Source organism: Trematomus bernacchii, unplaced genomic scaffold, assembly GCF_902827165.1.
Source record: "Trematomus bernacchii unplaced genomic scaffold, fTreBer1.1, whole genome shotgun sequence".
NCBI lineage: Eukaryota > Metazoa > Chordata > Actinopteri > Perciformes > Nototheniidae > Trematomus > Trematomus bernacchii.
Genome location: NW_022988043.1, coordinates 146,919 through 207,866, shown reverse-complemented (window position 1 = coordinate 207,866; position 60,948 = coordinate 146,919). Strand labels below are relative to the sequence as shown.

The following is a 60,948-nucleotide window of genomic DNA, read 5'->3' as shown; positions in this document are numbered from 1 at the left end:
GGGAATCCTACAGGTGCACGCAGTAAGTGAATGACGATGATAAGCATGTGACTGAACGTTTAATTTCAGACTGGCACAGCCTTCATCGCTCTCTCACAAACAGCGTTGACCCTTTCAGCTGCGTGCTGTATAGCCCCGTTGATCCATACTGACCTAATGTAAAAGCCATGCTGTTATTTACGGCTTTATTACAAAAGATTATTCATGTTTTTTGTCTGTTAGGCAGTGACCTAACATTTCAAAAAGACAGAAAAGGCAAAAATATGTTTGAATGTTTATTGAAGTCGAGTTCAAATTAACATGCCTTGCCACGTAAAACATATTGCAAAACATTTACAACTTTTCATTTTTTTCCCAATTGAAATATTTCTTATTTATATACATTTCTAGAACATGAAATAAATACAAATGATTGAATCAGCTGAGAAACATTTAAATGTATTTTACACAAGGAAAACATATCATTAGGTTATTTAAAAAAATAACTATTCTGTAGTCAGGTAAGCATGCTCTAATCATTAAATAAAACCAGAGAGTGAAATATTAACAGAGTTTCATAATCTTTGTCTTATCCTCGATCAAACCTTCATGCATTAATCTGTAAATCATCCTCAGAAACTGATCTGGGCCTCGGTTCACAAAATGCCTTATTGATGGGATGTATAGAGGAGACAGTGTGACATTCCTGTGGGGATTACTAAACCTTCAAGCGCGTGTTGTGAGATTATCCAGGCGGCCACCCGTGGTCTTCAGCTGACGTTTAGGTAACATCAAAATCATAAAGACAGCAGGAAGGTCGAGAAGTCAAAGGTAGAATGGTCAGATGAAGACCCGAGTAAATCTCCAGAGGTTCATTACTGTCAGTGTGAAGACACACTGTGATGACCTTAGGACCTAAAGCTGGTAGTAAAGGTAAAAGAAGAGGTTGAGGATGAGAATACAGAGAGACAACATACGCTCATTAACCCTCTGCAAAACACCACACAGTGAGTTTGGGCCACAAAACATCTACAGAATAAAAGGGCAGATGAAAAGGAGGTAAAATGATTGTACGCAAAACGCTAGTTTATAAAGAGGAAATGAAAGAGATGGCGCATGGTTTATTTTCATAATGAAAAGAGCAGGGAAAACATCAGCAAACATGATGAAAAAGCAGCAACAAGGCAGCTTCGTTTCGATGTTGGTGACACCCTGTTTTCTGGGTGTAGCCTGTTGTCCCTCAGTAGTTGTTACTCTTGTTCAGTCTCACAGAGACAAGGTTGAGGGGTTTGGCAGCCAAATTCAAGCTCAGGGCGAAGTCAAGCTCTTGAGAAATTACTTCCATACTCTTGGTCCAGATTCTCTACCTTGTTCTCCAAGTCATTAGCAACAGCAGCAGTTCCTGAGGAAGCACTGGAGGACGTTAAGTGGCTGTTATCTCATGATTATTAAAGTATCTGGGCAAAGTATTGACGGCAGCTCACAATGGAGCACACAGTCTGAAGTGTCTGGAAAATGATAGCGTCATTAGTTGTTCGTCTTTTGATTTATTGAAGACAAGAGACAAGCAGTTAGGCTCTCATGAGAGCTGTAGCAGGTAATTGTCACAGTTAAAGCAAACCAGATGACGGTGACATGCTCTGGCTCGAAATCTGGGTCGAAATCTGGGGACACCTCCAGGACTCTGTTGCCTGGTTGTCACTGTTATGGTTGTGTGTATCGAGGTGAGGGTTGACTAGCCATAAGTATATTGCCACATAGCTGGAGAGGCTTTAAGAAAACTTGTTTATCAGAAAAAGCTTAGATTTAGGCTTTTCGTTCCTAAATGGTATCTATTTATTGAGGAGGATGGAGAAGACAGAAGGGAAGAAAGAAGGGAAGGAAAAGGAAAGAAAAATATGTGGTTCATTATTTTCACTTAATAAACAAACATTCCATTTCAAATGTAATATTTCATTTGTGTACTTTGGAAATGCAGTTCAATATCTTGATACAAGGCTGAATAAAATGAAAAAGGATATTTATAACAGATGAAATATGATAGAATGCAAATGTAAGGGTCCAAATAAGAAAATAAGTTCAGGTTTTAAGTAACATTCAATAGCTACTGCTGTCATAGTTTGGACTAAGCTCTTAGCCTGTGTCTAGTCAGAGAAGCAGCAGTCCAAAAACCTCTGGTCATTTTATTGCAGTGCGTCAGTATTAGAAAACATTCAGCTGGTGAATGTAGAGAGAGACCGCACAACATTGTATGCATGAGCCGGATGTTCAGGAGAAACCTCCGTAAACCCAAACATTAACAGAAGCTGATAAATATCTCAAACCCGGCCAGGCCCACCAGTGAGTCAATCTTTCTAAAGTTGAATTCTTAAAATGTTCCCACCCATAGAAATGTATCCGTAATTGTTCTCACGATATGTACTGTAGTGAACATCTGAGTTACATGCCAGAGATAGAATATTACAAATATGTTATATTTGGTGTGGTCTAGTTATTAAGAAGAGGTGGCAATTTTAACATTTGTGAAATGTTTAACAGGGTACAAGATGTAAATAAATTCCTTGTATTGTGGTTGAAAGTAGCCTGGAGATATTATAAAATTATATGTTATTGTGTCTTGTTGATACATTTTTTGTATTTGAGCTACTTTAAAATCTGAAAAATATAATCTTGTTCTCCCACCTCCAATGAAAAGCCATGTCATTGTACTGCTACTGTGTTTGGAGAGAGGCTCCACAAAACAGCTATGCACTAAAATAAAATGATTGATGGAAAGCTGAATCAAAAAACAACTATAAGACATTATTTGTTTTGGTGATCTGACTAACCTGCCTTTATTCCTGCTCAGAACGCTCTGGGCTCTGGGTGTGATGTAACCTTCGCTTTCGCCGCGGTTGTTCATCCTCTTCATCAGAAAAAGTCTGGTCGACAGACATGCCCTGGCTCACCAGATTACAACCTGCATACAATACAGCACACAGAGGCACACACAAACTGTTTAGAAAACACTTACTGAATCATGTTTTAATGTGTGACACCAAAGATAACGGTCCTGCCTTGTCTGGAAAATAAAGTTGAATCATTTCTAGTATGTTATTATCTAAGCAAATTATCAATCAGTTGATACCAAAAAGCATGTTTACTGTTAATCAAAAGGTACTAGATTCTATTCACAATGACCTCTGATGGACTGCAAGTTCCTCCAATGAGTCTGAATTCCTGCACTCAGATGTCTCGATCAACATTTTTTGGGGGGATGTTGGGTGTCATTCTCATAGTCCAAATTCTCCAGTTTCATTGCTTAAACCCAATTCTTCATTTGTGTCATTTGTGTAACATTTGAGGGAGTCTCTGGGCTTCAGATAACCTCTGTTAACCCTGGACAACTCCACACTTTAAGTAATGGGACCTTTATCTGGAACAGAGATCTGACATTCCAACGAGGCCCGTCATAAAATGGTTTACATCCAGACAGACTCAAAAACACACCTGTTTGCCCTTTAACGCTTCTGCTAGCACATGCAGACTCAAAGATTGACAGATTAAGCAGTTGTGTTAGATACAAAGAAATACTTAAGAGAATTGATTTGCTGTCAGATTGAGAGATTGAAGGCCGAATGCTGATGCTGAAATGATTGCTACTGTTGATATTTGGGGTTAAATTAACGAAGTCGGACATTACAGAACATCTGATGATTGTTTTCCAATTCTCTCTTTCCTCTCAGACACTCTCTCTTCCACTGTGTCAAGCTCCTATTCTTTCATCTTCTGTCACCTCATTGTGAGTGATATGCTTCCTCTGCTGTCACTATCAGATGCTGGAGGGAACAGGTCAAAGAGAGAGTTTCTTTTTTTGTCTCCAAATCTGCCCTGTCATTACTCTCTTAAGAGGCCTCTGCAATATGAAAACACACCCCGAGGCACGAAGGTTAACTGGGGCCGTGCATGTCAAAGTGTAGCCAACTAGGTCGGGAAAGTTTGTGTTTTTAATGCAAATAAAACTGCTGTTATGCAAGCGGTTTCTGATGTGGGTTTACCTGAAGACAGCCAAATGAGTGGGGCCTGAAACTAAACAAATGTCAGTGAGGTCTCAAATGTACTAAAGTTTACCTTATGTAGTTACTGTATGTGTTTACTGAATTTGTAAATACAAAACTTTGTCCTGGCTCTTGTCCTCAGATTATCGGGAAGGTGGGCGTGAATTGATTTGATTGCTAGGGTAACCAGAGTAAAGCTGCACAATATAAGCAAGAAGAATTAATCATGCATTAGGCATGTATCAGCATATTGTAACAAATTTGACATTAAGTTGTGGCGTGTTTCTACGATGGTCAAGTGATGGCCAAAAGAGAAACGCCTAGAGACAGATTTGCCAGACAGCTGAATTAGAGTAAATACTAAAATCATTTTGGAAACACACCCATAATGTTAAAAAGTGCAGAAGATGGAGAGAATATAAGGGCAAATTCACAATGCATGAGGAAAAGATATAAGTGCCAGGTGACGGACGAGCTGAGAACACAAGAAAGCATTGTAAAACACTTCAAACAACAAAGTGTGTAAGCCAAGACCCATACTGCGCAATTTACAACCGTCATCCCTCTGCACTGAAGGGGGAGTGTGTGTGCATGTGTGTGTGCATGTTTGTGTTAGTGAGTGAAAGTGAAGAAAATGAGAGCCAAACTACAGGACCTGCTAAAGTCACTGCATCATCAATATGTTTCGCAACTGTATTAGTATCTTGGGGGAACTTGAGTTTGGCTCTGAACACAAACGCAGCCATTCAGCGAGCGATCAGTAGGTTACCCCAGCAGATTGCAACTCGTAGTACAGGGGGTATGACTCAGATATTGTGACATCACGCCTGCTCTGCATGATGCAGAGGAAGAGGAAAGACTACCTCCTGGCCGGCTGTGTTGAAGCAATAACGGCCGACTGGGTGGGTTTATGACTCAAAGAAAAGAGTTTCCCAGAACCTGGCTTCCCGAGGGTATGCTCTCTGCTCGCTGTGCTTTTAAGTTTACGTTAAAACCCCCTGCTTACATGATCAAATTACATTCAACTGTCAAGTTTATTAGACAATAAAAAATCAGTTCAAGGAAAGCTTAAACTCTTTTTAAGTCTGCATCAATACTGACTCACATTTTGTCCTATGACATAACAAGGAGTAACAGGAATGGGCGAAGCGTTGCCGTGTTCAATTCTTACACCCTGCCCCACCAAACATGGCGCATGCATAAGTAACGGGGACATTGGAGCACAATGCAGTGATGGTCACTGTGACAGTACATTTTTATAAAGGTGACCTATGAGAGTCCCAAATTGAGACAGCTATTGATAAATGTATGTTAGTATGTGTATGATTATTATATCATAATTATTTATATATGTATTTTTACTAACAATCTTTTCCTTATTTTTTAAGTTATTTTATTTTCCTCTACTCTGCATTTTTCACTATGAGAAAAATAAGCAGTGATTTAAGTATGAACAACATTGCCACCTGATCCCAAATGATGCTTCAGCCTACAGTGTGATACAGTAGAGCTCACACACATTTGTGTGCGTTAACACCCACAGATAAAACGTAATGTCAATTCTCATCATGTTATGAATTGCATTGGTTAGGCTCTGCCCTATCCCTAGAGGAACACTCTAGTTGCTTTATTCTGAGTAATAGGAGGGCAAGGAGATGTTTCAGTCTGGTTATGTTCACTGATTATGCTGTTGCAACATATTCTGACGCAGGAAAACATGAAAACAATAGACTGTTCTATACAGATTGTTCTGTCATTGATTATAAACTAATCATTTGTATTAGCCAATTATTCACAAAAAATGAATAAAAAGCAGTACTCTTAACACATCACACACACCTGTGATGAGAAGAGTTTGCTCCTGAGATGGACCATGAACCGTCTCCTCCTTTCTGTCCTTACTTTCGTTGTCACTGAAAGAAATAAAATAATTTGAGAACAGAAACTTTTTCATATAGAAAAATCTGAGTGAGAAAGAAGAAAAAAACTAAGAAGAAAAATTGAGTTGAGTTTTGAATATTCTCTAGAAGACACGGCCTCTGGGGTAATCACCTCTCAATATGTTATAGTATTGACCACAAGTGACAGTGGCAAAGCCAGACAGCTAAGCAGCTATTGTGAGTAAAACCTTTCATCCATACACTGTGCACTGCAACGATAGTCTATATATTAACACAGGCATGTAAAGTAACAATTTAGCAACTGTGTTCTGCAAAAGCTAAAGATATGGCAAACCCAAACACAGAGCCGACAGCCCTGTGCTGGAAATAACATGTGCAGCTAAAGCAATGACCTGAATGTTGATTTACCCTACAAAATGCAACAGTAAATAAGCTAAATTGATTGTACACTATTAAATGTTTCTTTTACATATTTAACAAGTACAGTGTAGCTATAAAAAACCTCAGTGGATCTGAAAATCAGATTAACAGAAAATCAACAAGCACATTGATAGTGATTGAAAGAAACATAAATTGCATTGACAAAATATGTGAGAAACACATTAAATAAAACTGATTTCACTGGTTCACCTGCATTTTAAGTAGAAAAGCTAGCCAGTTAAACCAGAGCATGACAGAATAATTAAAACGCCATGTGAAACCAGTCTGCTGACCTCTGTGTACCCTCTCCATCTGCCTGCTGGTCTTCAGTGGGCTGGAGATGGCGGAGAGCTTCCTGCAGGCCTCTGATCTTGGCCTTCTTCTCATTCAGCACCATGACAAAACGTGAGTACATCTTCCCCTCCAACATCTCCTTATCCTCCACTTGCTGCCCCAGCCTGGTGAGAACAATACATAAGTGGATATGCAAAAACATATATCCAAGTGTTTGGACTCCCACTTGCACATGGAAACACATGTGCACACGCAAAAACAGAAGGACAGATGCATGTTTTGAAATGGTTTTTTTGTTTGTGTTTTCTGTGAGTCATTTGTTAAGGGCAGTGATGCTGATGCCTCCACCCTTTGGAGACATAAGTAATGCTTATCCTCCATCTCTGACAATGCTTCATTCATTGGCTAATTAACCAAAAAAACAGACTAACAATTACACAAAAAAAAGAAAAGAAGTCATATTTGAACTGAAATACGCACAAGTAAATCATTTGAGGTTAGTTCCCAGAAATTACAAGCCCGGTTTGCATCACAGGGTGGAACCCTTAATTCTCTCAAATGGGCGACCAGTGATGTCATTCTGGTTGATTGCTGTGCTTACAAACAGCTGACAGGCCGACTTAAAAAGCAAAGAGAGTTTGCATGCGAACAAGACAACCAACAAACAAATACCAGCGCATCTTAAGAAAATAATTACATGCTGTCGGGGTACTTTCCATTTGAACTTAATATTTGCTGTCCATCACACATTCTTTAATATTTAAAACCCATTAGCTAAAAACACAGCATTGGTTTCCTCCTCATCCTTACTCTCTGAGTATTCTCTGGTGCTCCTGTTTCAGTCGACGGTTCTCCTCCAACAGCTGGCAGTTCTTGGACTCCAGATCTGTACTGTACTTTAGAGACTGACCAATCATCTCCCGCTTCAGCTCCAGAGGGTCTGGCACTGGCTGGAGCTCTACTGAACCCAAATGAACCTAAAGAAATAAATGAAAGAGAAGAATAAGAACAAAGCAATATGAGAGAGCACAAATCATAAAAGAGTGCAAATTGTATGATTAACAGTTGGGGAGCTCAGCAATGTGGGAGGACCTCAGTAATCGACTGTCCTTCCTCTGCATTGACAGGTTACAGTTAAGATAGTTAATGGCACAATAGGCATAACCTCTGCAAGCCTCCCTTTGAGTATGACAGACTGGGAGGAGACAACAGGACCGTTTTAAGACTACATGTCCAAGTTTCCCCTTTAGTACCAGGGGCTCCTCTATGAAAAACGGGGGGTGAAACCACATCTAGCACTCCAATCTTGAAAAAGTACTTAATTCATATAATAATGTATTAATGCAATAATATCACAACCAAACCAGCTTCTTCTGCTAACAGTTAAAAACGAGTAAGCATTTACACCTTAACGTCATTCCAAGAAGATGTGAGTGGGGGATTCTTTTAAAGTCGAGGTATTTCTTCGGTCTTGTTGAAATACAGGATGCATTCATTAGTCACCAGTAAACCATGCAAGATCGTTCACAGTTTCCTCTCTGTTGCATCTTGTCTGTGAATCTTTGGAATCACAGACAGGCTTCAGATGTCATAAAACATTCCTCATTCGGTTTACATGTTGGCATTAAGTACCAAAGCAGGGCTCAGGCATTGCAGCGAGCGACCGAAAATTGCGGAAGATTCCAAATATTTAGTTAATGCGTCAAATGTTCTAAATTCCACTGTGGCACTCAGATTTTTAACAGGCAAAATAGGATTTAATCTACAGAAAACAGCTATGATTCAATAGAAAAAACACTGAAGCTCAGAAACAGCGGTCAACTTGAAGTGTGCACATCAAAGCTGCCACACCCACACCAATGTTCAAATAGCTTTGCTTGATTGTCGTCTTGGAGATTCTCCTTTGAATGCGCACACACACAATAACAAGAACTCATGAGTACACGAGCACACAGGTATTGTTCATAATGCACTGGGAAACCAGAAGGTGACGTGGTGCTAAATCTTCTCCGGGCTATGTCGGGGTCGCCGACCCACTGTAATAAAGCCGCCATCTTCAAAAGCTCTCATAAAATACTTGTCATTTTTGTCCCGGGCCAGTTCTGTCCTGGCAGGCCACACAGCTGTTTTCCCCTCCACTGTTGAACCTGAACATGTTAAGTGGACCTTTGCTTCACATCCCTGCAACAGCTTTCCTACCTTTGTCTTTGGTAGTGTCTCCATGTCAATGTCAAACAAATGTTGTGTCCCTAACAATACAAACGTGTCTCCATTGTTTAATGCTTGAAATACCCTGCTTACAGTATATTGAATGAAACCAAGATCAAATTAGCAAGACGAATCAGCTTCAGATATATTTTGTGTTTTGCAAAAGTAATCATGATAACACCATAAACTAATTTAGCAAACATGCTAAAAAGTCAGCTTTTAGCTTTGTCACTGTTAAAATGTTAGCATGCTAAAGCTAGCATTTAGTTTAAAGCACCACTGTCCCTACAAACAGAGCCATTAGTGTGTCTGTAGACTTGTCTTTTGTACATGTGGTCTTCTTCTTGTGTTTAGGGGCTTGGATGCCATTAACCTTCAATACCTTACTGCTCTCTGCATTAAGAAAAATGCACACAGTGAGCACAGGGGCTCATGTGCGTCCTCACATGTTTTTTGAGCACGAGATGAGAGAGCGGACCAGGGATCACTCATCAAAAAATGAGTAATGGTCTAAAACTCTGACTACTGACAGCCTTAAAGGTAATGATTCCTTTCAGTGGCCTATCATTCCAGGATAACATCAATAAAGATGAAGAAATAATTCTGTAAAAAACTACTTTGGAATAGTGATGGAGCTTTTTCAGTGCTACTGCACCCGGGCTGATCAAATAAAATAAAATCAGTGATTTAAGTCAACCTAATAGGATCGGGACATAGAGGAGACCACCCAGGAAATAAAGAGGATGAGCTTCACGAGAACTCATAAAAGATCTAGAAGAACATCAAGATGTCACAGTGATACGGTGCAGGCTCCTCGCAGGGATTTGTAGGACATCCATGTGACACTGAGCCTCTTAAGTCATCTGCAATTTGGCATAGTGATTCAGTGTTTGTGCAAGATGGTCCACTATTATTAGGAGACAGCTAGATTGGTGTAGGAAGAGGCCCAGTAAGAATGCCTCATGAGCGCCTCATAATTATTAGTTTGAATAGTTTTTCAATGTCATCACGTCAGCTTCAAAGATATACTAACTTGCACACTACTGTAGGCTACAAATTATTATATGCACACATAGGAGGCTGTGATAGCTGTGAAAGCTTTGATCTTATTTCAAAATCCCTCCCCCCTTTTACTACCTGTGCCTCAATCTTCACTTTGCTGCCAGAGGAAAGTAATTTGGCAATAAATCAGCCACATGAGAACGTATAATGTTAAGGCTTTGGACTCTGACATGCTGAATACACTAATATTTCCACACTTTAAAGAAACGTGTAATGTCCTACATTTACTGTACATGTCTCACTACATTAACATGTCATATGTTAAACTTTGTCATCAAAGTTTTACCCACTGACTCAGTTCAAGACCATAAATCTTCCTAACCGGCGTGTTAACATGGTATTACCAGTTTAAGACACCAGATACAGAGATGTTAACTGCTGGAGACACAACCTTTATTTACTGGATTAACATTGATGAAACTGCAGCTGCTGTTTATTTCTTCTGCTCCTTCTTTGATATACCAAAGGTTGTGTGTTTAAATGTCTTTACTTCCAGGGTTTCTTAGAAGACTTCCTGCAGTAAACATGTGAATTCCAGATTACCAAAAGTGTACCTTTGTCTTACTGTGCAGCATGCAAAGAGGAAGCAAGAACTAAACAAAAATATAAATCTGGAAAAGTAGGCAAGCAGCATTCTGAACTTTACATACCAGTGTCAAATAGTAATAAATGTTGTTTTTTCATTAATTAAATATATTTGTTATAAGACAGGAAAGGGCTAAATAGCTTTGTTTTCTTGAGCCGTTGCCTCTCTCCTGAGAAACAGAGATCAAGATAAAGGTCAGTCTGCTCACTGTTGCCAGAAAGGTGTGGGAGGTCAGACTGTTTGTCTCTGATCCACGACCCACTGCCACATTTTTCTACCGTTACTTAAAAAACTACAAAACTGTTCATTGCTGTTTTTTCAGCCTCTATCAAGATTAAACATATGACCCTTATTTGACAGGACGGGCTGATTTTTTTACATACAAAGATCAATGCTTTCTTAATATATCTGAGATGGATATCATGTCTTTGTAAAACTGTAATGTACTTTTTTGGATGAAAATGTAACAAAAGAGTCTACATTTTATACTTCGCAAAACATGTTGATGATTTAGGTTTAGTTTGTCCTACATTACAGCCAGGTCCAATGTGGGCGTGGTCTAACAGTCTGTTTTTGTGTGCATCACCAGACAGCTAGCCAGATCATAAGGTCAAACCCGTGGAGAGGGGAGACGTAGGTGTGGAGGACAAAGCCAAAAGAACTACGGCCAAGTGAAAAAGATACCACACCACAATGTGAGCACAGAGGACACAAAGCGTTCCTTTTACACTGTCCAACACATCAATGGAGACCAAATCTACGATAGGTCAGAGGACAAAGACCCCGTTAATCAATATGCCGTAATCAATAATATAAAAGTCAGTTGCCATCATTGGAATTTATAGATTAAGGTTTCAAACAGTAGCTGACAAAAAGGAAGCTGATTAAAATAATATTGTTTTTACTGTTAGCTCATTTCATTTGATGGCAAAATTATTTTGTCTAGGGAAATGAGTGGGCAGTGTGAGCGTGATGACAAAGACACAGTGTTCAAGGATGGGCAAGGGTGCTCAGAATGGAAAGTGTGGGCATAGAGCGGAGATCAACTTGTCCCATCAGCTCCGTCGCCCACCGAGCAGAGGCGTGAGGCAGATAAAGAGCAGGAGGTGAGGGGCGACAGCACTCAGACGGTCCCAGATAACTTGCATGTTCCCGTAAACACAGGGCAAGCGATGGCACAGTACCAGAGCAGATAGTGGCAGAAAATTGTCAAAGATCACTCAGGTATCTGCCTAGAATACTTGGCTCAATGACATTTAAAACAAGGCCTATATGCATCTCTCAACCAGCTAATTAACTGATCTAAGAAGAAATAAATGCATACAGATGATGCATTAAAAAATCACAAAGGGAAGGTCCTATGTTATAATGGTAAAGAAGAAAAAAACTGTAAACCCAAACATGTAACCATAGATAATATGTCTGAAACCACAATAAAAATCGATTTGGCCGCTACATGGGATTTGCAACACCCATAATGGGTTAATTGGGCAATGTTATTTGGGCTTATGAAAACAGCTGCAGGCAGATAGTGCTTTTTTACTAAAGCATACAGATGATGCATTAAACAATCACAAAGGGAAGGTCCTATGTTATAATGGTTTCATATTAATTATAGATTTACTAGCTGACTAAAAGGACCTCCCTCAAAAAGTTATTTCGATAAACAATTTAACGTTTGTATTTGAAAACATAACCTTAGGCTCTGGTACATTTAGATTGATATTTAATATGATATATGCCTGTATCACAACTGTTTCAATACCGCAATGAGTTGTGTCTCAATTTACAGAGGATCAGAGGCTGACCACCACACTGGAAGAGGAAATACCTGTTTTGTAAAATATAAAGGTAACCATGATGGTCTCCAATGTATGTAGTTAGGTGCCAGTAATATAGCTATTTTCTTTTTAAATCCACAGAGGTATGTTATTATATATACACATGGCACTGGATGGTGTTTGGTGTAGGACACACAATTAGCGAGAAAGAAACATCTGCCACCAAGCATTGTAGAAAAGCTGCTCAATGTAAGAAAAAAAGAGGTGAACTTCAACAATTAAAAATAATACTTTCATGAAGAAAGGGAAGAGAAAAACGAGCCACATGAAAGTTGCTAAAAGTATTATCATAATTGTATATGTAAGGTTTTAGCTTTTGGCCCACACATTTAGAAATATTAGTGTTTACAACACTCAAATGCTGTGAAGGAACAAACACATTCAAAACAAGCACGTATTGTAAACTTCACACTTCATCATTTGGGATAATTCAATCACAATATAAAAACATTGACTTGTGGCGTAATGCTGCACAGCTGGAATCCCCAGTGAACAATAACACAAGTGCTTTTTGACAAACATAAAACATTGACAATCAATGTCACATGCTTTCACCCAGACTCATCCAGAATCCTGTGGCTTTAATTGCCACAACTGTAACGGACCGTCTCCACAGCAGCGTTAAAAAAATCTTGGAGGTGGGCGTGTCTGAGGCTTGGGGATTTTTTTGCGATCAACCAATCACATGAATCTCCCGCCCGCGACATACGAAGCCAAAAAGCCCGAAGTAAACTGGATATAAACTCCCCAAAACAGGCGAAAACATACCACTGTCTCTGCCACCTCCCTCCATGCCTGGCTCCTCCGGTTTATATCCCGGTAGGTCTGGTCATAAAGCACCGGGTGATTGATTCGCTACCGCTAATTTCTCCTCCATTTTTTGGAATATGAGGAAATGACCTGCGGTATGTCTCTCCCAGCATACACGCCGTTTGATTGGCTAGAGCTTGAACTGCCAGATTTGCGTACACGGGATTTGATTGGCTGCCGCTTCCACCTCAGCTTCAAAAGTTGAACATTGTTCAACTTTGAATCTTGAAAATCCTGAGAATCTCCGCTCGCCTGCCCACAATGCATTTCGGCGAAAAGTGAGGCAAAGTGACGTCACCCCATTCAAAGTGAATGGGCAGAAGCGTTTCAAGATTTTTTAACGCTGCTGTGGAGACGGCCCGTAAAGCATTAAAGCCTCCGTCTCCCTGGATCGAAAGTCAGTCTGAAGTGAGAAATGTGCAGCTCAGTATTCTCAAAGACAGAGTGACAATATTCATAAAATGATAGGAAGCCTCTGGATCCCTGTTCCAACATGTGTGTGACCATCATGCTTATTGTCAAAGCGCTTGATAGCATTTTTCTGTTTGTTCTTTAAAACTAAAAGAGAGGCAACACAGGTATTAACTGATAATGTCAAATAAAGCATGCCAGGCCTTAAACGTACATACTGTGCTCCTATTGTGTAATCAACTTGTGTAAGGGAAAATCTCTAAAACTCTCTACAGACAGAGACGATCCTTTAACTCTAATAACATGTTTCAAAGTCCTTAGAAGTTTAGGTGTCTGTTTAAGCAAGTGTCAGAACAAAAATATTTAGTTCTCCATCAATGACAGATTGGTACTTAAACAGACATTAAGGAGGAGATAATGCCTGACTTGGCAATGTAAAACACCTGCTTAGTAGCAATTTAACAAGGAACACCCAAATGACATTCATCATTACAACCTCTGGGGTCATATTCATAAAATATTAATGTCAGGTTAAGTTTGCCACCTGTTTTGTCTCCAGCCTATTTCTTCTAATCCCGAAGGAAACTTTTGGTAATTTCTGCAACCTCAAATTACCTGGCTGGGAAAATATGTTCCACTTTTGAACCTCTAACATGTTGAAAAAAGGAGAAAGAAGGAGAGCAGGAAAAAAAATAAGCAGGTGTTAAGCAAAAGTGTTAGTTAGCACTCAATGCAAATAGTCCCGCTGTTTTCTTAGATTTGTGTCTAACACACACACACACACACACACCGCACAAAGTGATGAGTACTCTTGGCAACATTATGAGCACTAAATACATATTTGAAAAGCAGACTGGGAGCTGGACAAATGTTGGACAACTGTCAATTATATTTTGTGTGGTCTAGTTGCTCCTTTTGGCTTCCCCCTGCACAAATGAGAGAGATTATTTATGTCATGATAAGACCTTTGAAATTGTTTAATTTGGAATACAATAGTCAAATGATGGCTGCTGTATATTTGTGAGTCCCTCTTGTGGTTGGTGATGTAATCAGAACTAAAAGTGATTTAATAAAGTGATGCAAAAAGGGTTACAAAAATCAAAGCATTAAAACTCCATTGCAAACTAAAGTCAAAATTGATTATCTAGTATTCCATTAAGAAAGCCCTGTGTGTGTTTCTCAGTGTGAAAGAGAAGGCATAAAAACACAACAAAATATGTATTGCTTAAAATGTTAGTTCTTTTGTTTCTTGATCCATTTATCATTTCATTATCAAGATGATCTTTCAAATGTCCCATAAAAAATAATTGTTTTGTCAAGAATGTCAAAGGTTAATAGCCTGGTTGTCTCGCCTAAGAGACACAGTATGTCTGCACTCTGCACATGTCCAGACACGGAAACATGCACACATAGGCACACGTGTATACCCAACACTCACTGACACAAAGAAAGCCAGGGGGAGTTGGGGAAAGAAAAGAATACGACTCTAATCAACTGTTGTCTAAGACTGTTAGATGGGATGGTCCTGTTCATAAATCAGAGTTTTATGGTCTCTAGTTTTCCTAACCCCCTGGCCTTCTCCCTCTGGTCTCTGTTGCCTTCACATCAGTCCCAGGACCCCTGGTGACCTGCCTCCCGGAGGCAATAGCATCCTCTACGAAAAGTAACACCAAATCAATTGGAAGCGCTATCACCTGTACTCCTTCAAACCTGTCACTTACTCTGAACTATGCAAGAATCCCCTTAGCACATGTATGTATGTTTCTGTCAGAGACAACATCAATTCAAGAAAAGATGCGCTTTTATGTGGGGAACCAATTGTTTACATTAACTCAAGCTAGCTCCACCTTAGAATTTAACAAACCTTCAATCAGCAAACCTTTTTCCCTAAATGTTTACGAGCTGTGGCCGTTAGACAACTGCCTTATATTGTTGCTATTGGACGACTGAATGATTCCTATCTCTGGCTTTTTCCAAAGTGGCCTGAAGGCAACCAAGCCATTCTAATTCTGCTTTAATGTGGGGACAATATAAACCTCATCCTTTTAACAGCCCCCTGTAAAAAAAAAAAAAGACTTCCTTTCTATTTAGTTGTCGTGAGATGCGTTTAACCTGAGGGGACAGTGACACAGGGGAGTGCATGATGTGGAATTTAAGGGTGAAGTACTGATAGATTGACATAATTAAAATGCATTGGAGCTAAGCTGTAGGTATAGATTCCTTAAACTAACCACCTTTAGTTAATGAGTATGCTATACGTTTTTCGGTACGACATGTGTTATCTATCACTGAACAATGAAACAAAACAGTGAAACAATTTCAGTCAGTGTCATCAAACTGCAGATAATAAAATATAAATTAATATGTTTGAACGTTTTTAAAAGAATAATGTCATTCACGTTACAAAGCAATTGTTCAGAACTGCGCATAGGCGACAACATGCCAGATAACGTTTAATTGCGTTGCAGCCAAAGTGAAGTCAGGTACACCCTTTTTTTCCTTTTTTCTTTTAAAATCAACCCTACTTTGTTTTTACCATTCCCCTCTGCATTGACGATACTGCTGTGCTCAAGCAGCAGCCCAATATAAATATAAAAAATTAGCCATGCACTTTAAGCAGTGCTGTTGTCTATCTGAAAGCAGCCTTCAAGCAGCTGATCCTTGTCTCTTATATGACCTTTAAAACCTAAAAATATAAAGGTTTTGTCCACTAGACCATATTGTTAACCTTGAAAATGTTATAACACTCAGGGTATAATATGAATCTACCCAAAGCTTTTGCTCACCGAGATGTCATTACAGATCTTCTGATATGAGAGATGACAGTGATCTGTTGTGACGTGGAATGAATACACAGCCTTGTCGCCTTTTCTCCTTCCTCCTCCTCCTCTACTTCCTGGGCCTCCTGTTAGCGCTTGAAGAAGATCCTCAACATATCTGTCCCTTGTGGCTCCCAAGTCGTTGGCTTCTTTTGTCACCTCATCTTCTGAAACTGAACACAAATAAAAGGCATTTTTCTCATTTTTGCATCATTTTCAAGTGTTCAGTTGAGAGAAAAGCAAAGAGGTGATGGCAGACTGCAGAGCAAAACTATAAACATTAATTATGTGGCAATGCGTGAATACATGTGAAAGCAGATTTAAAAGGAAGCGTTCAGAGAAACCGAGGGGAATGTCATCAGCTGTTGCACAGCTGCTCACACGGGGCTCAGGGTCCCAATTAACACATCAAACACAGAGACACTGACGACCCAGAAGCCCGCACATAGCTGTCACAACCCCATCTCTGCCTGTCAACTCTGCAGATGGACAGCAGTAGAAAACTAGAGAGCAGTTAAGTTCCAGGTGTCCTTCCAGGGAAAAGGTACTAATGTGCATATGTTACAACACACACACACACACACACACACAGAAAATTGACTTGCACATACAAAGACAAGCCTTGTAGAGTTTAATCTACTTTCTACACCTGTAAGCTGCAGCACAGAGGTTGGAAAGGATGATGGAACAAGGTCACTGCTGTCCCTCTGTTTAAGGACTAACAGCTACAATATTGTGGGATGAGGTCAGCCAGGTGCCTCCACAGTTTGGACTGTCTGATGATGATGCTAACCTGGTGACAACCTAGTCTAATCAATGGTCAAAAGATTGAAGTATTTGTAGAACACACAAGCCAACAATTGTAGGTTCCTCATCTGTTTTTGAGTTTGCATATCTGAAGTCTTTACCCTCTCCAATCCACGCCGAGTGTCCATCGGTGAGAGCTAATGTGAATCCAGCACCCAGGTCTACGGCCCAGTCCACTCGCAGGAAGTAGGGGCTGGCTGCACCTACAGAGATCTGTTGGACTATTCCACTCATGACCTGCAGAAATCAAAGATAGGAGATGAGAAACTCTAACCATAATGAATACATTTTCCAGAAACAGGTCCGTGGCATTGAGTTCAGGTTATGACGTGGGTTTGGATCATGATTTGGACCTCTTACCAAGCCAATTTGATGTTACAAGTTTGTGTTGATCCTCCAGTTGCATCAATGAGCCTCATTGTTTTACTTCTTGGATTTGGTAAAAACATGTCCCTGTGTGTCTTTAATAGGGCTCTCTCTGAGTCAGTGCAGGAACAACACAGTGTTTTTGGCAGGTTTTTTGTGCGGGGTTGGGGGCTCCCTGACCTACAGCAAGTTAAATACAAGCTATTAAAGATAAATAGAAGTACAATACCGAAAAAGGCCAAGTTGTTGTTTGAATTTAGTCAGTGTGAAGAGCTATCCAACGATCTAAAGTACATATATTGAGTCTGAATACCCTTAAATCACACAAACTACATCAGTTTGCACAACAAGATTTAAGTCTGGAAACATCCCTCGAGCATGCTCAGTAAAGCATGTAAAACTCACATTGCTTTGTAAACATAAATGAAACTATATGATACACTGTAGAAGAAAGTTGAACCATTATTTAGCTGCAGGGATTAATAATAATAACCTTAAACTTGATTTGGACCTTGTGGACAGTTGGTGGAAAGTTAGGGAGAAAATTCAACATTTCCAGAAGAACCATACTGTTTGAAAATAGCAAGCAAGGGACAATCACAGCCCTGCAAGTCATGTGTCCTAGCATTCAGTGATGTTTCATCATACTCTTAACTAAATCATTATTTGCCAATACTAAACTCCTCTACATGCTGAGCAAGCCTGTTTGCTGAATGTCACATTGCCCTCAGCCTTATGCGTTGGCAAACTGATTCACTGCTGCAGTTAAAGTTAAGTATCCTCCCAGAAGCTGACTTTGTTCAACAGATCAGTTACAAACGATGTTGATCTAAGGGTTTCAATATGATCCATGACATTGTTCCTTACATGTACTGACTATTATTCTTCTCAGGGGTCTTGAGAACTTTTACTTTATTACGGATGTCTAGGCTAGAACATGTGATTACTGCTTCCACGTGAAGTGAGAGGTGAGTTGAACATCTCCCCTGCTTAACTACAGGGCATACTGTGTGGGGATACAGGGAAAAGGACAGCTAAATTGGTAGTTAGCTAAGCTGGACATGTTTTCAAAAATGAAAATGAGCGCCTTCGGACTCAGTGTTATAAGTTAGGACGTGACAGCAAGTTGTTTTGTCTTTCTTTGCATCCCCCATGCTATATGCTGACAGAGCAGGTGGTCAAGGTTATTTCAAATGAGACATTCAGCAGAGCCCTGGCACACACACACCAGTGCATATGCACAAAAAACCTTGCAGCAAAGTTGACCCTTTGTGCTTTGAGAAGGGGTGTGGCTGGACGAAAGGGGATGAACAAGATGAGGGAGCTGAAGGGTTCAACTTTAACCTCATAAAGTGAGCCCAGCTACTCATTAGTTACTGTAACATCTGTTGTGCAGGGACGATGACCCTGTGGTAATGACAGAAGGACACTCCAATTAAATAAACAGTGCTGTATGTCAGGAATGGAGAGCCGCGCAAACCTTCAAAGTCAATCCCAAAGTCTTACTGTTCAGTAACTCAGTTGGCGGACCAAACCACTGGAATGCTTAAATCATCAACGATTGCTGCCCTACAGTTTTGACACACAGCCTGTGTCCTCTTAACTTACTCCCTCTGTAATTTCTTTCCTCAACCTTTTCATTGTCATTTCTTTCACATTGCCGCATATGAAAAGTGCAAGACATAACTGCAGGAAGTACTAGGTAAATGAGTCACAAAGAAAGCCTCTAATTATGCATAGTGACTTGAATGAGGAGTTCATAGAAAGTAGAAAAGCCAAGGCAGTTAACTATCTGTTTAATGGGCCTAGACAATTAGGCCAGTCCTCCTCTCATTGTCCTTTCACTGGACTTTCCCTTCATGCTTTCTACAACACAATGGCTGCAAGATTTAAAGAAGAACTCTAATGATCACTCAGGGAATCAAGCAGTGCAGCACTTAATAGCAACGGACTGTGTCATTCGGTATTGTTCATTGTTATTATCACGTATTGGCTAATTTAAGCCACTTGACAAATATAAACAATATAAGCAAAGATAATACGCACCACAATAAATCAAGGCCTAAAGGTTAAGGGTGTGTGACCAGAATTTGACCAATGCATGCTTTTACACAAACACTATGTTTAAAGAACTACTGTAATTGGACCATGGACATGTTACTACTTATATGTTTGCTGCTCGCCGAGGGGACTGTGATATAGTGTTTGTTGTTCAGGGTCCTGCTCTTTGTCTCATTGGCTCATAATTCCTGTATTGAATTCAACAATATGTATTGAACCCATATAGTAGAAAAAGCATTTAAGATTGTTTCAGATCTATATTTAACATCTTTGGAAATGTGTATTCTGTTTCTGAGCAGCAATAGCGCTAATGATGGCACAATAATTTAATACAAGCTATATGCAAGGCAATCTCACCCTCGTTCACAGAAAATTAAGAGTATACAGGTAAGTGCGTTAACTCGTCTAATACATTTCAATAATATAAACTCCACTGAAACTACACAAGGAACAAATATGCTTCAGTTATTGAAACATTTGAGAATAGAAACTGTACCACTAGTTATTCGCAAAGACATTTTAAATGTCCTGCAACAAAGGATAGGAGTGAGAAGCCAAACAGTGATCACACTAACTTTAACTCTGCATTCAAAACCTTGAAGATATTACTAATTTAAACAAAAGCATTCCTTTTAAACAAACATTACTAGCCTGCAAAGGGTTGTCCTCTCGTCCTCGGCTGTTCTGTATAATGTTGTATATAATGTCTGGCTATCTATCCGCATAACAGGTCATTTCATATCTCAAATATTCACAAAGGAATAAGTTGCAAATGTAAACCTCTGCTCAGTCACAAAAGCAACTCTTAGTGAAGATTGCAGTTGTGTAAAAGTAAAGAGACCAATGCATAATACGACCTCCTGTGACAGGACTTTGGTGGCGTAATTCAAATTATTACCATCTGTTCTGAATTCTGAATGTCATATTGTCTTAGGGTCAAAACTGACAAGAATCCATGTGACCATTTAAACTGCAGTTCAGCATAATTAAAAATAAAACATCTATACTTTATTAAAGAAGGTTTAACTCTGCAATGAATAAGGAATGTTATTCCAAATCTTCTTTTCAATTCAAATATTAAAGGATTGCACATACAGAATATACATCATGCCTTGATTTGACTGCAATAATCAGGTATGCTCTTATGAGTTTTATCAGAATTAGCAACCCACTAGTGTCAATACTGAATATTTGAAACTGATCCAAAGTTTCTGCAGTATCAATGCATAAGGAAGAGCTTCTCTCTCGACTCTCGGACAGTGATTCAACACACACTCTGATATGTTACTTTTAATAGAAATCTATAAAGATTCCCTGAATTATCAAACCGGTAGTGAATATGGATCTTTTTTGTATTCAAAAGTTAGAGAAAGGCGTATTGTGACATTAACTGGGATGTAGCTTACATAGTTAAATCCACTGTAAACTATACTTAATCACATGAAGAGCAATGTGAGCGTTGCTTATCTTTTGCTTTTACAAACCTGCAATCCATCGGAAGACTGTCTCTTTTTACACCAAGGTTTTGTCCACACTATTGCAGTAAAAAATGCAAAACATTATTTATGTGTGGTTAACAATCTGACAGATTTCTTCTTACATGAGGATCTCCCTTGGAGTGTCTGTGAATGAAGGGTTGATGGGGATTTATGAAACATGTTTTCAATGGAATCAAGATGCTGCCGTGGCTGGTTAGAGGGAAGGGACTATGTTGTGAAAACTCTGAGGGAAAAGTGCACCACAAAAATGTCAGATTTATACGTCACCAAAAGAGCGGAAGATACTGTATATTATGTGGACCTATAAAAAAAAGAGTCACATTTCTCTATTGGATAAAGGGATTTTTTTAGGGGTTAGGGTTGAAGCCTTCTTTTTCTTCGTTTTTTTGGAAGTGTCATTATTCACAGCCTTATAAAATAATCATAACGTTATAGCTACTTCCGGGTTCTACAAATGCTGTCTCTGCTACGTTCCTAATATCTTTCTACTACCTTAATCACCATAACGTATCTTTACACATCCATGAATGGAACAAAAAGGTAATATTTGTTGTAACGTAAGAGATAAAAATGTACGCCTTGAACTGCAGAACGGCGAGTTTTAGAGCGTGCTGCTATGTATCCGCTTCTCAAATGTAAGTGGTTTTCACTCAAATCAGACTGAATTAACAACAATTGTAGTGTTGGTAAAACACTTAACCTACATATTTTCCCAAAAGACTTACGGTATTATATGTGCTTACTACTGCGATGTCCAAACGAAGGCATTTTTGCATGAAACTGAAATCATTGCAGCTCTCTCCCTGTTGGCAATTATTTTACAGAATGTTCAAGCTTCAACGCCTGTGTTCTCAGCCAATCAGCAATCGGGGTTGAGCGCGTAATTACGTCACATAAAGTTACGTTAGTTACGTTACGTATCTTCGAGAGAGCAGGAAGTGTGATGTGGCTTTGACTTGACAAACATGGTAAGCTTGTTTTTATTTATAACTCGCCTTGGCTCTTGTACAGCATATTTTAAGCATAATCCTTAACACACACACTACGTCTAATCAGTGTCACGAAACACTCATAAAGCAACTAACGGCTAAAATGTGGTGCAAAGCCGGACGTATGGTAAATGCTAAACTATCTCGCTAGCATAGGTTAGCTAAAATAGGCTAAAAGTTTAGCCAGTCAAGCTGTAAGATGAATGTTTCCGTGCTTAAATATCGTTACAATACATTTTAACATCACCATCTAAGATGCGTTTCTGTGTCAATGAGAGGAGTTTCATAAGAAAGGAACAAATGCTTGAGTATTGTTATGAATGCAGCAGCGCAATGTGCCACGTAGATGCACCATAGTTCATAGAGCATCTGTGTTTGGCTATAAGGAAAAGTCTGTCGGTTTGCAGGTAACTTAAGTATTCCCCAAATAACTTATTTAATTGCAATCGTAATGAAAAGCATACTTGTATTAGCAAATGATCAACAACTTTCTACATATACAACACATGAATCAATAACAAACAGCCTGTTCGAGGGATGATAATTAGTGCTATAGAGAAAAAGGTATGCATGAATGTACTTGTTGATGATTTAATTTGTATATGCACAATAATGTTTAATTATTGTAAAATACAAAAATATATCACCCATTTTATAATTATTATTATTATTAAAATAAGTTATTGTAGTTTATTAAGATGGTAATTTCTGGATTAAATGAGAGCATTTTATGTGAATACTACCTAAAAAGAGACTCTTGGATGAATGCACATGTTAATGTGAGTGAAAAAAAGAGGTCACAAGACTGGTTGCATCATAAATCATTGCAGAGCCCCTCAGTAGGGTAGGAGTACCTTCACAAGTAGATAGTTAATTGAATTCAATAAATGTATGACTCATTGAGCATTCTTGGATTTGTCTGTGAGATGTCCTGTACTCCATTGTAGATATCAAACAGTGAAAGGATGACTTAGTCAATCAGTGTAGTGGGTGAATTAGTTTATATTATCATCATTTTTAATTGCTTACCATTTTAGAAGCCTCAGCAGACACACGGCCTGTTTGACACAGGTGTTTAAATGCTAGGAAATACGCTTTTAATACACAAAATCATAATTACAAATCTTCAACTAACTGTGATTTCTTGTGAGTTTGACGAGGTCCTACACTTTGTTATATATATATTTTTTTTTTTAATGACTCAAACAGAGCATAATTGAGTCTCGGTGTTTTGCAAATGATCACCATATGAGATAAAGATTTGTATTATGCCAATATACCTTTTAGGCAGGTAAGTGATCTCGTAAAATTGGCATATGTAGGATATTTTTCACTGGCACCATATAGAAAAACATGTTATTTCCTTTTCCTCAATTTGGCGTTAAGTCTTTTTGACAGCAGTGAGTCCATTTGTGTCTGCAGAGCCAGCCCACATCTTTGTCACACAGGAGGAACGGCTTGTACAACAACATTCCTTATAACAAGTAGCATTACATCAGTGTTGCAGAATATTAACGAAAGTGAAGTCAGTGTTTCGGATTTTATGACTTATTGATGTTAAGGTGCATTAGATCCTTTCTGTACTAAATATGTAATTCTCTGTCATCTTGCAGTCGGCCATTTTCAACTTCCAGTCACTGTTGACAGTGATTCTCCTCCTGATCTGTACCTGTGCCTACATCAGAGCACTGGCTCCCAGCCTGATAGACAAGAACAAGACCGGGTATGATCAGATACTGTTTGCGATACTTAACAATGAAGCTGCCATTGAAGTCTTTCCAGTAATTTGAACCCTCAAATACCTGCCTTCATGTCTTCGAAGGAGACCATGTTATAACAAGCTGCATAACCAAATCCTTTTTGTTACATTAAAGTCTTAGTTTCAGGGTTAAAAAGTAATAATTGTCTGTCACCAGTCATATCATTCAGTGCATACTATTGTGTAGTAGTACAGCTATCGGCAAAGAGCTGTCGTACAACATAACATGACATCGCTAGATATCTGTCTAGTATTTAGTTCCAGATATATAGTAGTGTAAGGTGCGTTTTGAATTGAAATCCAGGTCTTTATACATACCAAGGCTTTGATGTAATGTGTGGAAGCATTGGATGAAATCACTGACAATGCAAGGCGAAGGCAATCATTCAACACACAAATTATTTGTCATTTAAAGCTTATGCATTAGGCTTCATCCTTCAAGGTCCCGTCCCCATAAACGTCTTCATTACAATAGTTGATTCCTAGGTGGTCACTTCTGTATTTCAACTTACATTAAGGATATTTCTCTCTGGGGTAAAAAAAACAACAACTCATGAAATGGTCTGCGATAAAGCTTTAGCCTAAGCCCTGCAATTTTCCATCCCTATGGAACTGCCTTTAAAGAACACTTGCTTATGTTTTCAGCTAATAAGGCGCTCCTCATTGATGCGAATAAAGAGGCAGAAGGCCTAAATGTTCTTCACACTGAATCATCATTATTATTCTTGGATGTACTAACTCCATGATTCACTTCTAATAAGTCTGGCACAGCCCAGGAACAGCCAGACACATTCTCTCACACACACACACACACACACACACACACACACTTCTCTCTCGCACAAACACACACACACACACACACACACCCATTGGAGCAGGGAGGGACACCCTCTTCAGACGAACACATGAGACTGAGACTGGCAGATGGATGGTTTAATAGTGTCCCTCTTGATAGATTTGTTGACTAAGGCATGAACTTTTATTTTTGTTGACCCATTTTGCTAATTATTCTGGTGTGGTAGGGATAGGCTAGAGTCTGAGGGGAAGAATGTATGTGTTGTACAGAAAAAATATTAACATGATATATTTACAAATACATTTTAAAACCAGGACTATCCTAAATCAAATACAAATAAAATGCTGACCCCATCTGGTCAGTTTGAAAGTTTAAAAATGTACATTTGCAGACACCCACCCTCACAAAGGCCAGCAAACGCCTCAGAAAAAAGTTAAGGCCTGGAATGCCAGTTTCCCTCAGCTGTCACTGGAGATAATACGATTTGCCTGCTGATCCCCCCCCCCCCCCCCCCCCCCCGCCCCCCCCCCCCCCCAATTCCCCATGTGAACACCCCTGGCTTCACATGGACACTGACATCTGATAGCTGTCTGGGTTTTTGTACCAAAGTGGTCACAGTCCTCTTGTAAAGCAGGGACAGGAGTCTGACTTGAAGTTACTGTAGCTACCTCAACATATTAAAACTGCAGCCCCTTTTTCACTTTTTGTATCACCAGATCAAAGCGTTTTTTTATTATAGTGATTAGACGGTTAACTTTCACAAAGCAGTCAAATAATTTGAGTCTTTGTTTGTGCTTACCATTTTTCAATGTGTTTCTTTTAGGCTTCTAGGAATTTTCTGGAAGTGTGCCCGAATAGGTAAGCCTATGATTACCCCTTATTTTACGATACATAATGTGTTTTTATCATAGTATTACTGAAATGTTGCTAAGCAATCCTGCTTTCAACTTTACATGATTTCTTTGCTCCAGGTGAACGGAAGAGTCCGTGGGTGGCTTGCTGCTGTGTCGTCATGGCTTTTAGTATACTGTTCCTACAATAGCAGTCCACAGAAAACCACAAATGGAAACATTGGGGAAATGAAGAGACAACAAGGCATGGACAGTACGATCCTAAAGCACAACAGGACCTCCAGTGATTGTCACTCAGATAAAGTAAAACCAGAGAGCAGTCATCACTCACCGTAGCCACGGAGAGAGTAAATGTGTCCTGTGTGGGGGAGGGAGGAGCTGATAGCCAAGGAGTGTGTCTAGATCCCTCTGCGGACTCCCAGGTCCTCGTGTTTGCTAATGTGGAATGTTTACTCCGGATGTGTGTGGGGGGCCAACGCTTTCTGTTATCTGCCATTTAGTTTAAAGAAGAGTCAGTCACATTCTGGCATCATTGGTGGGATCAAAATGACACATTGTTTGTCCAAACATATCACACTGATTTATTTTTCCCCTTTCAGTTTGTCACAATTGCATCAACCGGTTGGACATTTTCCACAAAAAGGACCTTTCTAAACTGTTATGCGATTCACATGAAGGCTTATATTTGTAAACAGAGTTCTAGAGGAGTGACTTAAAGTCATCTCGTCACCCTCTTTCTAACCTGCGCCCTGTTTGTTGTATTCAGAAATGGTGATCGTATTCAACAGCAAACAAAATGATACTCTAGCTCTTCAGGTGGTTAATTGTCCCACATGTTTGTCTCAAAGAGCTGCTGATGTTATTAAAGTCAGTCATTTTGCCGCTATTTATTAAAGAACCTTTTTGGAAATCTGGTCTTAGGCTGTTTTTGTCTTTTTTGGAGTTGATGTCTGTTGTGATAATGCCACACTTTAAATAAAGTGTCATTAATAATTAGTTCAAACTTGCAAAATACATGTTGATGATAACTTGCATTGATTTTGTCAATATTTTATTTTTGAGGGTTTGATTACACGTACTGTACATTTAAGATTGCACCTGCAAACTTGGATATACAGTTTCTTAATACATGTTTAGGCTAAGATGAAACAACCACGTAAAATGGGGAACTCTTCCTGTTCTCAAAATTCATACAATGTATTATTAACATATTGTAACCATGACCAATTTTCTCCTGAATCCAAAATCTAGAGTGATTCAACTCAGATTTGGGATTTCAGTTCTGGGATTGCTCCATAAACAAATATGTTGCGAAATATATTCCACAGAGCATTTAAGGGGAATTGTTGTTTCAGAACGGTTGGATAAAACAGTTGGATAAAATAAAGCTGATTTGAGTACAAAAACAGAAGAATTCTGTAGTAACACAAAATCCGGATATCTATGGAGCAGCTCCATTGTTAATATGTGATGACATCAAATGTAAGACTTTTCTGGTTTCTTGCTTTAAAAGAGTTGCAGGAAAAGTCATGAATCTTTATTTATTGAACCTATAGGCAATGGAAATCCCACATTGACTTCTTAATTTAAAGTGGTGTTCCCCTTTAGGGATCGCTGCATTCGGGAGCATGTGCAGTGTATTCCTCATGAAGTGAGATGGACATTGAAGAGGTCGACGAAGTTATAACCTCAGTCATCACTCATCTTCACAGTGGTGACTGCAAAGAGCTGTCGTACCACATGACATTCGCTAGATATCTGTCTAGTATTTAGTTCCAGATATATAGTAGTGTAAGGTGTGTTTTGAATTGAAATCCAGGTCTTTTTACATACCAAGGCTTTGATGTAATGTGTGGAAGCATTGGATGAAATTCAGGGGGCCGGAGTATACCCAAAATGTTAATGAAGAGTTAAAACAATGTGTAATTGCCGATTTACTGTGGCAGAATAAAAGCAGAGTGACATTATTTTAAATACCACATGCAAGTATTGACTTGAGAAATAGCATCTAACTATATTTATATCTTCATCCGCAAAATGGGTCAAATGTATCTTGTCTGACACGTTCTGTTTAAACAAACAGTTGCATTATGGGGTTTTCATGAGAAATTGAAAGGGGTAGAATGCCAAGTAGGTGTGACTAAAACAATCCCACACACACATGTTCTCTCTTCTGAAATAAAGGAGGAGACTTGTTGACACACTCACCTTTGATAGTATGATCACCGATGAGTGTCCAGATCCCAACACCCCCCCCACACACACACACACAACCCCCAGTTAGGGAACGTGCATCCCATAGTGTGCATCCGTTTTGGCACTCCCAGGCTGAGATAAGGCATCAAGTGAAGGCTGCCGGTAAAGACGTGATTATCAGTCAGTGACGCAGATACAGGAGACACAGAGGAGCAGCTCTCAGTCTTCTGCTTCTATCTTGGGAGGCAGAGATACTGGAGGGACATCACTGGGTCAATGAACCAACTGATGTCTGTGGTGACGATGAAAGGAAAACGATACGGAGGACCTGAAGTCACGATGGCTGCAGCTCTTATCATCGGTCCCATTCTGGATATTCACACAAAAACAACAAACATCGGAGAATATTAATGGGTCATTTGTAGTGGGGTGGTAAAGGATAATCCTACAAAAAAAAGAAAGTTAACATACGATTGGAAACTGCGAACTCATAGGCTCGCATTAAAAGCCTTTTGAGGACTAAGTCAGACTTTTTTTACTTCAACTTTTTGAATCAAAATGATTATTAATATCCCCTTTGACTGGAATAACATTAGGTTTGTTCCTGTTGTTTCTAAAATAACTTGATGCATGCGCTGGTTTCTGTGTTTGAGTTGGCTTATCAAAATCAGATGCCTTATGCCCTATATGAAAACATACCCCTTTTATTTTCAGTAGTTCAGAACTCTGCTTTGGTAAGTCCATAGGTTTAGAAGTTGTATTATTATAATACAAAAGGGTGTACTACTGTAAATGTTAAATCTGTTCTTATTTGTGTTTCTGTTTAACCTCTGATAAACAAAACAAAACTTTATAGATTGGCTGATTCCAATACCAATAGAACATTTTTCCTGGCAATGTGAAAATGGTTTCAAAACAATATTTAGATCTCAATTAAGGAAAATAACATTTGCAACCAATGTAATGAAACAGTTGACTGATGAATTGAATATGAAAATGTGATGTTTATTCAAATCCGTATGTGGCTGGGAGTCATTATGTCACTATTTATGAAATCAGGAAAATTATATTGTTATTTTTTATGAATTTATGCAAAGAAATCCATAAATTAGGCCCTCTTGGCACCACCACAATGGTAGGAAATCTCGCATCCTAATCCATACGATTAGTCAGTGTGGGTTTTCATACATTATTAAGTTACATGGATAATTATGACAAATGTCAGCTGAGTCGTAAACAGCCACATGACTGATGCAGATATTTCAGAGTCATGCCAACCTCACTGCGAGATACAAAACTGAGCTCATTTGGTTTCATTTCTAGATGATTCTTCTTTCTATTTGTAACTGCACTGACGATGGAAATGATTCTCAGGCAATAACAACATTAGGGGAGCTGAGACTAAATCAAATGCTCCTGAACCTCTCACTTAAAGGTGGGGTATGTAATTTTGGAGAAACCATGCAGCTCGAGTGAGCTAGAATTTGAAAGTACAAAACCGGAAAAAATCTGCCTCTCCCTTCAGACTTCCTTACAGAGCCCCTCCTCCAACATACACGAACGTGCACATGACCAATGAGGGCACAAGATAAGTTTGTGCACAGATGGAAGGCTGACAGGCAGGTAGGCCATCCAGTTATTTTAGCCGGGCGGCTCAGATGATTGGTCGTGCTTTTTACAGCGCTACGGCTTCCACAGATGACATTTTTTTTATGTATTTATTGTCAAAGCATTTCATGTATTCATTGCTATCGGGATGTTAAGAGCATTCCATGGAATATAACAAAAAGTGTTTCTGAAATAAATGACATACCCCACCTTTAAGTTGCAGATTTTTCCTCAGCAGATAATGCTAATGTTCCTTGTGCAACTCTAAACTATATATGAAAAAATAACATCCACAGTCACTCAAAAGTATTTATTCTATACATCATCATTCACACAGCTCCAGCAAGGTATCATATTTTTCAGATTTCCCTGTCTCTTTCGTTCTTTGATCAGGAAGGAGAGTTTTCTTGCAGTCGTTCGGAGGACTTCAAAGGCCATCAGGCTTACGTATAAAGTTTCTCCTGCTGGGCAGAAGAGTCCAAACAGACCTTGACCCTTTACATGATCAGTGGAGGCTTTCTAAATCACTCCACTTTTTCTTTCTTGGAGGGAATGTAAGATAGAGATAATGACAGGGAGAGCAAAAGAAAAATACATGAATAGAGTGGATTAGTCCTTATTATAACATAGGAATATAACTCAGTAAACCAACATCCCAATAGCCCTGTATTTTGCTCCTTGATTATTTATTTATTTAAAATCCTGTGGCTTCTTAGTTTGTCGATACCTAGCAGAGCGAGTCTTCTGTTGTGGCTGCTTCTGGTTTCAACCATAACCCCAAACTCCTCTTTTGACAGAGGATTACAAAGGCCACAGTATGATATATAAAAAAAGCTTGACATCACATTCATACTGTAAAGCCTTTGTTCTGTCCTCACTTCCTCATTAGGAAAGTGCAACCTCTGTTTCCAGCCTCTGAGGGAACAAACGACAGGAAAATGTTGCCAGCTGAAAGACACCAATATCCTCTGAGTAGGGCAAGTCTGGGTCGGCAGGCCTGATGACAATGTGTGACAATATGCGGGGCACTTTTTATAATAGACACTATAAAGATTAAACATGAACACTGTACATTAGCTTACAAAGTCCAACCCTGGGTCCCAGCCTTCTAGGTCACTCTAACTCCTTCCACATGTAATCTTTTACCAGATATTTTATGGTAACAAGAGACAATTTTAATCTTAGTCCTGGCAGACAGCTCCCTGTGGCCACAAAACTGGGGCACTGCGTGTCTCCTTTGAAGGTGGCATTTGCAGTTTGTTCAGAGGACATCTCACTCCATGCTCATTAGCCTTAGGCAGGAGTTGTGACTGCGTAACAAAACAGTCCCAAAAAGCACCAGAGCCCGAGGTCTGTGACAGCGGGGATTTTGTCTTTGGTAGTAATGGACAAATACCCTGATCTGAATTAACGAGTGAGTTAAAATATAGATGCTTTGAAATTGGACTTCATACCTAGGAAAATAATGCAAAGCTTTACAGAAATGGTGTGAGCATTTGACCTCAGATTCTCTATCAAATGTTATCAGTAATGGGTGAGTTCTTAATGAATGTCAGTAAAACCACATTGTGTTTTTGCAGGTTTTTGCCTGTGCACATATGTTACAATTTCTTGTAAATTGTTTGATTAAAACACCGACATTTGGCACATCATTTCATGTGAAACAATTATCTTAATAATTGGTATAGCCATTGTTTAATCTTCTCATCGTCTGGTGATGCAGACACTTTTGCAATAAAGGTGTATTAAAAACAGGTTTAGCTTCTAGGTAAGTATTGGTCTCACACAGAGTACATTTTATTAGTTTAATGTTAATTGTTGTATTTATAAGGGATTATTGTTGTGCGTATTACCTAGGTAATCTGAAGATAAATAGAAGAATAAATTGAATTTAAAATACATTTGCTTTAAATTAAAACGCTCTTAGAGCCTCATAATTAGGGGCCTTGTAGGAGTCCTTTGTGGCAGGATTATGTTGTGTATTATCAGCAAATGTATGTCTTTACAGCAAGTTTGTCTGACTACCAGAGTTTTAAGTTCCTCTTCAGCTTCCAGGAAGACCAAGGGCTGTTTCCACTTTGGTAGCTTAGATGGCCACTTGAGTCCAGCAGGCAGGTTTCCGAACATGAGTTTTGGTTGAACGTGCACTTTCTACTTTTTCTCTCCAAGCTGCCAGTAATCCTTGCTGATGTTGGAACAACACACATACAGTAACATATTGTGCTTTTACAGCTGGGTGAAGCCTCTTAATTAAAAACAGTAATTCAAAGACTCCAATACTGAGCATGTTAAGATGATGTTCCTAAACCAAAGCTCTCAATACAATTTACAAACACATTTCAAGTATATATACAGGTATTTGATCAGTACAAACACTCATGGCATAAATGCAGGAAAGTGAGGAGTACCGCAGGGAGCTTCTTAATAAAATGACACCCAAAGACAACATTTTCCAGGAAAATAACCAGCTTCTCACATGTTCATGAAACTACACGTCCTGTTTTTGTGCGTGAACATACTGTACTCACAGTTTCTTCACCTGTTTGATGATCACACACATTTGGCACGTCAATCCATGGGAAAGTGTTTAGTCATTGTCTTTCAAACACTTAATGATACGATTTTGCAATGAAGGTGAATTCAAAACCTCAAAATCAGTATCGGCCTAAGTCTTACACAATGGCATCACAACCATGCAGTCACATAACTTTACAGGTGGGTAGTACAAATAATAGTATAGTGAAGGTAGTATAAAACTGCTTTTTAAAACTGCCTTTATAAGTTTGCCTCTATTAGATAGCTGGCATTGCCTCATCACAGTCATGTAAACATGCTGTAGTCTCTGTTCATCCCTTTAAACTGCAATACCTGTTCAGTCTAAAGCAATTAGCTTTTTCCTTGTTCCAGAGAGAGTCTCTGTAAACATCTTTGATTTACCCCAACTCTCCCACATAACCATAATTCACTTCATTAGTTAATGATTCTTTTTGCAGGGACACATCTTACTGAGTCTGCTCTGACTTTAAATGGCTTGTAGCCTTTCATCTGTTTACTGGTCTCCATAAAAAGCAGAGGGAGTACAGTATTGCGTTTGGCGGTGGACTCGTGCATGTACCCACGGTTGTAGACATCACCAGTCCTGGCACAATCACACAGATGACAGCAGTGCTGATCACAGAGCCGTGTCAAGGCACATCTGGCCAATGTAAACATGCCAACGAGCTTGAAGTCATTAGTTTGAGAATTCTGTCAGATGCCCATCTTAGAGTCGAACTCATGGGTGTAACCTCAAATTGAAAATAATAACAGGAATGATCGGTTATTTTTTGCGATTTTACACAACTGCGAGACTCCAGGGATTTCAAGGAATAAACATCTTCATAAGTCAGATGAAAACTTTAACAGAAAATAAATGTTTCAAATTAGTCTACAAGTGTATCACTTGATTTTATTTATTGGCACTCCACGATTTGGCACATTAGTTCAATACACACTGAATGTTATTTGGCTGAATGATGGAAACAGCATTGATGCAACAAAAACAGTGATGTTGAGTTGGGCTACAAACAGCCAATGTTCATACTCTGCTGGATAAAGGATTTGGTGCTGTGCAAAGAAAATAACACTCCTCTCTTGAGAGTTGAGTAATAGCAGCTCTGCTTTGCTTGGGCTGTTTGTTTTCTGTTTTTTATTTTGCAAAGACTTTTGAATACCACACAGTGGGTGATCTAAACACATTAGCCTTATAGTCAATAACTGGTGAGTCTTTCGGGCTAATATATAATCACCTATAATACCAATCATGACTATTATACCAATGCAATCCACATGGTTGCATACGAGCCAAATATCCAAATCCTTTACTGACTTTAGGGCAAAACTTACATCAGAATGTCATGTATTGGCTCTACTGATACTACTGATGAAGGTTTGTAATGGAATATAAACAGGATGTTGCAACAGATCCTGAGTTTAGTTCCTGGGAGTTATTAGTGGACATTGGACGGTATTTATGTGTCTTACAAACACTGAAGGACTCTTCAACAAATAGAGCCTTTCTACAGTATACAGGGCTTCTATATATCACTTATTTCCAGTTAGTGCTTCAAATATACATGAAGATTTGGATAGATCCACCTCCTTACTCTTACAGAAGCCATTTGTTTAGAGAGAAGCCAAAGTGTCTCCATCACCAATGATAAAGTTAGTCATCAGAGTATTTCTGCAAGTTTTAGTTTAGTAGCTGAAGTCCGAATCATAGCGAGTTATGAGGACTCCAGTCTCATATATCTCAATCCCTGGTCTCATTGTAAGGTGTTGTGGAAATGAGTCAGATAGTGTCGATTTAAGTGGTGTCAAAATAACCATGATGGCTGAATCCATAGAATGAAATATGGCAGGGTGTAGCAGGAGGGGAGGCAGACAGTCACTGACTCACTGTCTGTGAGTTATTGTCTGAAAATGAATACTTCACCATTGGTCTTGGAGAGTCTTATAGCTTGAAAAAAGAAACAGAGCGGATCTGCAATAACTTATTGGCTACGATTTGTAATCATTGAAATATTCGAGAAAAGAAAGGCAGTATGCCACTTGGACACTGTAATCCATATCTGGCTTATAATGTTTTTCTAACTTTTCTTGGTCTCTTGGATGAAAATCAGTTGCTCTTAACAATTATTGTTTAAACAATTAAAAAAACACTTCTGACCCAACAGTTACTAAAAGATAAACATCTGTGATTCTTTAGTGTCTTTCAGCCTTACACAGATAACATCACTCACACTTTGACAACGTATTTCCTCAAGCTGTTTATCTATGCCTAACAAATTATCCACAAAATGAATCTTGTCCACACGTGCCTGTCAGCTCACACAAGCATGAGGATGAGTTATTAGCCAGGAAGTAAACTGAATTTACTTTCTATTCAATTTCACAACATGATGGTGCAGACAATGCAGAATGGCGTCTCTTCATTACCAAAACAAACCGAGTAACTGTGGAGCTAAAGTAAAATGTTTAAATCAGTCTCAGGTCACGGCTATGATTAAGCTGAAGCTAAATGTGTTAACAGAGGCCATGCACTACTCTCTTTGATTCTATTGTGATTGTTAAAACATTATCATGCTGAGAAAAGTGGTAAGGAAATGGAGCAGTGATGTTCAGATGCTGGGAGAACAAAGCCTGGGAAAATAAAATAATGGGGTTCCCTATCGATCCATCTGAAGAGGCAGTAGTGTTAAAGCATCTAATACATTTGAAGTTTGTGAAGTGCGGAAAATCAAATGTTTAGGATGCACGCAGTCCTAAATCCTTGTGCAAAAACTAAACGTTAAAATAGCATTGGAAAATAGCTTAAAAAAAAGTAATCTTCACAAAAGTTTCATGTGTTGTACTTATAAGGAAGCACTAGATAAGACTGAAGTCACTCTTAGACACACACCGTCATAATTGTTACGTAGACACCCATAGATAAGCTCATTGAGACAAATGAAGGGTTTCAAATGTAACTCCGGGATCACAGATACATCCTTTATTTGGAGATGTTGTGATCCAATACATCTGCAGTCTCTCCGATGGTCCTTTCAATGTCCATGCCGTTAATGAGTTCATTTGTTTTCCTCTATTATTCCAGTTGTCTGTTGGGAACCCTAACCACCATACATTTGTTCTGCCCATGGGTGTGACTGCTATGTGATGTAGTGACGAAACAGAGGCTCAAATAGCTGAGCAAGGAGGGAAATCCACAGCCAAATGGTCACAGTTGTCGTTAAGATATATGGTGGTATAGCCTTTGCTAATTCTGTTTTTTTACTTTCAAGATAGGATTGACTTATATAAACTTTTGATTTAGGAGTATCATTCAGCTTACACTGCATGCTCAAGGGAAGAGGAAAATATTTACCCAGATGAGACAAGTTTTTCTGATGTGTGAAATGAGAGCGCTACAATGGCTGCTCTGTCCCCTCCTGGTCTCTCAGACATGACTCAGGCTGAGAGAGGAGATGATGTCTCGCAGTTACAGCTTGCCCTGCTCTCTGCTATGAAGCCACAACAACAACATTATGGGAACTAACTACGTCTTTACTTTAGTCATATTATATATTAAAATATATATATAATCTCCGCCCTGTTTTTTTTTTCAAATTGCAAAAAGACCAACATCAACGGGTAACAGTTATATTAAACAACCACTTGGTGACCCTCGGTTAATTGACTCACGTGTAACTTCCTGGAAACGACTTGAGCATTCAAGTGTAAGAAACATACATGAAAGGCACTGTAATGTGTCTCTTTTGGAAGTGTTGAAACAAACACTGCTACATGCAGATGTTTCATTCATTCTCTTAACTACTCACTCTCTCAAAACTGAGCACTAAATAATAACTGGTGAAAATAATGATGGTTTACAGAAAGCTCAGGAAATAGTTTGTGTTCAACCAAAACACTTGCAGGGAGGGTTCTAGTTCCCTCACTTTGAAATGTCTTGCGTTTCTTTTTTGTTTGCTGAAGTCGTGAGAATGTTTAGGTTCAGATTCCCAAGTCAGTCAGTCATTCCCATTCAAAGGCCTGTCTCTCAAAGATTGGCTAAATACAAACCTACTCATTAAAGGTCAGTTGCTATGCAGCTTTCACAATCTGCTCTTTTTGTTCCAATCCTTCTTATCGGTCTAGTTTAAGCTGCATGAAAAAACACAACACAATGAGAAAAAGGCCCTTTTGTGATAGATATCAAATAAAGTAGCTGCGGTCACAAAAGGTACTTACAAAAAGGAGGTACGAATTATAGTGGGAAGTACCTATAAGACTTTGGAAGAGTGGTAGTAGTTGTGCAACATTTGAAGAGCGCCCTCTCACACACGCAAACGCGCCCCCCCCCCACGCACACCCCTGTTCTGTGATCTGAAGTGTGCATCAAGGGATGATAACAAGGTCCATATGTGGTCACCTCCTCCCTCCACTGCTCTGACATGCGGGGGCAGTTTTAACAGGACACCACAAACCATTGACTTACTCTCCAGAAGACACAAAACAACTTGAAACACTTCCTGGCACAATAATATTCTTTGACACTGGGATGTGCGTGAAGCAGCAGAATTGGAAGCTTGTTGCTTCCCATCACGGATCATAAAAGTGGCCGTTGGAATTTGGTGTGGCAAATCGCCAATAAAGTCTGTAAAACTAACTTAGAAAAACAAAGATATGACTTTGGCTGTAATTATCTTTTAGAAAAAGGACAATTTGAAAACTAGAACATTTCATGACCTTTGTTCAATATGTTGACTGTATGTTAATTTGCATCTAGTCATCTTGTTCCTGGGAGAAGTGTTTCAGAATTCATTGTAAGTTTAGTCAAGCTCCCAATAAGTCAGATTATGGCTAGAGAAAGCATTTCAAAGGATGACTGCTCCTTACAAAAGATTTGAAACAAAGGCTCACGTAGCACATTTATTGCGCCATGAGGGCTCTGTGGTGGGAAAATTAATTTGCCACAGAAGGTCGTTTTTTGAAGTTCCAGAGAAATATGTTTCCAAGGTATCAGGTTATCAGTTGCAACAGCTTGTTTATGATGAACTGCACAAGTCCACACATGTTGCTGAAATACAGGATCAACAGGAGGGATACATGGACCCATGGAGCTTGAACCATGTTAGTACACAGCATGTATAGTAGGCAGTGGATCTTCCATGACAGCTGCCAACATCAGCAACTGAATGCATTGTTTGTCACTTACAGTGCTGATAAATAACTGTGCACAACGCCCACAATCCATTTGTTGATATTTTTCCCATCCAGGCCATTTGGATGTAATTAAAGGCAACATGTAAACAGTTCTTGTAATCTGGGAGACTCCGACGCACACAGATGATTTATTGTTAATAATGAAATCACAGCCGTGCATAAAAACTGAAGGGGATGAGCCAGTGTTATGGAGGCCACATAACTTTAATTTTTATACAAACCAATAGCAACTCACACAGTTTCCCATGGATGCTAACAAAGGGTGATTTATCGAGATGTTAGAGGATTAGTGAAACATTCTTCAAAACAATTGTTGTGTTTGTTTGTTACTTTCTGAATAGGGTTCCGGTCATTCTCTGCATGGTGCAGACAAAACACTTTTGCACAATCCCCAAATGTGCCATATGTTGTGGTCTTTGATGCGTCATTGTGGGAATCTGTCCCTGGGTGTTATGACAACAATAACAGTGCACATGCTCCGCTAGAGGTAGATGGCAAAATGGGATTCCCATAGAAACACAGCAATACTTGGAAATTACATTTTAGTTTACTGCATGTAGAGACAATTCAAAAGAGCCAATCATTAAAAACATAATTATCAGCTGGGAAGATCAAAATTAAGAGTTTCTGTTCTGGTCTGCACATTTTATTTGATATTGCTAAGATAAATATTTATGAAAATACACTATGCTTTCTATTAATTAAATGGCTGCTTCTGGTATGAACTTGCAGTTATCTTGTAATCCTACTTGCATGAAGGGCAGCAAAAAAGAACCTCCTCTTAGGGCAATCTTTAGGATGTTAACTCAGGTCTGATTATGGGCTTTTAGATATATATTCAGTTTACAAAGGATAAACAAAAGTATTAAAATGTTCCAATGATCTTCCAAAACATTATCTATATCTCTCTCAAAAGTAACCTTTTGAACTTTCTTTTTGGTTACGCATTCTTCTTTCTGTATCTCTGTATGCACCACTTATACCAAAGCTAATTCCTCATATGTGTAAACCTATTTGGAAAACAAAACCGATTCTGATTCCTTTCTAAACTTCAGAACAGAAAGCAATATATGTGAGGCCAGAAGTCTACAAATTATAGGTCACTATTCTGAGCATGAGTAGTTCAGTTTTACTGTGTTATCTTGTTAACTCTTTCACAGTTTATAACTCACTTACCTTAAGTTTCTAAGGACAGACAGACACACTGTGCTACAAGTTAAATGTACTCCTTTCAAATGGCAGCCAACTTGAAACATGAAAATTAGGATGTTTGAAAAAGACAGAACTTTGAGACTACAAGCGATTAATTACTGTAATAAATGGGATACGTCACACGGGTTGAATTTGGCTTTAAACCAGCAGAGGCCCTGTGAGTGTATCAAGACCTGAGCCAGGGTTTCACTGACCAGGTCCTGGACCAGCACTGCAGATAATGAGAAACACATGGTCTGACAACCAAGAGCCAAGTCAGACATCAGGTTGTGGTGTGAGATACTGTTCCATACACTTTTATCAAAGCTTTCCTAATCCTCTGCTCTGTTAAACGTGTTTTGTGCACATTAAAATGATTAAACAGGATATATAGTACACTGAAAACTATTTATTCCTGCCTCTGTATTCTGCGTTCTACCTCCATCTAGTGGTTATAAATGAATACATACTTGCTCTGTAGCAAAACCTGTTGCCAATATCCAATAACATATGGGATACAGATATAATTGGGCTGTTTTTTTTAATATCATTTGCTATGCAAGAAGTAAAATGTAAGTCAGATCATCACTGTAGATGGCTTTTTGAACAAACAAAGAGAACCAAGTTTGTAATCACAGTCTGTTCTCTATTATCATTTAATGGATGTTTAATGGATGTTTATGGTAACACTCATTTTGATATGAGTATCATTACAATGAATAAACCTAGATTCTAAATCATTCAGAGCAAAGTATAACATCTATTCTTTCTGGTATCTCAACCATGGTGTTTTTTCAAGAATCAGACTCACACTTTGTGAAAATGCAATACACACTAACACACTCTATATTTACTCCAGCATTGGCACAGTGCTGATGAGTTGTTACTTCTCTCCAACCACCACCAGAGGGCGGTGTTCCACTGCTGCCCAACGGGAGGGGGCAACCAGGTGAGTGTTTTTCAAGGTCAGTATTAAACATCACATTGATTATTTAGGCAGGTAATAGGCTTCTATAAATGAGGCCCATTCAGGTCAAGGCTTTCCTGAACATACATTTACTTGGATAACACTCTTGTCAAATTCAGTTTGCCTAATTATGTGACAGAGTGTGATTACCCTTCTGTTTAAATGAGTTGATGTTACTAGTAAATCCACTGCACTGCTATGGATTTGCTTTCTCTATTGCAATCACATCAACTAAGACTAAATATGCCATAGGCAGTGGAAGAAGACATCACTATTAATAAGCCCCTCACCAACACACGCACATACGCAAAGCATTCACTGTGTCAGGGAATGACAGAGTGAAGGGTTGGTGTGTCTTTAGCAGGGCTGCAGTGGTTGCACCATTTGCTCACATGCTGGCAGATGCACGCACGCACGCACACACACGCACACACACACACAAACCATCTCTGAACTCATCCATGAGAAAAGGATCTGAGCTTTGGAGAAGCTGAGTTAGCCGAACAGACACACACAGATACACACACACACACACTCACACACACACACACACACCCACACACTGAGCGCCTGAGCCCCCATTGGTCGGCGTCTCTCCACCCCACCGCGGGAGTCTCAGAGGGGTCTGCTGCAGTACTCTGCTCGAGGGGCCTGGAAACGCTGGAGTGAGACATTTTTTTTCCTTACTTCTATTTTTGGGCTGGATATCAGAGGTCCATAGCTTCCCTCATTTTCCACTGTTTTCCAACATACTGGTTCCCAGTGTACACTGCCTGCACAGCTTTAGTGCATTCAGCAGTAAGGCCTGTAGCTCAGACAGGCAATATGATACCACTGAGACAACAAGAATCTCTGCAATAAGCTAGTGAGGAAGGACGCATAAATTGTGCCTCTGCTGCAGGGCCCAGGGGCAGCAACCCAGTGCTCAGCCAGCCATGTAGGCTCAGGCCACAGCTAAAAGAATTTGGAAAGGACCCTTCCTGCAGCCCATCCCCCCATAAGTGAAGACATAACCAGTCTCCTCCCAAGTAAGCAGGAATCCACGACCTGTTTTGATGTTTTGAAGTCAAACCCAAAGGCCTTGTTAATAGTTTTCCTGCCCTCTGTTGTAATGAAAGGGGCAGACTATGCTGTGTGGTTAGAAACACTGCATCAATACAGAGTACTGTATATTACATTGTATGTCCTTTGCAATAACATTGTGATTAAAGGAGAGTATTAAAAACATCCTGGATCAGTATTTGAAGAGTACTTCACACATCACAAACGACAATAAGAGCTCGCTCTACTTATCATAGGAGGCCGACCTGAGGGAGAACGCTAAAGCAATAAAGGCATGGAATAATAGGTGGGTTGTTTATTAGTTAATAAACAAAGGTATGACTATACTGCTGAAGCAGAACTGAACAATGTGCATAATAGAAGGATTAAGACAGCTAAGGTGGCCAGATGTTACAGGTACGTAACATTAAAGTGTCTGGAAAATAAATTGATGATTTAATGGGTCTACTTGAACAGCCAGAAGAGGATCAATCAATCTCATCAGGGGGAACTCTTCATCCTCAGTCCTGGAGTAAAACACAAGAGTATCTGCCCACATTCATAAAATAGAGGGAGGTCCCTAATTCTACAATAGCCTATAGGGCTTCAGATTCATGTAGGAACCTGTCAGAGGGAAGAAGCATGTTTATGAATGAACAAGCTGTTTCTCTGCCCGAGTTCAGTGTGTAGTCTGTTTAGCAAACCTATGAATAAGGAGTCCTGTGTGATGTGGAAACATCCATCATTGCATTTTAATCATGTTGTGTGGATTTTACACTTTTCCTTCTAATGTATATAAAAGACTTAATCAACTTTAAAATGACAGAGAGAAAAGAGACCATATGCAGTTTGTGAGTTTATGTACAGTGTCAGTGGAAAGTTTTCACACTCCAACTCACCAACTGTGAGGTTAGACATGTGATTGACAGTATATGATTTTTGACGTTTGGGTTTTACGCATTACTTTTTGTATCTCCACGGCCCGGGAGATGGGTATCCAGCTTATTGATAGTGGTGAATGCCAGCGGGCATTAGAACAGCAAGCGGCCATCTGCCAGCCTAGCGAACTAGCAACCCCACCAGCTGCAGTCGCAAAACGCCCTACAAAGCAGGACATGCATGCAGCTTCTGACGTCTGCGGCCACACTGCGCTACAAAGCCCAGAAAAACCAGGAGCGGAAACAATGAGAATCAAGCTTATATACGCCGCATAGTTCCACGACCAGCAAGTTTTTGAGAAGAGGCTGCCGTTAAGTGCACATCAGTTCATTTCGGATGACCGGTTTGTGCGATTATTTTCCCATGTTGAAAAAATATACATAAAAAGACTCATGCAGGGGCACTTTAATACCCCGACATGGCGACGGCAAGAAAAGGGAGAGAGCTTTTTACTATTTTGGAAACTAGCGCGGACACAGAAAGTACCACGGTGTGCGACAGTCAAGAGTCTCCGCTTAATCTTTCGGCCGATGTAAAGTGGTTTGAAATTCCTTACAGAAAGCCAGACTCGGACGAGGAAGACGAAGTGCGCGAGGAAGAGGACGGCGAGGGGGAGAATGGATTCACGAGCACAGCAGCCGCGGCGGAGACTGCAGACGCGGCCAGCTTCATCGCAGGAGGAGGCTGCAACATAATTTTGGTCACTGGTAGTAGTAATGGTATCACGCACGACGAGGAGGAGTACGCAGAGGACTGTTATTATTCTACCTCCACTAACTGCTCTGATACCACCTCAAACGATTCGGATATTGATTTCTCCGATTTGGAGGAGGAGGAGCGCAGGAGTTTTTTCAGCTTTGAAGATGACTCGGACGACGACTGCACTTCTCCCGACTTCTGGGGCGAACCTGATCAGGTAATTTCAATCGAACAATTCTCTGCTGTCAGCGGCCCTCAGCACTCGCTGGGGGACGATGCTGACACCCGTGACTATTTCCGGATACTCTTCCCAGATTCTCTTTTTGAACACATGGTAGAACAAACAAACAAATACGCCCTCTATCGGCAAAGGAGGAGTGGAAAATCAGACCCCCACTGGCACCCCACTGATGTCAGGGAGATAAAAGCTTTTGTGGGTCTGAACATTCTTATGGGCATCAATCAGCTTCCAGATACTGGCATGTACTGGGCCAGTGACATTTTCATTGGAAATGCAGGTTTTAAAAAAACAATGACAGCCAGGCGCTTTGAAAAGCTCACACAGTATCTCCAGCTGTGTGACCGTGAGTCTGAGCCTGTGCGTGGAGAGCGAGGGTACGATGCCCTCTTCAAAATCAGGCCTCTCCTTGATGTGGTGGAGAACACCATGTGGGACGCATACACGCCAAACCGCTGTTTGACTATAGACAAGTGTGCCATTGTCATGAAGGGACGTTTCTCCCCGACCCAGTACATGCCCCCCAAGCCCCTGAGGAAAGGGCTGACAGTGTGGATGCTGTGTGACTCGCGTACTGGCTACTGCCACCGGGCCAAGATATACGTAGGCAAGCCCAGTGAAGATGAGGAAGCGGCCTCCCTGGGCTCCAGGGTGGTAACCTCCCTAGTGCGCGGCCTGGAGGGTCAGTACCACCATCTCTTCATGGACAGCTTCTTCACCACAGTGCCCCTCCTCCAGCGGCTGCTGAGGGACGGACTGTACGCCTGCGGGCCCACCCAGCCGGAACGCAAAGGTTACCCAGAGGTCCTGCGCGCCGGTAATGTCGGAAAGCTGACACAGGGCGAGTTCTACCAGTGCCAGCGTGGCAACCTGGTGGCTACAGTGACACGAGATGTCAAGGTGGTTAGCTGCCTTTCTACCAACTCTGCCCCGGGGATTGTTGGTATCAGTCCAGGCTGGCAGCAGGGTGAGACGGACGGGGAGAGTGAGGGGGACAGCATGAACTGCTCAGGTTTGTCCTTTGGTGTGCCTCGGCCTCTGCCCTTGCTGTTGTACCAGGAGAACATGAAGGGTGTGGAGCTGTGTGACCAGCTGAGGGAATGCTACCAGGTTGGCAGGCCATGTAAGAAGTGGTGGCGCTACTTCCTGTGGTTCTACGTCAATCTGTGCATCGTCAACGCCTACATCATCCTGAGGGAGAGCAGAGGGGGCGCTCCACCGGCGGGCTTCAGCGGCAAACAGTTCACCCAGCGCCACTTCCGGGTGCGTTTGGCGCAGCAGCTGATTGGGGACTACCAAGGGGCAAGGGGCATGGAGAGGGCAGCACGCAAGAGACATGCAGACTCACCAATAGAGTACGGACACCGCCTGGAGCGCATGTCAGAGCGCTCTCGTCGCTGCAGGAACTGCACCAACAAAGGACTGCGGCATGAAAGTGTGTTCGGATGCAAGATATGCAATGTCCACCTATGCAGGGGAGGGTGCTTCTCTGAGTTTCATAAATAACATTGACCTGCTCTTTGTTTTTATATCCTTTGTCTAATCAAGCAACTTGAATCAATGGATTTTTTTAAACAGTAAAACCATTTCTTATTCCAAAGGTTACCACTACAAGTGCACAATATAGTCACACTTTATGTAGAGCTAGTTTTAGGATAGAAGTATTATTGCACGTATAATAAAGAAAATAAACAAAGAAACTAGATTATTTGATTTAGTATAGAATGTTTCGGCAACTTGCCTTCTGTAACATTGACAAAATCGCCTTGTGTCACTTTTTTATACGTTTAAAATAATGAGAAGTTTTATATGAAAAATAAGAATTCAAACTTTTCTGCACTTACATTAGATCAGAAAATGTTTATGGGAAGTTTATCTCTCTCCTTTTCCAAAATAAAAACTTCATTATGATGTACTTAACTGAATCACCTGTTTCTTTATGTGGTATTGAAGCATGTCCAACATCACCATAGTTAATTTTAAAGAGGAATATCATTTTAATATAATAAAAAAAACATGACCTTTAAATTCAGTTACACAGGTTTGAAATGCCCTTCGCTTTGATAGCGCCTGATCCTTCACTCACATGAAAATCTGTGTCTCTGGCCCTTCAAGGGGACACAGCTTGGAGCAATTAGAGAGTAGAAAAAGCCCCTCAGTACTCTCCAGCCAACGAACCTAGTAATGCCATTTCTTTCTCCAACCACACTACTTACACAGAGCCATCTGTGGCCCTATTCCACTGGGTCCACACTCAAAATGTGGTTCTTGTCACTGACATGATTGGAAAAAGGGAGAAAGACGACAGTTTCTGGGAGAATAATTTTCATCTCTTTTTGGTTGTAGTACGACGAAATACATTAATTTTAATCATATAAATTAGCATTATACAGTTAGTTAAAGCTGCTATCCCAAGAGACACAAACAATATAATTTAAACATAATATTCTGTGTTATAATAAATGTGTTTTCCATCAAAGCTTTTCTGTTCGCTGTTATCATGCGAGCTGCTGAAGGCTGCATGTAGGCAGAGATAGGCTGCTTCTGCAGGTCAGACTAGCTGTCTCCTGTGTGTCTTTCTGAGGTTCCTCTCTCTCCCACTGTAGCACACGGTCTATCTCTCCCTCCTCAGGCTCTGCTGTGCCATCCTACACACACACACACACACACACACACACACACACACACACACACACACACACACACACACACACACACACACACACACACACACACACACATACACACTACGCACACACCCTCCCTTTCCTTCCACTCCTCTCTCTTGCTCGCTTTCTCAGCCGTTCCCCAGCTGGGAGAGGGTTAGTCAACTGGACGGCCGTCCCGCTGATCTGCGGGAGCCCCTTTGGGGAGTTACCATGGCAACCGTGGCAGATGAAGACAGGGAGTCGCCAGCAGGCCCGCATGGTTGTCATGGTACTCGCTCTGGCTATGGAGGTGGGAGGTGCCAGAGGCCACACCTCCATACCCCTTCTCCAAAACCAGGCAAGGCTATGGTGTGTGTGTGTGTGTGGTGTGGTGTGTGTGTGTGTGTGTGGTGTGTGTGTGTGTGTGTGTGTGTGTGTGTGTGTGTGTGTGTGTGTGTGTGTGTGTGTGTGTGTGTGTGTGTGTGTGTGTGTGTGTGTGTGTGTGTGTGTGTGTGTGTGTGTGTGTGTGTGTGTGTGTGTGTGTGTGTGTGTGCCTGTGTCTATGTGTGTGTACGTGTGAAAGGGAGGGAGCTGGCTGGCTGACGGCCTGCACACTGTACACGGAGCCAGACTAGTTACCAGGCAGGCTCTGCTACAGCACAGCCAACAACACAACAGCCTCCAAAAAGAAGATGAAAATGACACGAAGATGCTGCTCTGGAGATGTCTTCATGCAGGTGTGGGATTCACACTGCATTATACCCAACCACCATAAAAGTTTATATTCTTTTAATGAAGAACATGAACCATCCTGCTGCCTTACAGAGATCTCTACGCAGGTGTAGGAGGCAGGATTAGCTAAATCTGCAGTGCGTTGGCACTCTGTAAAGCCTCGCGGCCAATTTCTATTCAAAATACAGCATTTAGACCCCATTGTTCCAGCATTTGCTGTCAATGGCTGTCAGCTCTCCTCTACCCACATAGTCATTATACGATCAAAGTTATTACAGCTACTTACAATAAGTGATACATTAAAAACTGTTTGACATAGTATTTGAATGACATTTAATGTTTCCACTCAAATATTACAATACAATTTAACAGGCTCAAGTAACACAAGATGACAAGTCAGCTGCAGCATCATTTTTCAATTCCGTCACAGCAGAGGACATGTACACCAGAACCATGAGATCTGAAGCCTGTTTGTTGGTCACTCGTATGATTTTTTTATTATTGATTTTGTGGGTAGAACAGTTCCAATTTTCTTCTCTGTTTTGTGGGTTTAATGTGAAATTGTAAAGACGTAATGTGCTCTCCCTGGGTAGGTTTGTGTGTGTGTGCTGTGTGCGTAGTGCGGTGCCACAATAGCCAGATGTAATGTTTCCAGGATGGATCCCAACCATAAAATGCTCAGCTCTCAACATGTTTCCCTCCTGGGCAGGGAGAGATGTCTGAGGCTCTGACAAGAACATGGGCCTGGTTTCACTTAAAGGCTGGTTGGGTAACACATGTACTGTTAGAATCATGAATGTTCCTTTGTTCGATACTTTCCTCTGTTGCTAGAATGGATGAGCGTGAGAAACCCCTACCAACTAATTCTGAGATCTTACTGAGTCATTGTTTGTCCCGGTGCTGGGATGAATGTTCCCAACAGTCATAGTGAGAATAAAACAATTGGCTTCTTATGTGTTAATCCTTCATATCGGTCAAATTAATTACTGCCTCACACACAAGTGATGGATAGTGACTAAGTACATTTACTCTACTAAAAAAGTATAGTAAAGTTTTCATTATTTTTACTAGATTTTCATGTTATGCATCTTTATACATTCTAATTTGGCAGTAGCTGTTACTACATACATTTTGGCTTCTGTGGTTGAGACACAATTCCGATGTCTATAGACTATGAGTTGTTAGCAGTTCTATCAAAGAAACTTTTCCCTGCCAAACTTCTCACTGGTATAATTTGAATAATTGTAAAAAAAAAAAAAAGATCCATAATCTAACAAAAAAGCAAAGACTTTTCCAAAAATTAAAATCGATTTGTCTACCTTGTTATACTGAATTTACATACCTATTTAAAGTGTATAAAGTTAAACAAGCTTTACGTCTTATAATCTGCAACCATAACATACCATATATACATACATGCATCAGTATTGATTTAATAATGCAACACACTGGAGAGACTTGAATGTTTCAACATTGTAGTATTGGAACTTTATCTTAAGTAAAGGATTATTTGATTTAAGGGTACCACTTTACAATAAGACTACCCTTATTAAGGATTCATAAAGGGTTTATAATTAGGTTATTAATTAGGTTGTAAACACTTTATTAATCATTAAGAACCATTTATAAACCAGTTCTAACGTAGTTTTCATACATCAACACATGCTCACTATTTTGCAAGATGACTTAGCCTTATATTGGCTACCTACTGTAGCTTACTTCGTCTTCTTCATCAGCCATCATCCTTGGTATCTGTTGTTCACTGAGTTGATTCTCCCCCCATCCATCTTGATGTTTCTTGGCATCTCTTTATGAACATTTATTTATGATTTACTAATATTTATAACTGCCAAAAGGAAGCCTTATTGTAAAGTGTAAAACACATTCCCATTTATTAATGAGTTTCTACCATTTATAATAAGGCTTAGCAGTACAGATAAATGTGGGCTCACTATTTGGCAAGCAACCGGTCACAGTTGCCCTGTTTATCTCATGTCTTATAAAAGCTTATTAATGATTTATAAAGTGTTAACAACCTAATTAATAAATGAATTACAAACTATTTGTAAACCCTTTATAAGGGTAGTCTTATTGTAAAGTGGTAACAATTTAAGTATACTCCAACAAATCAAACACTACTGCTGGGTTAGTGACACACATCTCCATCTAGTGGACAAGAGAACATACAGGGAATTCTCAGGCACTTGAGGTATAGTTTAAACTCATGTAAAAGCAGCTATTTTAAACAGTTGTTGTGTGTTGTTGTGTTAAGTCCTGTTTCTCCTTGTCATACAGCATACTGACAACTGGCTCTTGATCATATGCACATGTTTAACCAGGAAGCTTCCTGAACCAGATGGATCTCTTTGGTTTTTGTTGATATGGTTTTGGGGAGCCCAACAGAATGACCAGAGGAAGTTTGATCTCTGAGTCTCTTGCCAGAGGGATGTCAAGAGTGACCTGCAACCAGAAAATTACTTTTAATTACTTGAATTTGTCTCTGTACTGTATCTTTTTCCCTTCTTTTCATTGCGCAGTGGGCATTTCTTGCTCTAGATCTCGGTCACAACATTAAAGTTTATTCTAAATACCTAAACATTTAAGGAGGAAAGATGACACTGTGTCCTATACAGCATGTACCCATCATCAGTGTGTGACAAGCCATATAATCCTCCCTCTTTCGTTCCCCGTTTCTCCCCCTCATTCAGCCACTGTGTGGTGCTATTGACATTATGCCTTTTCTTAGCAGATGTGTATTTAGAACCACTGTAAATCCAAGTAGAGTGTTTTTTATTTGACAGATGACACAATTGTAATACCTTGAGTCTGTACTCGAGTTTCATCAGGCAGCAGTTGAAGAAGGTAGGGTGGAGCTGTGGAGGGATACTCAAAACTTTGGTTATAGTCAAAGTGCTTTCCGCCGGAACAGCGTCTCCTTTCGTAAAGAGGACCTCATTTGTGTGCACTACTCTCTTTGTCTGAGCAACAAAGGTTTGCTTTTCACTCAGGTAGAATTTGGGTGTTACCGCATGTGCAGAGTCATTGAGTACCTCTACAGAGATTCCAATTGCGTCACCTGAATTTGGGAGCAACAATACATCATTAATATTTTAGTAAAGGCCATTCAACGAATATATTCTTTATAAAGTCTATTTACCTTGCTTTACTCCCATTTTTTCTGAAATTACATTCACAGTAACCTTTGAGGAGCCATAAAATGATATCCTGGTTGCATATTGTTGTTCCTACAAAGGAAGCACATACTCTGTCAGGAAATTAATCGTAAACTTAAATAGGAACTCACAGAAAACCTGAAGTCAAATGAAAAGCAATTCCAAACCTTTAGTCCGATGATTATCATATCTGATTTGGAGGCAAAGGGAAACTCAGACTTGGTCAGAAAAGGGACCTCAGTCTTAGTTTTGTAGACAAGCCAGATGGACTGAGTCAGCTTTGCTCGCAAACTGTATGTAATGGTGCCCCATTTCCCCTTGTAAGATGAAGGCATATCTCTGTAGGGGAAAACATCCAAATACATATTATAGGAGAACATTTATTTAACCAGCTTGTACAACGTTTTTACTATAGATATAAATATTCCATGCAAAGTGTTAGCTTAAATTAGCACACCTACATATTTGGAATCACAAAGGTGAATGGATACACATTTCTCCCATGGCGGATGATTTCTGAACCTTAGAAAAAAAGAAGGTTTTTAAGATGCAAATTCATTAATTGCTTAACAGACTCTAACAGACAGTATACATCAATTCAAAAGGTATTTCCTCCATTTTGCCCAATAGAGAGAACATACTAACCATCTCCTTTGTTTTTATCCTGAAGAATAATATGTTCAAAATAGAAGTATTTCTTCTTGTCGCTGTGCGTCCCTGTGGCTTGTCCTTCTTGGTCCTGCCATGTCACCTTAGCTTTTCCTTTGGCTTTGACCAATAAGCTCTGCACTTTGGTTTCCTTGCTGGTCTCAACCGTCACCCTGCCAGAGAGGATGTCCCCGGGAGAGAAGGTACCTCGTTCATTCACTTTTTTGTAATCCACCGAGAGATGCTTTACAGTCATGATAGGGCTGCATCAAATAATCATCCCAAAAGTAATGGTGTTAAAGTATGACAACGATCCTCCTTTTTGTACAAAATGACTCCTGTGAATGCACTGGAAGCAGGTCTGAATTGAAGTGAGGCCTGTTGTTGATGAATAAGGATCACCTGGTGTACGCACTGTAGCAGTGGATCTCCTGAAGCTGTATCTGTGTCAGACATGATCACGTGATCAAGAGCTGCAGGTGTCACTTTCACACAGGTAACTCTAGCCACCAGACTTGGAGCCTAAAGTTGGCCAAATTAATACAGATGACATTAAAGAGGACATATTATGCTTATTTTGAGGTTCATATTTGTATTTTGAGACTCTACTGTGACATGTCTCCATGCTTTAATGTCCAAAAGGTGCTTTATTTTTCTCATACTGCCTGTGCTGCAGCACCTCTTTTCACCCTCTGTCTGAAACCAGAGCCCAGTCTGCTCTGATTGGTTAGCTGTCCGGCTCTGTTGTGATTAGTCAACCGCTTAGAGATGTCCCGCCCCTTAGTCTATTGCTTACAATGGGTTGGAGCTAGCCAATAGAAGGGCAAATGTTACATAGTGATGTCACTATGTAACAGAAGTAAACAAAGGAGTGGAGGCGTTTCAGGCAGGGGGGGGGGGGGGGGGGGGGTCGTGTGTGTGAGAGAGAACTCTCTGGCGTGAACTTTGTAGACCATTTAAATGCACAAATACCTATGTAACACACGACAGGAAAAGGAACACCCCAAAGAGCATAATTGGGCCTCTTGAACATTAAGGAAATATACAGGGGCATTCAGAGGATCTGTATTTTCTGTATTGTTTAAGTTATGCTAAGGGTGGCTTTCTTACTAGAAGATGTTTTGCATAAAATAATCACAACCAACAGTTTTACTAGATTTAACCAATGAGAAATCTAGAAAAATGTCCATGCAAAGTGTTAGCTTAAATTAGCACACCCACATATTTGGAATCACAAAGGTGAATGGATACACATTTCTCCCATGGCGGATGATTTATTAACCTTAAAAAAAAGAAGGTTTTTAAGATGCAAATTCATTAATTGTTTAACAGACTCTAACAGACAGTATACATCAATTCAAAAGGTATTTCCTCCATTTGCCCAATAGAGAGAACATACTAACCATCTCCTTTGTTTTTATCCTGAAGAATAATATGTTCAAAATAAAAGTATTTCTTCTTGTCGCTGTGGCTTGTCTTCTTGGTCCTGCCATGTCACCTTAGCTTTTCCTTTGCTAAGGGTGGCTTGCTTACTAGAAGATGTTTTGCATAAAATAATCACAACCAACAGTTTTACTAGATTTAACCAATGAGAAATCTAGAAAAATCCTTAACAGTTTAAGGGTGAACAGATTCAGTGTCAGCACACCTTCCACAGCCTTTCCATTGACCGTGTATGTAGCAGTTCAAGGTGGAGGGCAGTTCATCTCTAGGGATGTTGGCCAGTCTGTTTGCTAAAAGACGCCACAGGCTAATATTCTCCTTGTATTACTGTACTGTAAGTGAGTTGACATGTTAAAAGTTGTGGAAAGCAGGAATGATAGAATTATCAGTAGGTAGAAAATAGATTATTCAAATCTTTGGCCCAAGAAACTGCAATACAGAGCCAAATTGTTTACAAAAAGCATCTGAATAACAATTCAAACACATACGTTCTGCTGTTAGTGTGTTAGGCTTTCTGTTCTCGCACTGAAATCAATAAAACTATTATTGAAATATAAGTTGCAGTTAAGGCGTCTTTACTGTTGCCAATGTATATAGGTATAAATAGTATAAATACCACTTTATTGCTTAAGGTAAACAAATACATTTGTGAGATAACATTTTATGAATCATGTTGAATTTCCCGTCTGATTGAAGACTGTACAAAGTTGTTGTACTGTATGTTCAGTATTTACATAACACTCAAATTATGATAAATTTACAAACAAATCACAATAAAATAGACACACAAAATGTGGCATCAACATGAATGGAAACTGACAAATAATCTTATTGTCACTGGAATAAGCAGTTTGATGTCAAGAAGCCTTGATACCACAACATCTCCAAACAAATGTATGATGCTTGAGCCAATAATAAAGGAGGTATTTGTGGTAAACAAAGACAATATCATTTATTCTTCTGTATCTAATGTTGATACTGTATTTAACAGTCGATCATGACAATATTATAGAAGTTCAATGCCGAATTGTTGCCGTATTTACTTTCCAGTCCAGTATTGGTTAGCGGGGTACATTGCATGTGCTGCATAGGGAGGTGGAGGATCCATAGCGCTGGCGGCTGCTGCTGGTTGGTGTGGTGCCGGGCTCCAGGGGGCTTGTTCTGGGTTCCCAAATACATCAAACCCAAAGCCAGCATCAGAAGGTTGTTGTTGTTTAGGATTATCCTCAGAGGCAGGTAGGATCACTATAGGGAGTGTGATCTCTGGGTCTGAAGCATATTTGACATCTAGATGGACCTGTGAAAACAAATGTTGATATTATATAGTAATCATATTTTGTTTCTACTTCTGTTTCTTTACATCATGTGCCCATAACCAACTCTCTTGGCAAACACCATGAACAATGCAACAAGTCCTCCAACTCATACGACCAAATAGGTCGTGTTCAAGCCCTTATTACGACCTATAATCACCCTCTGGAGGGTCGTATATTCACAAATAACCCTCTCTGGAAAATCCTAAATTGTAGGATAGTTTGGCCTTTCATGCATGAATTATGAAAACCTCAGTCAGGATTTTTTTACCAAGTGTTTTTATTGCTCTTGGTGCATGAAAAACAAGATTTTAACTTTAGTTTTTTATCTAGTTTTTTTAAATAAAAAATAAAAATGTTTTATATGTCCACTCAGGTGGACAGTAAGCTATGCGTTAAAGCTTGAACTGAAGACATGTACATTTGGAAAAAATGATAAATAAAGATGTGCAAACTTAAAATTATATTATATTAAAATAAGTATATTGATTTAAGGCCCAAAAAGATATTTCAAACAAAGTATTTTCACGAAGAACAGTAGCAGTAACAGTATGAATTGTAGTTGAAATATAGCCAGTGATGCATGACGTCCACTTTAGTGGACAGATGATTAATCATAATTTCCTGCAAACATAAAATCAATACTTTGACAATTTATGAATTATATGATTCCTTAGTTGTTACTTGATGTCACCAAATGTTTTATACCTGCAGGGGGCACTTTCCATAAAAGGATTGGCAAGATATCGACGAGTGATTCGGTCCATCTGGCTTTCTGTCGTCCATCTTGGTTTACACTACACCATAACGGTGCACAGCTGATAGAAAAGGACTTGTAGTTTTTAAAGATATTACTGATTTTCTTTGCATTAAAGAATGTAAATACTGAGTTGAGAGAATAGTCAGGGGTTTTGGGTGATGGGAGACACATCTATGGATTCAGAATTTCAATAGCTTACCATTAAATTACGGATATACCTTTCTGTCTGTGATGTTTTACAAATCAGATATTAATGTGTAGAACTACAATATGTGAAATATTATAGCAATATCCTGTACAATTATGTGAAAACATGAATAAAACTACACATCTTCAGATGTTATACATACATAAGTGTCCTACACTAATAATACAAAGTTATTATGGCAATGTATGCTGTGTGTTATTTGTAACATCTTCAGAAACTACCTTTCCAACTCCTCATGCAGTTGACTATTATAGGTCTATACAGGTTCATGGTACAATGCATAAGCTTCAAATCGAGAGACTGAAACTGTATTTTTCTTTACCGTTCTGTTTTAATTTCACAATAAAGTTAATAGTAATATTATGTTTGATATTATTATGTTTTATTAACTAGACCACTGGGTCATGTTTGGTGTTACAAATATCAAAACAATATATTTGTGGATAACAAAATGCCTTGTGGTTAAAGCACGTTATTGAATTTTGTTGTTGAATAAGTTATATTTGATGAACACATTTAAATATTAAAGGAGAGGTGTCATGGCCATTTCCACTGATCATAATTCCATTGTTGAGGTCTACTAGAATAGATTTATATTGTGCATTTTTCCAAACTCACATTGGTTTCTCATACAGCATCTCTGTAAACTACTTGTATTCACTGAATTTCACTCTCTGCCTTTAACGGCTCGTTGTAGCTCCAAAAGCTCCAGCCCCCACCCTCCTTGTGAGCACAGTGTGCTCTGATTGGTCGGGACGTTGTGAATCGCGCTGAGCTCCGTGGAGGTGTTGTTTCCTTGTTTAGCATACATAGCGAAACACAGCCAAACTGATCCTGAGCACACACACACTCACATCCGAAGTAAAAACAATAAGTGTGGCTTGATATTGAGTAAGAAAAAGGTTGATAAACGCTGTGAGAATGGGTCTGCAGAGAGAATTTTGCCGCAATCCCAACTGTCTGTTATCAGCCTGCAGCCAGGGAGGAGAAATCAGCTGAGCTGCCTGCTTACAGTATTCCTTTGCTTTGTAACTACAGATCACCTCTGTGTTAGTGTAATGTATCACTCTCTGGAGTTTGTTAAATGTATAAGTGTTCAGTGTTTCCTTTGTCTGATATGTTGATGTGTGTTCTGCCATATTTATTTTAGTATCTACTGGTTTACAGCCAGTGAAGAAAAGGGTCCACTTTGTCCATTTGTATATTATATATCATGGGAAAGCAGACATTTTAAGTTTTTTCCTGTTGTAAATCACTGGAACTATTTAATTTGTATGTCACAGAGGGCCGAGAAAATGAAAACTCATGCGCTTACCAAAAGTTAAAAAAACAACACAGATGAAAACAGACACATGGAAAAGCCCTACACGCTGAGTAGCTATTGTTACAAAGCACCATATGAACAAGAGAAGGGCTCAGAAAGAGGAGATTACAACCCACAAAGTATCTTTTGACCAGCATAGAGTTTAGTTTACCTTCAGCCTGTACTCCAGCTTGATGATGCTGCAGTTTAAGATGGAGCTAGGTAACTCTCTGGGGATGTTCATCACCTTGACCACAGTCTCTTTGTTAGAGGATGAGACAGCCTCCATCTTCTCCTTAAGGATCTCCTTTGTGGAAACTCTCCTGCTACCCTGGGCGAAGAAGCTCTTCTTCTCATACAGGATGACTTTAGCCTTCACTGAACGACTTGAGTTGTTGACGATTTCAACTGAGACTTTGAGATCTCTACCTGTAAAAACGAGAAATTAAAGCTATTTTAATTATAAAACCAATTAGTAGTCAGAGAATGGTTTAATAATGTAAGAGTAACTTAACACCAGGCTTTACAGCGATGCTATAATGTACATGCCGTGGAATATCTTTCTGCATCACATTAACAAAGTAAAGAACAACTGGAATAAAAACAAGATTTCTAGCTGCTGCTAAGTCTCTTATAAAACAACAGGACAAATAAAAAAATCTTGAACTCATTCAATAAGGAGCTTTCATTGTGAAACTATTGCTATATGATCACACATAGACCCATTCCAAGGTAACCTGAATATTATACAACCAAATACATATAAAAATGGCACAAACATTACTGCTAATGTGATAAATTGCCCAGGAAATATGTATTGCAAATATGACGTTTTTGTGGACATATGAACCAGTAACAAAAACTTGAAGAAAAGCCAAACTAGCTTTGAGGTCATTTAGAAAAAAATGAAAATAAATATGCAGCTTTTAATAGTGATTCTTGTGCAAAGGGGTACATTTTCCAAGACATTCCCCAAACTGAAAATAAGACTTGTGAAAGTCAAAAGAGCCACAATCCCTTCCCATAATCCGATAGAGTCCCTAAAGGTTCAGCTTCATCAACTTCACTTGGCTGGAAAGGCTATATTGTTGAATGCTGGTTTAACCTTTACTTGCACAGAGGCAAAAGCTTGTAAGACCTGTTGTGTCCCTCTTACACACTTGACAACGTTTGTGCACTTCCTTTATGCCATTATGAAACTGTTGCAGCATAAAGTCATTTCAAAGTTGAACGAAACAACAGTTTGTATCAACAGTCAGTCAACAAATACCTACTATTCAAAACATGATGTGTAGTTAAGGAAAGGCAGTGAATTTCTACCAGACTAGATTGTTACCTTGTTTGTATCCCATTCGCTTGGTCTGAACATCCATTGAAATAATTCCAGAGCCAAATACCTTGACAGATTTGTCCTTGCTACCATACTGAGGTTCCTAAAAAATCAAACCCAAACCTCAGTTAGATCAATTTGGCTCAGACATTTGTCAATAAATGTGCAGGTTTATAGACTAATGATTTCTTACCAGAAGTCCAGGAATATCCATGTCTGCTTTTGACACAAATGTGAAGTGGCTTTTGGCCTTTTTTGTCAGCTTCATTGATTGTTTGAGCTCTGCCTTCAATTTATGATGAATGTTGCCAATGCCAGATTTGAAAGATGATGGGATTTTGCTGTCAAGTACAATACAATAAAATGTAATGACCTGTAAAGAAGATGACGATATAAAACATACATTTAAAAAAAATGTGAAGTAAAGATGACTCACCTGTCAGGAATCTTGAAGGCAAAAGGAAATACATGTCTCCCTTTACCGATAACTTCAGTGCCTGGAAGAGAATTACTTATTAGTAAGTCTTTGCATTAGCTACAATGTACAACATATCAATGATTGTATTAATTTAACACGTTACCATCTTGTCTTGACTCTCTCAAGATATGATGTTTGATATCATAATATTGCTCATCAGCCCAGTACACATGATGTTGATGTTGCCCGTAATATTCACTCCAGCGGACCTGAGCTTTTCCTTTTGCCACAAAAATTAGAGACTGGATTTTGGTTTCCTTAGAAACCTCCACAATGATTCTCCCATTGATGGAATCTCCATTTGTAAAGGTGTTTCTGCTGTTGATGGCATCATATTCTATTGCAAAGTTGTTGATGGTCATTTTTTACAAAGAACAAACAGTAGAAAATCCAAATCTCCTGTAAAACCAAGGCTTGTTAACCCTGGCCAGTTGCTTTGCACTGCTTGTAGGTTATCTAAAGCATGCAAATCCTGTTCAACCTGTTTAACTCGGCTGAAAAACACACATGCGCACACAGTGACAGGGAGCATGCAGCGCTGGGAGCATACTCTCATAATTACCATCTGCATTTATGATGCTCACATGATACACTTTCTCAATGTGTCATGACAATGGCCCTTTCTCATTTCTCTAATTCCCCTCCTCGACTCCTATCCTTGTGTCTTAGTCCCGCCCACAAGAGATGCGAGCGGAGGAGTCGAGGAGGGGAACCGAGGAGAGAGGGGGGAAGCAGCAGGCGGTTAGAGAAATGAGAAATCCTCTCCTCTGAGCGGTCATTTTAAAGAGACGTCCATTAATGATGACAGGAGGCACAGCCCTGATGGATAGAACTGTGTTCATGATGACTTATATATTTACTTTTAATTCATTGACAGTGCGGTATAATGAGACAATAACAGGCTACAGATGCGGACATATATACACACACACACATATAGGCCTATATATATATATATAGGAAAATAAATTACAGGCCAAAAGTTTTATTTACAAGTATTAAAAGTAAGCATAGGACACCAAACCAACTGAGACCTGTCTGTCCGCCGCATCTACAAACACACATACACACACTGTACCACACGCACCTACAGCTCCTAAAGCATATCATATCAGGATACAGCCGTTGTGTATTTTATTATGTGAAGCACTCAGTGGCGACTGGTCATTAGGGGCAGGTGGGGCACAGCCCCACCTAGTGTCAGCAGAAAGTATTACAAATAATGATTACAAAAATGCAAAAAAATAAATAAAAAAATATATAAAATATATTTTAAGATCATGTTTAATCATCTGATTCGTCTGTACATTGCTGTTTTAGTCTGTGTTCTTCTAATTAGTGTGTCTACAGTCACAGTGTGTGCCTATTGAGCTGTTTAGAGCCATGTGGGACAAAACCTGATTATGCCCCTTCCTCTCGCTGTGAAGTGAACGTGACTGTAAAAACTACACTGCGCATGCTCAGAGTATTTTGTAATGTAATGTGTGTGGCAAAAAAATAATGACCAGAGGGGCACGGAGCTACCATCCCCACCATACGTCATCTCAAATCATTCAGAGCTGATTGGCTGTAAGTACGTGTGCCGCGAAAAGTGTGCTGTGTGAAGAGGAGACGAGAGAGCTGCAGTGGCGCGTCCTAAAACCAGGAAGTAAGCACAAAAAAGCAATGAGATTTCTCCAGAGGATTTTAGAAAATAGCTCGAAATAAGATCTGTGGGAAACGTACCTGTTAGATAAATGCACGTTTTCATTAGCCGGATAACATCCACATGTCTACCCTACTTTTATAATTTTTTTATCATAAATCTATGGATTAGATTTATGATAGACTTTTGAAACTACAAGAAGATAAGGAGGACTTTTACAAAAAAGTAATAGAAATGTTTGTCCAGAAGGATAGGAAAATGGACTTCATCTTCAAGTCAAGGTAAGACCGCCATTTTATTGAAAATGGGATCTTACTAAGAGAGAACAATTCAATATTTAAATGATAAAATTACATTTTTTGGGTATCCTTTTGTTGAACTGTCTGTTTAAAATTAATCGAAGCATCAGACAAAAAAAGCTTTTGAAAATAATATTATATTTTGGTTTAGGTCAAAATATAATATTTGTAAACCTGAAGAGTCAGTGCCAGTGCCTCACCAGCCATGAACCTCACTGCACGTCACTGCAGAAGCTTATATATAGACATCTAAGTTTTTTGTGCCCCACCACTTTTGTACATATAAAAACGCCACTGGAAGCACTAAATGGTTTGAGACAAATATCGACTCTTTGTTTGTAGATATCTACCAAGCTAAAACATACAAATACAGAGAGTAATGTAGGCCTGTTATACTGAGTGATATATATTTTACACACTGCTCTGCTTTCTGCACGGACCTCACAGCTGTTCTCCCTGTAAACATCGCGTCGCGATGAAAGCAGTTAATAAAAATATCCAGGGGATGCTTGCAGAGCTGTCATTGGCTGAGATAAGTCCGGCCGTGCGTCACGACTCTTTTAAACATCATTGTTGCTGGAAATACATCCGCGGAGGATCCGCGGACTGGCGCGGAGGACCCATCAGTGTATCCTCGATTATAGCTCCTCCAGAGAGCCTCCTCGATGCTCGATCCTCGGTCCTCGAAGTGCATTTAGAGAAATTAGATGTCCTTCAACATGGCGCGCTGAAATCCATTTCCGGGTCACTACCGGAGCACCGAGGATTCAAGGAGTCGAGGAGGGGAAATTAGTGAAATGAGAAAGGGCCATAATGTCCAGTCACGTCAAACAAATTCCATTTTCTTAAAATAGTTCTCTATCTGTGTTTTTACATTTTTGTTTCACTTTTATGTATGCACCATGACATTAAAGAGCCTGTGACAGCCTCCCAACAACTGTTGTGCAATGAAATATTGGGCTACAAGTAATCTCGAACTGTCAGCTTAAAAAAGAAGGTGCAATACCGTTCCGATAAATATCAATAATTTCGAACATCGCGGGGAAATTCCTTCGACTCATTTTGAAGTTTTGGGGGAAGCCAGAAGTGACGTCAATGCGGGAATGCTTCACTGTGCGGCGAGAGAGCCAAACACGGACAAAGTGTGTTGTCATGCGTAGAAATGGTTCGACGATGCATTGTGTGTTGTCCAATACAGCAAATGACGAACTAAACATCAGCATCCAAAGGGTAGAAAGGGAGCAGCAGTGCTTCGCAGAGTGTAAGAAAGTCCAACCTATGGTGAGTGAAATTTGTAATAATGTAATAAACAAAAAGTAAAGACAACATGGTGTGGTTGCCATGCACATTGTATCAGTGACATTCTGTAACATACAACCTTGTAACATTACCAATTCCTTCCTCAGACAGAGATAATTCATTAAGGCATTTGTGCATTTAGTAAGGTTTGCACAGTGATGGGCATGACTATTGTGAAGTGACGCAAGAATCAATTACAAAATTGCAACAGCATGTCTTGAACTATTTCAGCTGTAGAGTCCAAACATATTGCAAAAGCTGGGCAATGGGGCTCTCTAGAAGTGGCTAGTTTTCTGTTTCATTGTGTTTTAATATGCACATGAGTGTACCTTCGATTGTAACAGGAATAATAACCAAAATATGAAGACACTTTTATTTGCACAATATATATACAATATATATATATATCATTTATCACGGAAATTGGCACTTGCAGAATATGCTTGTAAAGGGTCATGTTAGAAAACAATTCACTCACAGATTCATAATCATGAAGGTGGAATCTAACTATATACATAATAAAATGTATTGCAGCCAGGGCTAGAAACGTTTTTTTTCTGCTGTGAAAATGGGCATTTTAACATGGGGGTCTATGGAAATTGCTCCTTTCTGCAGTCCTCGCCTATCGGCCAATATATGAACTGCAGTTTGTGGCACTTCCGTATTGGCGTCCCGGCTCTTCCCCAGAGTTTGCCGCTTGGTTTCAACCTACCTGGTAATAAACCTGTTTCTGATTCTGATTTACTTAACATATCGCACATGCTCTTTGATATTATGAAATACACACACTCCTGAAATATCTTGTATAGAGATTGTGTTATATGTTAAGGGCATATTATCCCGAGTTTAGAGAACTACTAAGGGGAAGTAAAACACTTTGGTTGTTCCATTATTACATGTTGTAGTAGTCGTGTTTTTATGAAAATTAAGACATTTTAACAAACGTGATGGGGGGATTTTTTCATTTAAAAAAGATGGGATGACTTCACATTGTTTAGGATGCAGGGGTTGAGAAGCTATTAAGTATTGTGCTTCTATGACATTGGGAGATTTGTAAGATGGTTTTCAAAAGAACAATCAAAGTTAAACAGTGGAATCCGACAAATGCTTACTTTCACTCCCTTTGCATCAAACTAAACATATGCTGATGTTGAATTCCCATAAATCATCTGAACAGACCTGCCTGTTCAATGCTGTCCTCTTTTTAAGTCCATTAACCGATTTAAACACATGCGTTTTCTGTCAAATATTTAAGTTGGTGAGTCTCCTTCTCTAAATATACACACAAAAAGATAAAACCAGGAAATTCTGCAAATACCTCTTCATTGTAGCTTTATAGTACTTTATTTTGGAAATTATGCTTTATATTTGAGAGGGACAGTCTTAATACTCGGCCGGCCGATTCAACATGTTGAATCGGCCGGGTGTCGACCGTGAAAGGCCAAATAAGGCGTGTCACGGCCGAGGGTTCGGGATACACCAAATTGACTTTGGGCGACAAGGAACCCGTTGTCGCCAGACAACGCAAGACGGCCGAATACGGCCTGGTGT

General features: G+C 39.6%; 4 protein-coding genes across 7 annotated transcripts; 2 read left to right on the top strand and 2 right to left on the bottom strand.

Moving 5' to 3' along the window:
* Positions 1–279: 279 nt before the first annotated feature.
* On the bottom strand, positions 280–21,901 carry LOC117472464 (DNA repair protein XRCC4-like). 4 transcript variants are annotated; one of them, XM_034117654.1, is made up of 8 exons: positions 21,827–21,901; positions 17,277–17,412; positions 16,336–16,541; positions 7,442–7,608; positions 6,631–6,795; positions 5,856–5,929; positions 2,808–2,938; positions 280–1,811 (listed from the first exon to the last, which is right to left on the bottom strand). In XM_034117654.1, the coding sequence occupies exons 1-7, from the start codon at positions 21,875–21,877 to the stop codon at positions 2,814–2,816; spliced, it is 924 nt and encodes a 307-aa protein (XP_033973545.1). In that variant the 5' UTR covers positions 21,878–21,901; the 3' UTR covers positions 280–1,811; positions 2,808–2,813. The 4 variants fall into 4 exon arrangements, with proteins under 4 accessions (XP_033973545.1, XP_033973546.1, XP_033973544.1 ...); XM_034117655.1 differs by having other exon boundaries at positions 282–900; positions 2,812–2,938; XM_034117653.1 differs by having other exon boundaries at positions 283–900.
* A 70-nt stretch (positions 21,902–21,971) lies between these two features.
* tmem167a (transmembrane protein 167A) lies at positions 21,972–26,414 on the top strand. The gene is made up of 4 exons (XM_034118512.1): positions 21,972–22,069; positions 23,704–23,813; positions 25,472–25,506; positions 25,620–26,414. Exons 1-4 carry the CDS (start codon positions 22,067–22,069, stop codon positions 25,688–25,690), a joined length of 219 nt encoding a protein of 72 aa, XP_033974403.1. The 5' UTR covers positions 21,972–22,066; the 3' UTR covers positions 25,691–26,414.
* A 15,185-nt stretch (positions 26,415–41,599) lies between these two features.
* Positions 41,600–43,624, top strand: LOC117473121 (piggyBac transposable element-derived protein 4-like). Its single transcript, XM_034118612.1, has one exon. It carries the CDS (start codon positions 41,600–41,602, stop codon positions 43,622–43,624), a length of 2,025 nt encoding a protein of 674 aa, XP_033974503.1.
* A 7,730-nt stretch (positions 43,625–51,354) lies between these two features.
* On the bottom strand, positions 51,355–56,606 carry LOC117472871 (arrestin domain-containing protein 3-like). The gene is made up of 6 exons (XM_034118305.1): positions 56,258–56,606; positions 56,113–56,173; positions 55,870–56,017; positions 55,683–55,779; positions 54,519–54,775; positions 51,355–52,059 (listed from the first exon to the last, which is right to left on the bottom strand). Exons 1-6 carry the CDS (start codon positions 56,514–56,516, stop codon positions 51,802–51,804), a joined length of 1,080 nt encoding a protein of 359 aa, XP_033974196.1. The 5' UTR covers positions 56,517–56,606; the 3' UTR covers positions 51,355–51,801.
* Between the last annotated feature and the right edge of the window lie 4,342 nt (positions 56,607–60,948).

What these genes read in the sequence shown, in the direction of transcription:
- LOC117472464 (XM_034117654.1), bottom strand. Translation starts at nt 21,877, where the DNA reads ATGCAAAAATGCCTTCGTTTGGACATCGCAGTAGTAAGCACATATAAT. An exon ending in TAGTAAGCACATATAATACC is followed by an intron (nt 17,413 to 21,826) that starts GTAAGTCTTTTG and finishes TGATTTCTGCAG; the next exon opens with GTCATGAGTGGAATAGTCCA. An exon ending in GATGGAGAGGGTACACAGAG is followed by an intron (nt 5,930 to 6,630) that starts GTCAGCAGACTG and finishes TATTTCTTTCAG; the next exon opens with TGACAACGAAAGTAAGGACA.
- tmem167a (XM_034118512.1), top strand. An exon ending in ATAGACAAGAACAAGACCGG is followed by an intron (nt 23,814 to 25,471) that starts GTATGATCAGAT and finishes TGTTTCTTTTAG; the next exon opens with GCTTCTAGGAATTTTCTGGA. An exon ending in CTGGAAGTGTGCCCGAATAG is followed by an intron (nt 25,507 to 25,619) that starts GTAAGCCTATGA and finishes TCTTTGCTCCAG; the next exon opens with GTGAACGGAAGAGTCCGTGG.
- LOC117473121 (XM_034118612.1), top strand. Translation starts at nt 41,600, where the DNA reads ATGGCGACGGCAAGAAAAGGGAGAGAGCTTTTTACTATTTTGGAAACT.
- LOC117472871 (XM_034118305.1), bottom strand. Translation starts at nt 56,516, where the DNA reads ATGACCATCAACAACTTTGCAATAGAATATGATGCCATCAACAGCAGA. An exon ending in GCGAATGGGATACAAACAAG is followed by an intron (nt 54,776 to 55,682) that starts GTAACAATCTAG and finishes TCGTTTTTACAG; the next exon opens with GTAGAGATCTCAAAGTCTCA. An exon ending in AGCTGGAGTACAGGCTGAAG is followed by an intron (nt 52,060 to 54,518) that starts GTAAACTAAACT and finishes TTGTTTTCACAG; the next exon opens with GTCCATCTAGATGTCAAATA.